This window comes from Pistacia vera, unplaced genomic scaffold (genome assembly GCF_008641045.1).
Source record: "Pistacia vera cultivar Batoury unplaced genomic scaffold, PisVer_v2 Contig524, whole genome shotgun sequence".
NCBI lineage: Eukaryota > Viridiplantae > Streptophyta > Magnoliopsida > Sapindales > Anacardiaceae > Pistacia > Pistacia vera.
The window spans coordinates 1,030,025-1,085,263 of NW_022196362.1; the positions used below are offsets into that span (position 1 = coordinate 1,030,025).

The window sequence follows — 55,239 nt, forward strand, 5'->3', positions numbered from 1 at the left end:
GAAATAGAGAAAACTGAATTTTCGATTTTATTAAAAAAAATTAAAAAATAAACATTTTTTCGTTAAATAAAAAAACAATTTAAATTAAAGATTATAATTGAAGTTAAAGAAAATCAAACTTCAAACCCGGTTTAAAAAAAAGAAAAGAAATAATAAATAAAACAATTTTTCCCCCTCAAAATTTTCACCAAGGCAAATTCTCCCACCCATTTTTCATTAAATCAAAGCTAAGGTTATAAACTATTAGAATAACCCATTTCTTCTACCGAAAATTCCGGCACCCAAAAACTCATTCTTCCGCCCAAAAACGAGAAACATTTCCCCCTCTTTCGCCCAAAATCTCTCTTTGTCGCCCTTCCACTGAATTGCAGAGGTTTCTCGTTGCAACAATCACTTCTTCCCAAATCTTTTCAATCAATCTTCTAATTGCTCTTTTCTTCTCAATCTTCTTCTCGTTGGGATTTGTCTAATTGGTCTGTCCTTCTCAATCTTCTTCTCTTGCGATTAGGGCAAAAGGTTAATGGATTAATCAATATGGGCTGTTGAAGAGAAGAAAGGGTTTGTGAAGGGAGAGTTAGGGCATTTCGGTCATTGTGAAGCTGATCTGTGTGGGAACAATGAATCTTCAGATTGTTGGGAACTATTGATAAAGAATGTGGTGAAGATGAGTAATGAAGGTGGCCATTACTGTTTGAAAAAGAGTGATGTATTTGCTGTGATGTTTGTGCCAGGTTATTTTTTTCCACTTTTTAATTTTATTTATTATAATGCTTTCATTGTTGTTATAAAGAACAAGCTTTGTGTGTGGTAATTTTTAATTTTTTTTAAGTTCTTAGTTTTTAGCGTTGCTAGTTGCCATTAAAATGAGTTTGATGTGCCTTTCGTTGCAGCTTTGGATGATTTTTTGGATTCAAGTTTTGGGTGATTATTGTTCTTTAAAAAAGATAAATAAATAAAAACCCTTTCGTTTTTATTACTATTTTTAGGTGTTAGGCAAGCGGAAATGACGGCAGTAACAATAAGCTTCAACTCTATTCTTACTGGAGGAGTTCAAGTTCTTGTCGTGTTTTTTTAATCAATTTATTGTCTTTCTACTCTTCAATTGAAAAATATTTGAAATTTGGTTCTGGGTATTTGAGTATTTGATTGCAGGGTTAGATTACGAATATAAAGCTATGAACTTGGTGAAGGAAGGCAAAACAGTCCTGGTGAGTTTTTGAGGATAATTACAATACCAGATGGCGAAAATGGACGCGGGTTTGACTTTGATTTGTTTGATAATTGATTTTTTTTTTTTTTTTTTTTTTTTTTTTTTTTTTTTTTTTTTGTAGAGTTTGGAAACTCAATCCTCTTGTATGTGCCGTTTTGGTAGATGGAGATGTTTGTTCTTCTGATTCTTGCTATTTTACTGGTCAGTTATTTGATACTCTTTAATTTTATATATCTTGGTGTCTCTTTTGTTGAATATGGAGGGATTTTTAGTATAAATTGGCCTTGCTTGTAGTATCTGGCAAAGAAGTATCCTCAGCATCCATTGTTGCCTTCTGATCTTAAGACAAAAGCTATCAATTTCAGGTTAATTTCTATTTCATTTCCCTTTATTTATTCTTATTATGTTTTCAATGACATATTTCTATAATTCAGTAACCATTGTAAAGAAACTGGTTTTTTGTTAATCAAGAATCCTGCTTCTGCTTTTAGAATTTGTCTTTCATGATTTTTAGATTTGCAGTAGACTGTTCAATTTCATTTTTTGTCACTTAGACGTTGTTCCGTGATTTGGGTGGGCTGGGTATAGTTTTGTATGTAATTTGATTTGTCCTGTGATTATTTCATAGCAATTTGATTATCATGAAGCCAGTGATTATTTGTTTTCCACTTTTTAATTTTATTATTTATATGCTTCATTGTTGTTTATAAAGAATAAGCTTTGTGGGTGTGGTAATTTTTAATTTTTTTTAAGTTCTTAGTTTTTAGCGTTGCTATTGCCATTAAATGAGTTTGATGTGCCTTTCGTTGCAGCTTTGGATGATTTTTGGATTCAAGTTTTGGGTGATTATTGTTCTTTAAAAAGATAAATAAATAAAAACCCTTTCGTTTTTATTACTATTTTTTGTGTTAGGCAAGCTGAAATGACGGCAGTAACAATAAGCTTCAACTCTATTCTTACTGGAGGAGTTCAAGTTCTTGTCGTGTTTTTTTAATCAATTTATTGTCTTTCTACTCTTCAATTGAAAAATATTGAAATTTGACTGTATGGTGAACCTTTCTAGATAGATTAATCAAAATTGCAATCTTGCTTTTCTCTGTTTTTGTTTTAGTGGACGTCTGTCATCTGTTCCCTGTTTCTTTTTCATTGGGAAGCCTGAGCATTGTCTGTATACTGGAAACGGGATGAATGCTGTTATAAACTTTCCATTTTTTTTTTTCTTATTCCTTCTGCTTCTCTGACACACACGCTGGTGTGCTCCCAAGTCTAGTACTGTTTGCAGACCTATGTACACATGATATTGAACCAAAATGGTTAGCGTGGACTTTTTCTCAATATTGCAGTCCTGTGCTTATTGAGAGTAGTTATGCTCACTTGGTGACAAATGAAATTCATTGATAACATTTGGTTTTTCCATGAAGTTTCAACTTTAATGGATTGATTGCTTCATATTAAGATGATAATGTCCGCAAATGTGTCATTGCACTTGCATGTATATTTTCATTAATGATAAAATATTCATCTACTTGCCTTTCTTCTTTCCTTGGCTGTCCCCTGGCCTCACCGCCAGTATGGTTATCTCTACCCTTAAATTACGTATGATCTTGTTAATGAAGGGAAGTAATGTAGATTGCTAAGAACTTTGGTTTGCACTAATATTGCAGGAAATCATAAGATAGAGATGAACACCGGATGATAGCCAATGTATTGTCAATGATGAGTGAAGGTCGTCTTAAGGTACCAGAGCATTTGGAGCTGGATTTCTGAAAAAGGTTTGTCTGATATCCTTTGTAATAGCTATTTTGTTGCAAGGATTTCTGATAAAAGGTAATTCTGTTGATATTACTGTTTGGTGATTTGTACATCATGGTAGCATATATCTTCGTTATAGGTGCTCATTGCTTGCTATGTTCTAGTAAATTATATCCTCATGAATAATATTCACACTACGGTATATGGACAAACATATTGGCTTTTACAGATAGCAGTGATAAATTAAAATGTTGTTATTTTGGATATCTTTTAAAAGTGTTGTTAGAGGAATGCTGTATATAGCATTGGAAATGATTCAAGTTGCAGGTCACCTTTATCGTGCATAAAAATATCATTTCTGTTGTATGCTGTGTCATGTGAGCCAACCGAATATCTCTTTTACATTATTTTAATGTTTCAATATATGTGTCCTTGCTCTAACAACCACAGAATATCATCACTGATTTTGCTAATGCTTCCCTCATTTATGCATTCTTTCTTACAAAACCACACTTGAGCATTACACTATGTTTCATTTTTTCAATTGATGAAGTTCCCAGTGTATTGTTTTATCCAATGGTGTGTTTTAAAACTTGCTCAATGATATCATGGCATCTTGGTGCAGCCCAAGTTGAACGATTCATTATTGGAAATGTTTCGAAATGAGTATATTGGAACTGCTCCATACATATCCTACACGCCTTCTCTTCATCACCATAGACTCTTGCCCAAGAGATTAATTTTTGATCCTCTCATCCGATGGCTTTATCAGTATCTGACCAATCAGGAAGTGGTTCAAATGTTAGAGTTTCATGGAGAATTTCCAGATGGTGATCCTGCACAGCACCTAATAGAGGAGCGCTCTTCCATGCAACTGACAAGCTGGTAAAATGTTTTTTCTTTTCTGCTTATTTCTTTAAATGCTAATAATCATCCAGTTGTACAAAATGTGGAAAAGTAATTATGAGGTTTAACCTCTGAAACTAAGGGTGTTTCTTCCACAGTAAATAGTATCAAAGCTTTTTCCATGTCAATATTAAGCCATTTGTCAACTATTTCTCAATGTAAACGTTCTGACATAATTTTTAGTCGTTTTCTTCTGCATTACAACAGGTAATTTTAGTTATCTTCTTAATATTATTAACGTGATTGGTTTCGAGTAATTTATTCATGGTTATCTGACTTATTGATTATGCATTGACTTATTAATTATAATGTATGTGTAATTATTTAGTTTCTTGCTTGACTTATTGATTATGCATTTAATTGATGGTAGGAAAAAATGATAAGAGCTGCAAGATGAAACACCAACAGGGGAAAGTGAAAAAACAGAAGCAAAAATATGTGAGAAAGTTCTGGGTAAAGCTTCCGGATTTAATCAAAATTTTGAATTTTCACACACTAAGCATCATGATACTGCAGCAGAAGCAGAGTTAAAGTTGCATAGTACAACAAGAAGAAAATAAGATTAAACAGTTGGAGGAGCAACTCGTCTTAGTTGATCAACAAAAACATAAAATAAAAAGCCTTGAACAACAACAATTTGTCCTGTTGGAGATGATGCAGCAGCTAACTATAGCCCTTGAACTACAACAATCTAATAAAGCTCCAACTCGACAGCCATCGTCATCTCCAACTGCTAAAGACTCGTCCTTATCAACTACAACTATTTCAAAAACCTCAACTGGTGACACTTGAGATGCTCTAGATATTGATGGTTAGTTTTTTGTTGTATAGGCAATATATATTTTGACATGGGGGTAGGATCATCTTTTTAGGATTGTTTGCATATATATGTTAGATAGTGTACATGGGATGGGCATTTTTTTGTTAGTTATGCACAGATAGATAGCTAGTGATGAAAATGTGGGTGCATACCTTTGTTTTGGTTATGCACACCTAATAGTGCATTTTGAATTTTTATTGCTCTTAAGTGATAAAAATTCATGTATGGACTATATATATGAAAATATGATATTTGATGTTAGTGTTCAGATTTTTATATTGTGATGGATTATTTTGTTGATGTTGAATGTATAAACTAGGTTAATACAAAATGCTTTTGCCACTAATTATTTTCTAAAAAAAAAAACATATTTTGCAATTAATTTTTTAATTGCAAACAGTAATTTTTCATAATTGAATTTCACATTCAGCGTCTAAAATTATAAGAATTAACCACCAAATTTTGGTCATTAAAAGATACATTCGTTCAGTAATAAAANTGTTTATAGGTTTAGGAAGTCTAACAATAAGTAGAGGAATTGTAGGAGTTAGTCTTGGGTCGAACCAAATCCATAAGGGCAACGCCTTTAATATTGTGTTTTAGTTAGCAATTTATTTTATGCTTTTAATTTCCTGTAATTAATTAGTTTCCTTAGTTTTAATCAATCAATTTGCCAATTTCATTTCCGATAACTTGAATACACATTAGGTTATCAGTTTTTGCTCCCTTTGGATTCGACCTTGCTTACTGCTAACTACGGTACTTAGGTTAATTTTGTTGCCGTGATGACCGGTTCGACACTACATTTTAATAATAACAAAATGTGATCTAGGGAAGATGACTATTTGCATATAGGTGGAAAATGATTGTCAAAGAGGGCTATTTATTAGTGTTGCAGTTTAAAAAGGAAATGTCAAAGGCAATGCTTGGTTTGCCTTAAACGCAATTGTTTGTTCTCACATCATAAAGTGATTACTTTCAATCTTAAAATTCTCTACTAAAAAGCAGAAAGGAGATTAATTTTGGAGGGAGTATCAATTTTTGAGTGTGTCTAAAGAGTTAAAAATTACAGTGTTTGACAATTTATGTAATTTAGCAACATCTGCTAAGAAACAATGTAAACTCTCAATCAACTTGTACATAAAAAAAATTATAGAATACTAGAACAAAGCGCAAGTTCATTCTACTGTCGAGCTTTGATGTTGTTCCTTAGAGCAAAAGCAAACGAAAAATCAGCTTGCCCATGAATATGGTTATTTAACCCAGTGTTAAAGCTAACCTTCGAGTTATGCATCAATGGTTGTCATGAAGTGTCGTGGTGAGCCCATTAATAGCATAACAGTTTTCAGTCCATTCACTTCAAGAAAAACTACATTCTGCAACCAATTTTTTAGCAACTAACTAGAACTAGTTACAGAAGGCTATATTTACCAACTAAATTGCGATTGGTCAGGCAAAGAGGATTAAAATTTCGGGGTCCACACGTTCCAACTTTTGGTGTCTAAAGTTAATGTTCTACTACTATTTTGTTAGTCGTAGAACATGTTGTTTTAGTGACTAATAAATTTAGTTGCAATTTTTAGCGGCCGATTTTTCCCTCCATAATTTGACAATTTGCATTTAAAATATTATATTTTGCGTCTACATTATTGGTTATGAAAAACAATTTTTTGCAACTATCCCTTAGTAGCTAAATTAGTTGCAAATAATTAGGAATTTATTAGTAATTATTATGATTAGTTACAGAAAAATGAAATTACCATAATATCCCATATTTGGACAATAATTACAAGGGTCTTAAGGTATTTTTAGCTACCGATGTTTGTGTTCATATTAACAATAGTTGCAAAAAATTATATACAACAACTAAATTCGGTTTAGTTGCCAATTTTAGTTGAAAAATTCATGTTCCCCCCAAATTAGCGTGTTCCCGCCAGACTTCAATTATAAGCAACTATGACTAATGCTTTCCTGACTAAATATTTAGTTACAAATTGATTTGTTTGCAAAATATAATTATATTTAAAAATTAAAAAACTAATTAAAAGCCTTACTTTTTAAAGTTATTTACAAAAAACCCTAACCTTTATAAAGCAAGCCTTTCCCCAAATTCCCAATCTCTTCTCCCCGCAATCCCTAGCTATTTCCCCAAATTCCCAATCTCTTTCCACGCAAATCCCTAGCTTTTCCCCAAATTCCCAATCTCCTAACCTCACCTAGCTCTTGTCTTCTCACACACAATCCCCCACCAACTAGCATTCGAAATAACAAGAATAGCGAACTGGAGCGAGCCTATATAATGTAAAAAAGCAAATTGTAACCAACATCGTCATCGAGAAGAGAGTAGCGAACAAGCAAGCTCCTGCGTCTATAACAGATCCTACAGTTTCAGCTTCGATACCAGTGGCTACTTAAACTAAGCTCTTGTTGAAGGGAAGGGTTCCAGACTAGCCTTAGAACCAACCTCAGACCATTCTCAAGAACCTAGAAGTGACAAGAAGAGAAAGCTCTCTCTATGAGCTAGAAAATGAGTCAACATTCGTCCAACTATTTAGGTAAATTTCCCCAAATTCCCAATCTCTTCTCCAGCAAATCCCTATCTATTTCCCCCAATTTCCCAAACGATGTGCGTTGATTTCAAATACTTGATTTTTGTTGATAACTTGTGAAATGGTTTATCTCGGATAATTTTTTTGAAAGTGTGTTTTTGTTTTGCATTATTTTTCCATCACCTTCTTGTTACTGTAATGTTTCATTGATACTAAAGTCGGTTACTCTTCTTTTTTACTGTGGTTTTTCTCTTTTTTGTTTGGGTTGACTTATCTCCTTTATGAACTTATTAATGTAGAAACCAAACCAAACCAGAATCGAAGTGGTTTTCAGTTATCAAGAAAATCGATTCGGTTTTGGTCCATAGAAATAGAGGAAAACTGAATTTTCGATTTTTATAAAAAAAATTAAAAAATAAACATTTTTTCGTTAAAATAAAAAAACAATTTAAATAAAAAGATTATAAATTGAAGTTAAGAAAATCAAAACTCAAACCCGGTTTAAAAAAAGGAAAAGAATATAAATAAAACAATTTTTCCCACCTCAAAATTTTCACCAAGGCAAATTCTCCCACATTTTCATTTAATCAAAGCTAAGGTTATAAACTATTAGAATAACCCATTTCTTCTACGAAAATTCCGGCACCCAAAAACTCATTCTTCCGCCCAAAAACGAGAAACATTTCCCCCTCTTTCGCCCAAAATCTCTCTTTGTCGCCCTTCCACTGAATTGCAGAGGTTTCTCGTTGCAACAATCATTCTTCCCAAATCTTTTCAATCAATCTTTAATTGCTCTTTTCTTCTCAATCTTCTTCTCGTTGGGATTTGTCTAATTGGTCTGTCCTTCTCAATCTTCTTCTCTTTGCGATTAGGGCAAAAGGTTGAATGGATTAATCAATATGGGCTGTTGAAGAGAAGAAGGGTTTGTGAAGGAGAGTTAGGGCATTTCGGTCATTGTGAAGCTGATCTGTGTGGGAACAATGAATCTTCAGATTGTGTGGAAACTATTGATAAAGAATGTGGTGGAAGATGAGTAATGAAGGTGGCCATTACTGTTTGAAAAAGAGTGATGATATTTGCTGTGATGTTTGTGGCCAGGTATTTGTTTTCCACTTTTTAAATTTATTTATTTATAATGCTTTCATTGTTGTTATAAAGACAAGCTTTGGGGGTGTGTAATTTTTAATTTTTTTTAAGTTCTTAGTTTTTAGCGTTGCTAGTTGCCATTAAAATGAGTTTGATGTGCCTTTCGTTGCAGCTTTGGATGATTTTTTGGATTCAAGTTTTGGGTGATTATTGTTCTTTAAAAAGATAAATAAAATAAAACCCTTCGTTTTTATTACTATTTTTAGGTGTTAGGCAAGCGGAAATGACGGCAGTAACAATAAGCTTCAACTCTATTCTTACTGGAGGAGTTCAAGTTCTGTCGTGTTTTTAATCAATTTATGCTTTCTACTCTTCAATTGAAAAATATTTGAAATTTGGTTCTGGGTATTTGAGTATTTGATTGCAGGGTTAGATTAGAATATAAAGCTATGAACTTGGTGAAGGAAGAGCAAAACAGTCTGGTGTGTTGGTTTTGAGGATAATTACAATACCAGATGGCGAAAATGGACGCGGGTTTGACTTGATTTGTTTGATAATTGATTTTTTTTTTTTTTTTTTTTTTTTTTTTTTTTTTTTTTTTGTAGAGTTTGGAAAGCTCAATCTCTGGTTATGTGCCGGTTTTGGTAGATGGAGATGTTGTTTTTCTGATTCTTTTGCTATTTTACTGGTCAGTTATTTGATACTCTTTAATTATATTATTGGTGTCTCTCTTTGTTGAATATGGAGGGATTTTTAGTATAAATTGGCCTTGCTTGTAGTATCTGCAAAGAAGTATCCTCAGCATCCATTGTTGCCTTCTGATCTTAAGACAAAAGCTATCAATTTTCAGGTTAATTTCTATTTCATTTCCCTTTATTTATTTCTTTATTGTTTTCAATGACATTTTCTATAATTCAGTAACCATTGTAAAGAAACTGGTTTTTTGTTAATCAAGAATCCTGCTTCTGCTTTTAGAATTGTCTTTCATGATTTTTAGATTTGCAGTAGATGTTCAATTTCATTTTTGTCACTTAGACGTTGTTCCGTGATTTGGGGTGGGCTGGGTATAGTTTTGTATGTAATTTGATTTGTCCTGTGATTATTTCATAGCAATTTGATTATATGAAGCCAGTGATTATTTTTGTTTCCACTTTTTAAATTTATTATTTATAATGCTTTCATTGTGTTTATAAGAATAAGCTTTGTGGGTGTGGTAATTTTTAATTTTTTTTAAGTTCTTAGTTTTAGCGTTGCTAGTTGCCATTAAAATGAGTTTGATGTGCCTTCGTTGCAGCTTTGGATGATTTTTTGGATTCAAGTTTTGGGTGATTATGTTCTTTAAAAAAGATAAATAAATAAAAACCCTTCGTTTTTATTACTATTTTTAGGTGTTAGGCAAGTGAAATGACGGCAGTAACAATAAGCTTCAACTCTATTCTTACTGGAGGAGTTCAAGTCTTGTCGTGTTTTTTTAATCAATTATTGTCTTTCTACTCTTCAATTGAAAAATATTTGAAATTGACTGTATGGTGAACCTTTCTAGATTAGATTAATCAAAATTGCAATCTTGCTTTTCTCTGTTTTTGTTGTAGTGGACGTTGTCATCTGTTCCCTGTTTTTTTCATTGGGAAGCCGAGCAGTTGTCTGTATACTGGAAACGGGATGAATGCTGTTATAAACTTTCCATTTTTTTTTCTTATTCCTTGCTGCTTCTCTGACACACACGCTGGTGTGCTCCCAAAGTCTAGTACTGTTTGCAGACCCTATGTACATGATATTGAACCAAAATGGTTAGCGTGGACTTTTTCTCAATATTGAGTCAGCCTGTGTATTGCAGAGTAGTTATGCTCAATTGGTGACAAATGAAATTCATTGATAACATTTGGTTTTCCATGAAGTTTCAACTTAATGGATTGATTGCTATATTAAGATGATAATGTCCGATCCAAATGTGTCATTGCACTTGCATGTATATTTTCATTAATGATAAAATATCAATTACTTGCCTTTCTTCTTTCCTTGGCCGTCCGCTGGCCTTCACCGCAGTATGGTTATCTCTACCCTTAAATAACTGTATGATCTTGTTAATGAACGGAAGTAATGTAGATTTGCTAAGAACTTTGGTTTGCACTAATATTGCAGGAAATCATAAGAATAGAGAATGAACACCGGATGATAGCCAATGTATTGTCAATGATAGAGTGGAAGGTCTCTTAAGGGTACCAGAGCATTTGGAGCTGGATTTCTGAAAAAGGTTTGTCGTATATCCTTGTAATACTATTTTGTTGCAAGGATTTCTGATAAAAGGTAATTCTGGTTGATGATTATTACTGTTGGTGATTTGTACATCATGGTAGCATATATCTTGTATAGGTGCTCATTGCTTGCTATGTTCTAGTAAATTATATCCTCATGAATAATATTCATCACTACGGTATATGGACAAGACATATGGCTTTTACAGATAATGCAGTGTAAATTAAAATGTTGTTTTTTTGGATATCTTTTAAAAGTGTGTGATAGAGGAAATGTGTATATAGCATTGGAAATGATTCAAGTTGCAGGTCACCTTTATCAGTGCATAAAAATATCATTTTGTGTATGCTGTGTCATGTGAGCAACCGAATATCATTACTTTACTTATTATTTAATGTTTCAATATATGTCCTGCTCTAACAAACCACAGAATATCTCACTGATTTTGCTAATGCTTCACTCATTTATGCATTCTTGCTCTTACAAAACCACACTTGAGCATTACACTTATGTTTCATTTTTTCAATTGATGAAGTTCCCAGGTATTGTTTTATCCAATGGTGTGTTTAAAAACTGCTCAATGATATCATGGCATCTTGGTGCAGCCCAAGTTAACGATTCATTATGGAAATGTTTCGAAATGAGTATATTGGAACTGCTCCATACAATCCTACACGCCTCTCTTCATCACCATAGACTCTGCCCAAGAGATTAATTTTTGATCCTCTCATCCGATGGCTTATATCAGTATCTGACCAATCGGAAGTGGTTTCAAATGTTGAGAGTTTCATGGAGAAGTTTCCAGATGGTGATCCTGCACAGCACCTAATAGAGGAGCTGCTCTTCCATGCAACTGACAAAGTGGGAAAATGTTTTTTCTTTTGCTGCTATTCTTTAAATGCTAATAATCATCAGTTGTACACAAATGTGGAAAAGTAATTATGAGGTTTTAACCTCTGAAACTAAGGGTGTTTTCCCAGTAAATAGTATCAAAGCTTTTTCCATGTCAATATTAAGCCATTTGTCAACTATTTCTCAATGTAAACGTTCTGCATAATTTTTAGTCGTTTTCTTCTGCATTACAACAGGTAATTTTAGTTATCTTCTTAATATTATTAACGTGATTGGTTCGAGTAATTTATTCATGGTTATTGACTTATTGATATGCATTGACTATAATTATAATGTATGTGTAATTATTTAGTTTTTGCTTGACTTATGATTATGCATTTAATTGATGGTAGGAAAAAATGATAAGAGCTGCAAGATGAAACACCAACAGGGGAAAGTGAAAAAACAGAAGCAAAAATATGTGAGAAAGTTCTGGGTAAAGCTTCGGATTTAATCAAAATTTTGAATTTCACACACTAAGCATCATGATACTGCAGCAGAAGCAGAGTTAAGTGCATAGTACAACAAGAAGAAAATAAGATTAAACAGTGGAGGAGCAACTCGTCTTAGTTGATCAACAAAAACATAAATAAAAAGCCTTGAACAACAACAATTTGTCCTGTTGGAGATGATGCAGCAGCTAACTATAGCCCTTGAACTACAACAATCTAATAAAGCTCCAACTCGACAGCCATGTCATCTCCAACTGCTAAGACTCGTCCTTATCAACTACAACTATTTCAAAAACCTCAACTGGTGACACTTGAGATGCTCTAGATATTGATGGTTAGTTTTTGTGTTATAGGCAATATATATTTGACATGGGGTAGGATCATCTTTTTAGGATTGTTTGCATATATATGTTAGATAGGTACATGGGATGGGCATTTTTTGTTAGTTATGCACAGATAGATAGCTAGTGATGAAAATGTGGGTGCTACCTTTGTTTTGGTTATGCACCTATAGTGCATTTTGAATTTTTATTGCTCTTAAGTGATAAAAATTCATGTATGGACTATATATTGAAAATGATATTTTGATGTAGTGTTCAGATTTTTATATTGTGATGGATTATTTTGTTGATGTTGAATGTATAAACTAGGTTAATACAAAATGCTTTTGCCACTATTTTCTAAAAAAAAAACATATTTTGCAATTAATTTTTTAATTGCAAACAGTAATTTTTCATAATTGAATTTCACATTCAGCGTCTAAAATTATAAGAATTAACCACCAATTTGGTCATTAAAAGATACATTCGTTCAGTAATAAAATAGTCGTGAAAACCTTTTGGATTTACATTCAGCGTCTAAAATATTAGAATTAATAATAAATTTTGGTCATTAAAAGATACATTCGGTCACAATAAATAGTCGTGAAAACCTTTTGGTTTCATATTCAGTGTCTAAAAGTATTAGAATTAACCACTAAATTTTGGTCACCAAAAGATACATTCGTCTACTAATAAAATAGTTGCGAAAATTTTATGAAATTACCCTTACACTCTTACCGTCTAATTTTGTGGCATTTACGACAAATTATTAGACACGAAAAGATACATTTTGCAACTAATTGATTAATCGCGATACTATTTTACCAAAGTACCCTTGAACAATTAGCGTCTGGGGGGAGGGACTATTTTAACCAGCAATTAGCGACTAATTTGCTTCGCCAAAAAAAAACTTTCCGCGACTAACCAAAAATTTAGACGCCCATACTTTCTGCGACACGATTTCGCAACTACGTAGCGACCATGAAATTTAGACACGAAAGAGATTTAGCGTCTAAATTTACTTCTACGTCTAATTTTGCTAGACGCCGAAAGACATTTTTCTTGTAGTGATTGTTGCCATTGCAAAGCCATATGAAGTCACCTGAAATGCAATAGATAACATAACTATAATACATGGGCTCTAGATGATTTATAAATAGAGGACACAGACTAGCAGCAGGTGAATTGAGTCAACAGTACCAGAAAAAATTATTTCAGTTACCATTTGAATCATTGCAAACTTATGTGCTCATGATCAAGGTGGTCACAATATCCCCAAGTTATAGTTTTTATGTAAGCTTCCCGCCTTTCATATAAATTAGTCTAAAAAAATCCAAACCTGAACACATATTGACGTGAATACTTGTGTAGAATATCCTACAATTAAGAGATTCACATGGCAATATTCTAATATAAGATATTATCTTTCATAATTATAGGATATTTTCTGTAATATTCTGTAATTAATTTTTTTATTCTTTCCTTGCAAATGTTCTTGTATCTAGCCTATATATGGTAGAATTACAATGAGTGAAATCATCAGAAAATTATTCCACAATTGTGTTTTTTTGACATGGTATCAAGCCTCTTTCAATCTCCTTTCTTTACCCTAAGAATTGTAGTTTGGTATAGTGTTCACAATTGTTGTTTATCATCATATCCGCTGCAAAGTTTTTTGTTATCTTTACTGCCTATGGGTGATTTAGAAGAAAGTAGTAATGATTCTCTAAAGAAGAATGAATCTATTACTATATCGGTTGGCTTCCATATGCAAGAAACTTCTTCTCTAATCACTCCGGAATGACTTGATGGTACCAATTATGTTAAGTGGTCTTTGAATGCTCAAAATAAGATCGATGGGAGGAAACGTTGAGGTTTTATTTCGGGTACTAAGACTACATCAAAAGATGTTTATTCGGAGGAATATGAAGCATGGGAAGATGAAAATTGCTTAGTCAAATCTTGACTCCTTGATGCAATGATAAAGGACATTAGATCTCTCTTCCTTCGATTGGCTACGACAAAGAAAATACGGGAGAATACCAAACAGACATATTTGGTCGACCAGGATGCATGAAAAGTATATCAACTACATTGCAAGGTAATTTTTGTCTGCCACAATGGAGGTTCTGTTTTTTCTTATTTTGACAAACTACAGAAAATATGGCAGGAACTTGATGATATTGATGATTGTACTATGGAGTGTGACAATGGTATTGTGAAATATACCACTAAGGTTAATTCCCAACGTGTGTATATGTTTTTAGCTGGTCTTAACTCTCAATTAGATTGGGTTCGAGGTCATGTACTTGCTACTGAACCTCTTCTAGGTTTACAAGTTGTTTATGCTATGGTTTGTGTGGAAGCTAATTGCCAAGATGCTATGCTTGGAGGAAAAATTGGAGAAGGGGTTGTAATGGCCTCCCAGAAAATGCCTACCTAACAAAAGGATCGAGAATGCACTCATTGTAATAGTATTGGTCATATGTGGATACATACTTTCGAATCCATGGATATCTGGATTGGCACCAATGGGTAAGAAAACGTCTCAGATGTCTTATAGTGTTAAGGAGGAAGACATTAATTTGAAAGGGGATCTAGCCACAACTCTTGGATTAACTGCTAAGTCAGGTATATCTTTTATAGGAAATAGTGATTGGATAATTGACTCTAGTGCAACAGACCATATGACTTGTGATCGTTATAGGCTTAGTTACTTATCCCCTAAATGTTCCAAAACTACTATTACCAATGCCAATGGCGTATCATCTTCAGTTATTGGAGTTGGTACAATCCCGTTATTGCCCACCTTAGCAATCAAAGATTTCTTATTTGTGCCATCATTAAAATGTAATATTCTCTCTGTTAATCAATTAACCAAATCTCATAATTGTAGTGCTCTATTTTTTCCTGCTTATTGTGTTTTTTAGGACATCCATACCAAGGAGAAGATTGGTAGTGGTAGACAAAATGGAGGATTTCACTATCTAGAGGATGGGTTCCAACAATATTCCAATAGAGAAGGGCAAGCTCACTTGCTAAAAGAAGATTTGATGAATAAGAAAAAAAAGGAAATTTGGTTGCAGCATAAAAGACTAGGACATCCCTCTTTTTGCTATCTTAGGAGATTATTTCCCTCTTTGTTTAGTGGATGTCACTTTTCAGATCTTAGTTGTGAAACTTGTGTAATGGCAAAACGTCATCGTACTATTTTCCATTTGAGTAATAATGAAGCAAAATTTACATTTTTCATTAATTCATTTGGATGTTTCGGGACCGGCCCCAATTTCTACTCTTAATAGGACAAGGTGGTTTGTAACTTTTGTTGATGATTGCACTCGAACGACCTGGGTTTATCAATTGAAGCATAAGAAAGATGTCTACTTGGTATTTCGCTTGTTTCATCAAATGGTAACTACTTAATTTGGTATTCCAATAAAAGTCGTTTGTTCTGATAATGGGGGAGAATACTTCAAGCACGAACTGACGGAATTCATGCACTTAGTAAGGATTATTCACCAAATAGCATGTCCCTATTCTCCTCAACAAAATGGTGTTGCGGAGAGAAAAAACAGACAGTTATTGGAAGTTACTCGGTCTTTCTTGATTGGGGGTCATGCCCCCTTTCACTTGTAGGGTGACACCTTGAATTCAGCGGTCTACTTAATAAACTGTACACCATCTATGTTTTCAATTTTAGAAGACCATTGGATGCTCTCTCTGATCACTGCACTCTTCCATCGGTCGTACTTTTGGCTCCTCGAATTTTTGTGTTTGTGGTCTATGTCTACTTGCATCCATATCAACAGACTAAGCTTGAGTCTCGTGCATTAGTGAAGTGTGTTTTTGTGGGATATGGGATCATTCTACAAGTTACAAGTTTTATGATCCATACTCTTGGAGATTTTATGTTTCCATGGATGTTATTTTTCATGAGAAAGTACTTTTCTATAAGACATTGATGACTAATTTACAACTTTAGTGGGAGAATCAAGATGAAGTGATTGATCATGAAAAACTACATGCATTTTTTCCCAAAGATTTAGACAAAAGAAATCGGACGTCTGGAGATGTTACAAAAAATAATTCTTTGTCTTGGATCTTTCCCAGACAATTGGAAGAACCAAAAGGAGAAAACGGGGTGACTGAGGAATTTATAGATGAACAAACAACTTTAAACTCAGAAGATGATTCTCTCCATGATAGTACAATGTCTCCTACAATCCAACACAACCACTGGATCAATCTCCTTCTGAGACTCATTAAAGGTACCCACTAATCATAATTCTACGTTTGTTGATGATGTTAATTTTGAATTTCAATCGTCTCAATATCGTCTTCCAGCTCGTTGTAACCATGGTATACCACCTATTAAATATGAGTTTGATTCTAAATCCAAAGTTAGATATCCCATTAGTGGTCACGTATCTTCGGAAAAATTGTCCAAGTCATATACATCTTATGTGCTACAGTTATCGTCTACCTCTATTCTTAATAAAATGCAGAAAGCTTTAGCAGATGCTAGATGGACCTAAGCCATGGCTGAAGAAATGGCAACACTTGAAAATATTGCTACTTGGGAACTTGTGCGTTTACCGAAGGGAAGAAGACCGTGGGGTGTAGATGGGTATTTGAGGTCAAGTATAATGTAGATGTGACCATTGAAAGGTACAAAGCTCGGTTGGTTGAAAAAAGGTATACACGGTCTTATGGGATTGACTATCAAGACACTTTTGCACCAGTTGCCAAGCTTAATACAATTAGAGTGTTCTTGTCATTTGCAGTTAATCGGGATTAGCCATTTCTTCAATTTGATGAAAAAAATGCTTTCTTGCATGGAGATCTTACAGAAGAAGTGTATATGAATCTTCCTCCTAGTATAGAGAAGTACTCAAATATAACAAAGGTGTGCAAACTCAAGAAGGCATTTTATAATTTAAAACAATATCTGAGAGCTTGATTTGGCATATTCACCAAGTCTATGAAGAACTTCAGCTATAAACAAAGCAATTCAGGTCATACTTTGTTTCTAAAGCACCGAAAGGTTAGAATGACTACTTTGATTATCTATGTTGACGATATGGCGGTAACAGGTGATGATCAAGATGAAACTGAGAACTTGCAATGACACTTGGCATCAGAATTTGAAATGAAACAGCTTTGTGACTTGAAGTACTTTCTTGGATTGAGGTAGCTAGATCAAAAAAATGGCATTTTCTTATCTCAATGGAAATACATTCTTGATGTGTTAATTAAAACAAATATGCTTGGATGTAAGCCTGCAAATACTCTTATTGAACAAAATCTTAAGTTGTTTCATTGTTTGGATACAACTTCTATTGATAAGGCAAGGTACCAGAGACTTGTGGGAAAATTGATTTATTTGTCCCACACTAGGCCAAACATTACTTATTCAGTATGTGTAGTGAGCCAGTTTATGCATGATCCTCGTAAACCTCACATGGATGTCGTGGAATGTATATTGAGGTATTTGAAGTTTGCTCCAAGTAAAGGGTTACTTTTCACTAAACGCAATCATTTGAAGGTAGAAAGTTACATNGGAAAATTGATTTATTTGTCCCACACTAGGCCAGACATTACTTATTCAGTATGTGTAGTGAGCCAGTTTATGCATGATCCTCGTAAACCTCACATGGATGCTGTGGAATATATATGGAGGTATTTGAAGTTTGCTCCAAGTAAAGGGTTACTTTTCACTAAACACAATCATTTGAAGGTAGAAAGTTACATTGATGCAGATTGGGTTGGTTCAGCTGATAACAGAAGATTTACTTCAGGAGACTTTACTTTTGTAGGGGAAAACCTTGTGACTTTGAGGAGTAAAAAGCAGCTAGTAGTAGCAAGCAATGTTCTAAAAATCAGACCGGATCGGTTCGACCGGGAACTGGCATCATCTTCGGTCCAATATCCTCTGAAAACTAGTATTTTTAATCAAACCGGATTGAGCTGCGGTTGGACCGTTAGAATAGTGTCGAATCGCAACTCAATCCTGTTGAATTCCGGCATTGTTCAAGGGAGATAACACCACCATAAGACTTGATAGCATCTCCATAAAAAAACCCATTCATTTTCAGTGGCCGTCGTCCAACCTTTCGTTGCTCGCCATCCACAAATCGTTCAAACAACCGTCAAACTTAGTTCTTGATTCCGAAAAATTCTAACGCCGTTATAACTCCCTAACACCACCATAAGATTTGTCAGCACCTCTACATTAAAAGCCCCATCATTCCAAACTTTGATTGGCCATCGATCGCCGTCCACCATTGTTCATGCAACCGTCGACCTTCCTTCTTGATTCCAAAAAATTCCGAAGTCAGTAGAACTCCCTGACACCACCATAAGATTCTTCGGTACCTATACATCAAAAGCTCTATGATTCCAAACTTTGATTGGCCGTCGATCATCGCTGCCACCACCAGTCACCAGTCTCTTCGCGTGACAGGGGTGTTTTGGATAGATTTCAAACCTTAAGGGAGTCATGATAATTATTTAGGGTTGTTTTTGATGAATTTCAAACATTTAGGGACTAAATTTTTTTTATAGAATACGGTCCAACCGACCAATTCAACCAGTCAAACAAAACTAGACCCTTGAACGAGTCAAGGCCTGGTCCGGTCTTCGAAACATTAGTAGCAAGGTCAAGTGTAGAAGCTGAGTAGAGAGGCATGACTTTTGGAGTGTGTGAGCTACTATGGTTGAGGAGCTTGCTAAGAGATTTGGGGATTGACTCTCAGGATGCAATGAAGTTGTATTGTGATAACACTTCAGCTATAGAGATTGCCCACAATCCAGTTCAACATGATCGGATGAAGCATGTAGAAATTGGTAGACACTTCATTGAGGAAAAACTGGAAGCTGGGATCATTACATTTCCTTTTATGAAGTCTAAAGACCAACTAGCCGACATTCTTACCAAAGTCATAGCTGACAATGCGTTTGATGACGCTTTAGATAAGTTAGGCATGTGTGATATCCATGCTCCAACTTGAGGGGGAATGTTAGAATATCCTATAATTAAGAGATTGATATGGTCATTAGAATATCCTATAATTAAGAGATTGATATGGTCAATATTCTTATTATAGGATATTATTTTCTTTCATAATTATAAGATATTTTCTGTAATATTATGTAATAAATTTGTTTATTATTTCCTTGTAAATGTTCTTGTATCTAGCCCATATATTATAGAATTACAATGAATGAAATCATCAGAAATTATTCCATATTGTGTTTCTTAACATACTCTCCAAGTGAGGCATCACCAATAATCCCCACATGAGTAGACACCATTTGGAAATGGTGAACCTGTTAGTATCCCTGATTGTGATATCACGCTCAGCAATCTTGGAGATAAGCTTGGCTGCAACATGCAGTCACCACAAATTCGAAGGTTCTTGGTGACCCTGTGGTGTTTAGGTTTAGTATTCAGGATTGCAAAGACAATGGCCAATTTCTCACTGTGAATTGCCAGATGGCATTCCTTATTCTTCTTCCTCCACATCATGAAGAGCGAATCAGTCTCTGGAATATAACCTGCCTCTTTCATTTTCCCTACTAATATCCAACCCTCATAGATCTCCTTGGACTTGCATGCGATCTGTCACCACAACAAAGGTGTAAACCCGATCATTGATCCACATTGCTAGCGCCTGGCGTTTCTTGATACCTTTTCTTTTCATGATTGACCTGATGGTTGTTACATCTTCCCATCTACCAGCCTTTGCATAAATGTTGGATAACAAGACATAGTAGCCACACGCTCTGGAGCTAAAGAAAAAGATGATCGGCTGCCAGGAGCCAGTATCCATGTTTGAGTACACCCGACAAGCACCCAACAGAGCACCCCAAACTCTTTCATTAGGTTCCACTGGCATCTGTCTGACAAAACTATATGCTTCTTCTACTCTCCCACCCGTCCTAAAAGATCCAACAAGCAAGAGAAGTGTTTTCATCCTTGGACTAATCTATATTGCTCAGTCATTAAGTTAAAGTAATATTGCCCCCCCTCAACAACCCGGCATGGCAACAAGAGAAGAACGGATACAAAGGCTAATGAATCGGGAGATAGACCTGATTTTTGCATCTTTGAGGAGTGCAACAGCATCACACCTTGCCCCACATTCCATAAGCAGAGATCAACCGTTACTATATATATGTTCTGAAAACTTGGCTGTTATGCGTTGTAAACAGATGAAAACGACAGCGCCAGTTATCTGCATCGGGCAACGCCGCCGGTGTATCTGACTTTCCCGTGGTATGCTCTCACACTGATTACAATATCCGCTAGCCCTGGTTAACTGGATTTGAATAGTAAATTTAGACATGTATTTCATGGATTTATTTATTCTAAATTATTAAGAGCGTGATTCAATTATGAGTTCGTATGAATTTGTTTTCATCTCATCGTCTTTATTACTATAAAAGATTTTGATCTTGATATGTCAACAGACTAATATTACTGAATAAAATATGACAAATAATAACATGCATACGTGGTTTTTTGGCAATAAACTAGTTACATTCACATCTTTTCAAATTTATTTATAAAAATAAATTCAAGAGATGTAATGATTTATTTTCAATCTCTTCATATTCGATAGTACAGAACACGTACTAAAACAACATTAACAACTTATTCTTGATTGATAACACTTCACACACTCTTCTTAATGGCGGAACTATAGCCAGTTATTTGTCAAAGTACTTGGACCAAAGCATCACCCCACCATACTTCTTATACTTCTTTATCACCGGAAGGATCTGTGAAGTCAGCACCTTGGGGAACATACCCGCTTCCGGCCGCATTCCGAGCCGCCGGCAACCCAAAAATAGTTTCCCCCCCTTTAAAGATGAATCCACTCTTCCATGAAGCTATAAGTTTTCTTGGTGCCAGCGGTTGATATATTGGCACGGTCCATTGTTGTAAAATTGCACCCAAACGTAGTCAAAAAGCCCTGTTCGAGCGCTTTCCCCATGTACTATCAGAATGGACACTGAGGAGCTGCTGATAAGTAAACTTTCTTTCCTGGCTTGCTGTATCCTTTCAGATAACGTGCAAGATCATCATAAAATCGAGTTGAACCGAGTCAATGTCAAAGTCGTATCCATCTAAAACAGCATTCCCTAATGGTCGTTTAGCTGATTCCCACCGAGGAAATTGTTCCACAGTAAGCTGCAGTGTTTTTAGCGTCAGTTTTAGAAGTTAGCGAGTAGTCTCCAGGCCACCGCCAATGGAAAGCATCACCTTAATTCCTTTGTTTTGCAATTCTTTATGCTACCGCTAGCGATTTGCGCACTCCCGGCAGCGCGTTGCAGTGACCATGAGGTTCCAGTCGGGAGTTCGGCCACCGCCAAATTTGTTAAGGAAGGCTATGTTTACGAAGAATATAACCCAGAGTTACATGTTTGGTTGAGGGTTCCCTCATTGCCGTTTTGACCCCAATAGATGGCGATGCCACCACAAGAGAGAGCTCAACTAGAGACAATACTAGAGGGGAAGAAGTAGCAATGAAGCTGAAGCTTTTGTTGCCATGATTGCAAATATGCGACAAATATGTTGATTTGAAGTGTTTATGCTTTACTATGGCAACAGGTGGCCCCTTTATATAGAGTTTTGGAATAACCCTAAAGCCTACACCTTAGATATTATGTAATTAAAAAAATGATCTTAGTTTAAGTCAATGGAGTTGTCTTCAAGCGCTTGGAGTGGCCGGAAGTTTCTCTTTGAATATGTAGCTACGTGACTTAAATTCCGTAAACCGTGGAATAATTTATATAAAAATTATGATTTTCATTATAGTATTTCATGTAGAGGTCTATCGTCATGTGAATGTGATTTAGGTCAATGAAAACCAAAGGTTTTCCTAGTATAAGGCCAAATTTCAAATAAGGTACCTAGTACCTACAAATTTATTAACTAAGACGCTACTACAAACACATGAGAGTAGAGACTCAAACATTTATTTATTCATTTCTTTCTTCAACTCTCAGTCCACTTTATTCAGTTATGGGGCGCCATTAATTTGTGTTTATCCAGAGTCATATGTTAAAGATGGCCTTTCGAGATTAATTTATTTGCCTCGGATCGATGTTCCATCAAATTTATTTATGAAAAAAAAGAACCATTCAGGATCTTCACATTGTCTGGCAAGTTAATTTCTCTTTGATCGAAAGTTCTTCATGTTCTGTGTTTATTATTTAATGATAAATCATTCCCCATAAGCTTCTGCTAAAATACCATTTTATCTAATACTGATTTGCTATAACTTGAATTTGAAATCGTATTCATATCAATAAGAAAATGGTACAAAATTAGCCGCTTGTCCCCTGACTAAGTCTATTGTCGAGTTTTGAAAATAACTTATAAGAAGCTATATCTTATAATATAATGAGCTATAAACATTTGAAATTTAAATAATTACGTGTTTGGTTAAATACTTATAAGTAACCCATAAATATGATGGTGATAAAATGTGACTTATAATTATATTTTATTATTAAAATGACTGAAAATGTACTATATATTTTATCAATATAAATTATATAACTCAATTTTTTATTATAATATTATAAATATATTCATCATATTACAATATAATTTAATTTTAGAATTAAATAAACAAAATCTTTATATCAAAATTTATTAAAAATTTATGAATAATTTTTAGATTTTTTATACAAATAAACTAATAAAATATATTGAATTAAATTATTTAAAAAATAAAATTTCAATCAAAATATTCAATTCATGTCTCAATTGAATCTTATTATCTATTCAATTTGTAATGAACGTGATAGTAGCTTGAGTTGTTTGAAATATAAAAATAAGCTTGACTTATATGATGAAATTTTAAAATTTAAATAGAGGTAAGGTATAATATACTTAGTCAAAATAGTATAGAATGCTTATAAGTAAAAAAAAAAAAAAAAAAAAAAAAAAAAAGGGTTCTCTCAACTTATTTATTATTATTATTATTATTTTGGGCTTGTAAACTCAGTTTATAAATTAAAAATAAAGTTATAAATAAACATGTTAGTTTAATTTTGAAACTTCTAAAAAACTGTTAGTAATTTATATATATTATCAGACTGATTTCTGTATATAACATATAGGCCTTGTCTTGTTCACTAATACCAAGTTAATATAAAATATTGAATCTTGTGTTTTCACCTAATTACAAGTTATATAATAATATTGGACCAAAGGCTTCTGAAACCATTCACTATTACTTTATTGTGGTCATCTCTGAATTCTCAAACTCATCTTCTTCTCTTCTATTTACTTTCACTCCTTCGACCAAAGAATTAGAAAAAAATCCGTCGTGGTCGGCCGAATAGTAGAAAACAAAGTATGATTAACGCCTTAGTGCTGATTTTAGAACCTTTTTTCGATTGATAAAACAATTATCTAAAATTTCTCCATGAGAAAGTCTTTGAGTGATATATTTTATAATTGATCTATTTGAGTGATACAATATATGATTTGAAGTGTTTATGGCTTCACTATGCCAACAAGTGGCCCCTTATATAGAGTTTTAGAATAACCCTGAAGCATATACCTAGTTTAAGTCGATGGAGTTGTCTTCAAGCTGCCTTGGATTGGCCAGGAAGTTTCTCTTGAAATGTTAGCTACTGTGAGTTAATTATCCCGTGAACTCTGAATAATTTTATATACAAATTATTAAGATTTCATTATATATTTCATGAAGAGGTCGATCGCCATGGTGATTTAGGTCATGAAAACACAAAAGTTCTCTAAACGCTACAAAGAATAAGGTACCTAGTACCTACAAAATATATTACTAAACGCTACCAATACACATAGACTCAAAACATTTATTTATTCAGTATCCGACCTCCATTTTTATATAATTTTCTATGTGCTACCCACATTTCGCTAATAGTTATGGGAGCCATGAATTTGTGTTTATCCAGAGTCAATGCTAAAGATGCCTGGGAGATTAATTATTTGCCTTGATCGATTTTCTATCAAATTTTATTCATAGAAAAAAAAAAAACCATTTATGATGCTTCACATTGTTGGCAAGTTAATTTCTCTTTGATCGAAAGTTCTTCAATGGTTTGTGTTCATTATGTTAATGATAAATCATTCAAAATATAGCTAGTACTGAGTGAGGTACCATGTTGTCTAATATCTGACTCAGAGCTTGAATTTGAAATCGTATCCTATCAAATAAAAATGGAGCAAAATCAGCCGCTTGTCCCATGAACTAAACTTATGTGCTGGCCATATATGTACTTGTCGAATTATATATCTCAGATGACCGATTTCTGTATATTAACATGTCGTCTTGTCTTGTTCATTTAATTACAAGTTATGTTAATAATATGGGACCAAAGACCTCTGAAACCATTCACTATTACTTTTTATCATCACTCTGAATTCGTCAAACTTATCTTTCTCTTCTGTTTTACTTTCACTCCTTCGACCAAATGAATTAGAAAAAAATCCTTCTTGGCGGCGAATAATAGAAAATTAAGGTATGATTAAGCCCTGATTTCAGAATCTTTTCCGATTGATAAAGCAATTATCTAAAGTTTCTCCATTAGAAAGTCTTTGAGTATCCTTTTCTAATTTCGTTCTCGCATAATTTGTTTTTCAAGTCAAGTGAAAGAGAACAATACAAAGGTGTAGATCTTTACCAATTGAATACACATAAGTTCCGCGGTAATTAATATCCTAACATGGTTCCAAAAAAAATAAAAAAAAAAAAAAAAAATAAAAGGTTACATTCATTTCATGTATAGCTAAGAATAGCTTATTGTAAATATAACATACACTCTCATTATTAATTACCTTCGTATGTGTTGATGCAGTTTTTTAAACCAGCGAGAAGTACGAAATTTCATCATGAAATTTGCGCAAGGGTGTATGCTAAACTGGTTGTTTTTAATGCTGGATTAATGTGAAAAAAAATAATGCAAAGAAAATATAATTTTTAAAGTGGTTCGGATGTAAGGTGTAAGTTCTACGTCTAATGTTATTTTAGTGTTTTTTTTTTTTTTTTTTGGTATTTTTTTCAAGTATACACAAACTTAATTCTTACCACAGATAAGACGGTTTTTTACAACAGAAAATAGAGTGTTCCAAAGATCCCCCATTAGGGTGAGAACCCATTTATATACTATTGTCTTTGGACTCACACTAAGTAATTCCAACGTGGGTGAAATGTGGCCTAATATAGGCTTACACATGAAGTAATCCTCACATAAATAACACGTAGCCTAATTGACAACTCAGCTTAGAACTTATCGGTGAAGCAATTCTTGACAGTCTTCACAGTGAAGTAGCCTCTCATATAATGACGCATGGCCTAGTGACATCACACCTTGGACATGTGACATAATCCATGCAATGTGAATTGATAATACTATCCATACATCATCTCATATAACATTATGTGATAGATTGGTGAAAGTTAATTTTAACTTTAAATTAACCATCAATCTTGTCACATAATGTTATATGAGAAATGTTGTATGAAATGATGTATGTGTAGTATTACTCAATGTGAATTTATTGCACACCAGCATGCCTGCTTTATAAGGATAATTTTTAGTTTAGTGAGGATTTAATTGTATTTAATGGAAGAAAAAGATGAATAATGACACCACCCCACAACCATAAATATGATTAACAATAAGAATAATATCTTGGTGGATACACCCACGCCAATTATTTGATGTGAACTAAAATTTAAGTCAGTTTTCATGCATGTATGTACCCTGTGATCGCTCTTAGTTTGTGATGATCATAATTAGCTATTTACAAATTACCTATTTAACACAAATTACTTCAATGATATTTTCTTACTTCAAGCTTGTTAAATTGTATTTGTTTCACGTCGCCAATTTAATTTAGTCGACTATTATAATGTATATGTTTATGTGGTTGGGTTCTCTCCTCTTTTGAGTTTTAGTAACATTAGGGCATGTATTTGCTTATATCTCTAATTTAGACAGGAAACTCTTCAACATTCAATATATTATTTACGGGCTAGTGTAGCCCATTATAAATTTATCTGGGCCGAATGGATCAAAATTAGTCTATTAACAACTTCGGCCCATTACTGGGCATAATGAATAGCACTTTAGACAGGAAATTCTACAACATAGATTACATTATTTATGGGCCGGTGTAGCCCATCATAGGTTTAATTGGGCTGAATGGATCAAGATTACTCTATTAACGTCTTCGGCCCATTACTGAGCATAATGGACAACACTTTAGACAGGAAATTCTTCAATATACATCATATTATTTAGGGGCCGGTGTAGCCCATCATAAGTTTTATTGGGCCAGATAGATCAAGATTAGCCCATTAATGACTTCGCCCCATTACTGAGCAAAATGGATAACACTTCTGCTTAAGAAATAGACACCATTGCTTACCTTGACCTTGAGGTCAAGACTTCGAAGTCAACAATCCCCTATTAATATTTTGCAAAGCAACCAAACATTCGCACTAATCATGAAATTATGATAAAGATTAACAAGAAAAGAGAAGCTTTTTCATTTTACCAAATGGTATGATAATAGATAACACTAGACAAATCAAAGCAAAATGACACCAAGTTGTTTAGTGTATTGTACACTTTCCTTCAAACTAATTCGCTGCTTCAGACACTTGCTTTAATGGTGGAACTGTACCCATTTTGATCGTCATAAAACTTTGACCAAAGCATTACGCCTCCATAGTTAGCCGACTTCTTAATTTCAGGAAGTGTTTGAGAATTCAACACATCAGGAGGAATATACACACTTCCAGCTGCAGCAGGGGCTGCTGGCAGCCCCAAGAACAGCTTCCCNTTTTTTTTTTTTTTTTTTCAAATATGCCTATATCTATTCAGTGGTTGCTCCTTTATATAGAGAGCTTAAGCCTTCATGAGCTGGAGCTGACGAAGAATTTTTCTGCATTGTTATACATATAACTTTTAATCTGAATTGAGAGCGTACCGCTGACCAAAATCATGCTTCTTTTATTTATTCATGGTAGAGAAACGTTATATTTAGTATTGAGTCACACCTACAAACAAAATAAAAAAGATAGAATAATCATTTTACACAAATTTTATGTATTTTTATTCATTTATATAACTTGACTCGGTTGTAAGCAAAACATTATTATTTCTCATAATATTGAAGTTTTGATTTTATTTAAGTAAATTATTAATGAATCTCAATCATATTAGAATGTTATGTCAAATCCATTATTTATTATTGCGGCTCCTGACCCCTTCAAATTGAAGTCGTGTATTGTGCGTGTAGCAACAAAGCTGACTGTTTCTTCAGGATTAGTTGTTCTTTTCATATGTACCATATTTAGGTTTTTGCATTCGTAAAAATTTCTCAATTTGACGATTAATTGCCAATTTAACAAATACAAAATTAAAACTAACGATTTGCGTGTTAGAGTCATGAAAATGACTCTATTAAGATGATTAAAATACCCATTTGTGCTCAATAATGAAATCATAGTGAGGCACTTAAAGAATTTATGGGATTATTTATGAGAAATCACATTTTGTTTTTTCTTTACAATTTGTGCATGTTTGGAATGAATTTTGACATTGCGTAAGTTGATCTTAGGGTGTGATTTATTAATTAGAGTTGATTTTGTCTCATTTATGCTATTCAAGGGTCAAATTGTCATAAACACTTGGGGTTGATTTTGTCGTTTTCCAATCATGTAGGGGGCGAAATAATATTTGTCAACATTACTATAATTGAAGATGAGATATCGCAAACAAGGTAACCAGCTGCCAAACTCACCTCCTTTGGCCGCTGGCCAACGACGTTTCACCTTCCCCCATCTCCGGCCGCCTTCTCCACCTTCTTCCACGTTGGCAACGCTTCACCTTCCACACCGGCAACATTTCACCTTCCACCATCGCAACATGTCACATTTCGGCCACGATTCTCCCATTTCTGGCGATGTTTGGACTCCCTGGTAGCCGATCTGCCTTCCTTCAAGCTCATTCACTATTTAAATTGCTAAAATCCACCATCATCGTTGCCACACCTCTTCACCTTCCAACCGTAATTTTGCTCATTTCTTAGTGACGATCCACCTCCTTAGCCACCGATTCATTTTCTCCATAACCAAATCTACATTTCAATAGTTTTGTTCACTGATCCACCATCGTTTGCCGCTGTGACCCTTCTCATCTCCCTAATGTCCTTTGGTCTCCCTTATCCACATATCGACCACTCTAGCTGCTGATTGTCCATTTTCCATCATGACCACACCATTTCAGCTTCTCCAGCCATCGTCAGCCACCACCATTAGTAGTTGAGCTCCTGGTTGCCCGTTACGGCGTAGGCCAGACCAAGATTGACGACCATGGCTCCTTTTCACGACATCTCTTGACTATTTGATTGACCAGACTAAACAATGGACGATTGGTTAAGTATTGTTTGTTTAGATTATATTTGTTTCATTTCATGTTGATTACGATACTTTATATATTTTTGATGCTGATGTGTGAAAATTGATTATGTCCTGGAGAACATTTGTTGATATACAACTTTTTGCACAACTGAATGTCGGTTTGGATTATTGATGTTGATTATGACTTTGGATTACTTCAATGTTGATTGCAATCAAGTTGTATAGCGTTTAATATCATTTCTACTAGGAATGCATTCATTGTGTAATTGTTGATTGGATGATGCAAATTTGATAGGTTTACTTGTTAGCTTTGTACCAACTATGTATTCTTATTGAGTTTTTGGTTATTGATGATAGTCTTTATAATCGATCTGTAACTAAATGACAGAGAGACATGATATATTATAGAGTGGTCAAGGACCAGTCCCAAGCAGGCCTAGGCTTGGGCCCTTTTGGGACTAGTCCTTTCGGGACTGGTCCCATTTGGGACTCATCGCTCATGGGCTTGGGACTTGTCGCTCATGGGCCGGGACCGTCCCAGGCCCATGAGCAATTTTAGGACCCGGACGGATCCTATGGGCCTTGAAAATTTATTTTTCTTCCTTGATCTTTTTTTATTTTTAGGGCGAAATGAAATTTTGTAGACGTTTTTAGTTATTTTTAGAGGTAGATTAGTAAGTTTCTAAAGTTCAATTATTTTAAAATAATAATAAATAATAGTTAATTTAACATAAATGTAATATTACATTTCACACATCACGCTTCACAAACAACATTAATAATTTTTTTTATAAATTATTCATCTTCATCTTAACAATATTTACATCATTCAACTGTATTCCTAAAGAGTTCGAGTAGTTCGGGATCTTCAGGGTGCTGTTATAGTCTTCTTTCTGATGAGTCCAATCCCGTAAACACGTTATCACTTCAATCATCTCATCGGTTAAGAACATCTTTTGTCTTTAACAATCCGCCACTCTTGACTCGGATGCAATTGTAGAAACTGACACAATAAAATGTCATGTGTCTTTGGGCTCAATGGGGAATCGACTTTCATGTCGGTTCCACCATTGAAGAATATCCAAGTCCGTTTCTCCTTCATCGCATGAAGGACGGTCACTTGTAGGTTAGCGATTCTCCATTTGGTCCATGTATGTACGAGCTGGAGCGGTTAGCTCCACCAGTTTCATATATTCCACTTGCTCGATCCTTGATGAAGGTCTGCATCAATGTCTTGATCTCTCTCCTGAACGTTCCACTTCCATTTCCATTGTACTTGTCTCATATAAAGAAAAAAGACTATCCATTTTGATTAAAATCAGTCAATAAGACGTATAATCATGTCCTAAATGCGGGCCTAACTCAGTAATTATATAGTTAACTACGTGTATTTAAACTAGGATCTACAATAAGACTTAATCCAATAAGAATGGAATATCTAACCAATATTCTCATATTTTTCTTCCATCTTTGAAACAGTTTCCCTTAAAACGTTATTATACTATTTTAGCAAAAGTTTTAGCAATTTGAAGTAAATTCTATACTAAATTAGTAGTCGGATAATAAATACCACTTAATGTACTAATAGAATCATAAAAATTTTTAAGAAATGAAAAAAAAAAGTTCACAAACCACCCATCATCATAGCTAACTTCCTCTAGATAGTGTTTCCGGTTGACAAATCATAATTTGTTTTACGATTGGCAAAACTTTTTCCAACATCAAGTAGGTGCAGTTCCAACCGATAGACATGTGTGTACATAACTTCAAAGGTTGAACCGGTGGGTCCTCTTTCTTCATAATTGACATACTTCTGCCATCTTTTATTACTTACTGCCGCGATAAAATCCGATAGCCACGCACACTTTCTCCATCTTCGAATGTATAGCATCTAAACCTGCTTTACTATCAATTGATGATGTGGCAAGTACATCTCGGGTGGAAAAAATTTGCCTTCACCACGAGAATCCAATCTCTTTTCAAATGAAAGAGTATTGCCGCGTGTTAGTACTCGCATTATCAAGCTTAACGCTACAACTTATCAGTTAATAGATATCTTGCAAAACTTCAAGAATTGATAAATAAATAGCAGCACTATGTTTTTTATAATGGTTTAAAACCCATCAATTTTTGTTGTAAACCCAATTATGTTCTAAAAATATACTGTGACAGTTAAAAAATCGGTTTTTGATCTACAAGCACAATGCCTAATTTAAGTGCATAGATATATTCCTTAAATTTTGAAATTGTTTTTAGTTTATTATTTTATTTGTTTATAAAGTTTTGGTATATCTCTTCTACTTGTACTTACTTAACACGGGTATATGCTAGACAAAATGTAGTTTTAATCATGTGAATAATAAGGATTTTCAGATTAACAATGCGAGAGTCCGTAGCAACTATGAATCTTGTTATTTCCTGTATTGTCATTTTGGAAAGTTGAGGATTGTGGATTAAAATTAAGTTGAGTTTGAATTGCCTACCTGATCTGGTTGAAGATGTACCGGGTAATTGCATTATTGGGGGTGCTTCTTCTCCAAGTGTCATCGCATGCGACAGTCCCATTCTCAGCGCTAATATGGTTCCAACGAAATTACTTGCCACACGATTCTTCCCCCTCTTCATTTGTCTTTGCCGTTTTAATTTGGTGAAGTGTCGCCACATCGGATATGACCCTCTTTGACGATCGGGCGGGGGGGGGGGGGGGGGGGGTGGGGTTGTTGGGCTATGCTGTGCCCGTTGACTCGCACTCTTATGGTTTGCTATACCTCATCCTGGCCGAATGTAATTGTAGATTGCAGTTGCTACCTCTGGAGGAATGGGTGAAAATGGATTGAACCCTTCTATTTCATTGGTGGATGGAACGTAAAACTCATTTAGGGATGATCCTTCGAATGCATCATTTCGAGAATCCATATGAATTTATGATAAAATAATAAATAATTAAAATTAAAAAAATTAATAATAATATGAATAAGAGATGATATTGAAAAATAGAAAAATTTGAATAATATAAATAAATAAATATAAATTGAATGAGAATTTGATTGGAGATTTGAGTAGAGAGTAGAGATATGAGAGATTGAGTGGTGTGGAAAAATAAGATATTTGGGGTTATTAACAAAAGTAAATTTTTTTTTGTAAAATTTCATTTTAACCCCCTATAATTTAGGTTTATTTTAAATTTTATAAGAGGTCTTATGTAATTTTATAAGGGATTAAAAATAAAATGATTAAAAAGGTTTGGGCCTAGGCCTGGGCCGGTCCTAAGCTCGAGCCTTGAGGAGGGACTAGGTCCTCCTCCTTAGGCCTTGTCCAGTTTTGGGACCAGGCCTCCTAGACCGAGTTTTTAGACCCAGTCCCAAATGCCCACCTCTAGATTTACCTAGATTGCCGGAAAATCATTTTGTGTTTATAGGTTTAGGAAGTCTAACAATAAGTAGAGGATGTAGGAGTTAGTCTTGGGCGAACCAATCCATAAGGGCAACGCCTTTAATATTGTGTTTTAGTTAGCAATTTTTTTTATGCTTTTAATTTCCTGTAATTATTAGTTTCCTTAGTTTTAATCAATCTTTGCCAATTTCATTCCGATAACTTGAATACACATTGTTATCAGTTTTGCTCCCTTTGGATTCGACCTTGCTTACTGCTAACTACGGTACTTAGGTTAATTTTGTTGCCGTGATGACCGGTTCGACACTACATTTTAATATAACAAATGTGATCTAGGGAAGATGACTATTTGCATATAGGTGGAAAATGATTGTCAAAGAGGGCTATTTATTAGTGTTGCAGTTTAAAAGGAAATGTCAAGGCAATGCTTGGTTTGCCTTAAACGCAATTGTTTGTTCTCACTCATAAGTGATTACTTTCAATCTTAAAATTCTCTACTAAAAAGCGAAAGGAGATAATTTTGGAGGGAGTATCAATTTTGAGTGTGTCTAAAGAGTTAAAATTACAGCGTTTGACAATTTATGTAATTTGCAACATCTGCTAGAAACAATGTAAACTCTCAATCAACTTGTACATAAAAAATTATAGAATACTAGAACAAAGCGCAAGTTCATTCTACTGTCGAGCTTTGATGTTGTTCCTTAGAGCAAAAGCAACGAAAAATCAGCTTGCCCATGAATATGGTTATTTAACCCAGTGTTAAAGCTAACCTTCGAGTTATGCATCAATGGTTGTCATGAAGTGTCGTGGTGAGCCCATTAATAGCATAACAGTTTTCAGTCCATTCACTTCAAGAAAAACTACATTCTGCAACCAATTTTTTAGCAACTAACTAGACATAGTTACAAAGCTAATTTACCAACTAAATTCGATTGTCAGGCAAAGAGGATTAAAATTTCGGGGTCCCCACGTTCCAACTTTTGGTGTCTAAAGTTAATGTTCTACTACTATTTTGTTAGTCGTAGAACATGTTGTTTAGTGACTAATAATTTAGTTGCAATTTTTAGCGCCGATTTTTCCCTCCATAATTTGACAATTTGCATTTAAATATTATATTTTGCGTCTACATTATTGGTTATGAAAAACAATTTTTTGCAACTATCCCTTAGTAGCTAAATTAGTTGCAAATAATTAGGAATTTATTAGTAATTATTATGATTAGTTACAGAAAAATGAAATTACCATAATATCCCTATTTGGACAATAATTACAAGGGTCTTAGGTATTTTTAGCTACCGATGTTTGTGTTCATATTAACAAATTGCAAAAATTATATACAACAACTAAATTCGGTTTAGTTGCCATTTTAGTTGAAAAATTCATGTTCCCCCCAAATTACGTGTTCCCGCCAGACTTCAATTATAAGCAACTATGACTAATGCTTTCCTGACTAAATATTTAGTTAACATTGATTTGTTTGCAAAATATAATTATATTTAAAAATAAAAAACTAATTAAAAGCCTTACTTTTTAAAGTTATTTACAAAAAACCCTAACCTTTATAAAGCAAGCCTTTCCCCAAATCCCATCTCTTCTCCACGCAAATCCCTAGCTATTCCCCAATTCCCACTCTCTCACCAGCAATCCCTAGCTATTTCCCCAATTCCAATCTCTTCTCCACGCAAATCCCTAGCTATTTCCCCAATTCCCAATCTCCTAACTCACCTAGCTCTTGCTTCTCCACACAAATCCCCACCAACTAGCATTCGAAATAACAAGAATAGCGAACTGAGCGAGCCTATATAATGTAAAAAAGCAAATTGTAACCAACATCGATCATCAGAGAGAGAGTAGCGAACAAGGCGCTCCTGCGTCTATACAGATCCTACAGTTCAGCTTCGATACCAGTGGCTACTTAAACTAAAGCTCTGTTGAAGGGAAGGTTCAGACTAGCCTTAGAAACCAACCTCAGACCATTCTCAAGAACCTAGAAGTGACAAGAAGAGAAAGCTCTCTCTATGAGCTAGACAATGAGTCAACATTCGTCCAACTATTTAGGTAAATTTCCCCAAATTCCCAATCTCTTCTCCAGGCAAATCCCTATCTATTTCCCCAAATTTCCCAAACGATGTGCGTTGATTTCAAATACTTGATTTTTGTTTGATAACTTGTGAATTGGTTTATCTGGGATAATTTTTTTGAAAGTGTGTTTTTGTTTTTGCATTATTTTTCCATCACCTTCTTGTTATTGTATGTTTCATTTGATACTAAGTCGGTTTACTCTTCTCTTTTACTGTGGCTTTTTCCTCTTCTTGTTTGGGTTGACTTATCTCCTTTATGAACTTATTTAATGTAGAAACCAAACCAAACCAGGAATCGAAGTGGTTTTCTAGTTATCAAGAAAAACGATTCGTTTTGGTCCATAGAAATAGAGAAAACGAATTTTCGATTTTATTAAAAAAATTAAAAATAAACATTTTTTCGTTAAAAATAAAAAACAATTTAAATTAAAAAGATTTATTTGAAGTTAAAGAAAATCAAAACTTCAAACCGGTTTAAAAAAAAGAAAAGAAATAATAAAATAAAACAATTTTTCCCACCTCAAAATTTTCACCAAGGCAAATTCTCCCACCCATTTTCATTATAATCAAAGCTAAGGTTATAAACTATTAGAATAACCCATTTCTTCTACCGAAAATTCCGGCACCCAAAAACTCATTCTTCCGCCCAAAACACGAGAAACATTTCCCCTCTTTCGCCCAAAATCTCTCTTTGTCGCCCTTCCACTGAATTGCGAGGTTTCTCGTTGCAACAATCAATCTTCTTCCCAAATCTTTCAATCATCTTCTAATTGCTCTTTCTTCTCAATCTTCTTCTCGTTGGGATTTGTCTAATTGGTCTGTCCTTCTCAATCTTCTTCTCTTTGCGATTGGCAAAAGTTGAATGGATTAATCAATATGGGCTGTTGAAGAGAAGAAGGGTTTGTGAAGAGAGTTAGGGCATTTCGGTCATTGTGAAGCTGACTGTGTGGGAACAATGAATCTTCAGATTGTGTGAAACTATTGATAAAGAATGTGGTGGAAGATGAGTAATGAAGGTGGCCATTACTGTTTGAAAAGAGTGATGAATTTGCTGTGATGTTTGTGGCCAGGTATTTTTGTTTCCACTTTTTAAATTTATTTATTTATAATGCTTTCATTGTTGTTTATAAAGAACACTTTGTGGGTGTGGTAATTTTTAATTTTTTTAAGTTCTTAGTTTTTAGCGTTGCTAGTTGCCATTAAAATGAGTTTGATGTGCCTTTCGTTGCAGCTTTGGATGATTTTTTGATCAGTTTTGGGTGATTATTGTTCTTTAAAAAGATAAATAAATAAAACCCTTTCGTTTTTATTACTATTTTTAGGTGTTAGGCAAGCGGAAATGACGGCAGTAACAATAAGCTTCAACTCATTCTTACTGGAGGAGTTCAAGTTCTTGTCGTGTTTTTTAATCAATTTATTGTCTTTCTACTCTTCAATTGAAAAATATTTGAATTTGGTTCTGGGTTTTGAGTATTTGATTGCAGGGTTAGATTACGAATATAAAGCTATGAACTTGGTGAAGGAAGAGCAAAACAGTCCTGGTGAGTTTTTGAGGATATTACAATACCAGATGGCGAAAATGGACGCGGGTTTGACTTTGATTGTTTGATAATTGATTTTTTTTTTTTTTTTTTTTTTTTTTTTTTTTTTTTTTTTTTTTGTAGAGTTTGGAAAGCTCAATCCTCTTGGTTATGTGCCGGTTGGTAGATGAGATGTTGTTCTTTCTGATTCTTTTGCTATTTTACTGGTCAGTTATTTGATACTCTTTAATTTTATATTATCTTGGTGCTCTTTTGTTGAATATGGAGGGATTTTGTTAATAATTGGCCTTGCTTGTAGTATCTGGCAAAGAAGTATCCTCAGCATCCATTGTTGCCTTCTGATCTTAAGACAAAGCTATCAATTTTCAGGTTAATTTCTATTTCATTTCCCTTTATTTATTCTTATTATTGTTTTCATGACATATTCTATAATTCAGTAACCATTGTAAAGAAACTGGTTTTTTGTAATCAAGAATCCTGCTTCTGCTTTTAGAATTTGTCTTTCATGATTTTAGATTTGCAGTAGACTGTTCAATTTCTTTTTTGTCACTTAGACGTTGTTCCGTGATTTGGGGTGGGCTGGGTATAGTTTTTATGTAATTTGATTTGTCCTGTGATTATTTCATAGCAATTTGATTATCATGAAGCCAGTGATTATTTTGTTTTCCACTTTTAAATTTTATTTATTTATAATGCTTCATTGTTGTTTATAAGAATAAGCTTTGTGGGTGTGGTAATTTTTAATTTTTTTTTAAGTTCTTAGTTTTTAGCGTTGCTAGTTGCCATTAAAATGAGTTTGATGTGCCTTTCGTTGCAGCTTTGGATTTTTTTTGGATTCAAGTTTTGGGTAGTATTGTTCTTTAAAAAGATAAATAAATAAAAACCCTTTCGTTTTTATTACTATTTTTTAGGTGTTAGGCAAGCTGAAATGACGGCAGTAACATAAGCTTCAACTCTATTCTTACTGGAGGAGTTCAAGTTCTTGTCGTGTTTTTTTAATCAATTTATTGTCTTTCACTCTTCAATGAAAATATTTGAAATTTCTGTATGGTGAACCTTTCTAGATTAGATTAATCAAAATTCAATCTTGCTTTTCTCTGTTTTTGTTTGTAGTGGACGTCTGTCATCTGTTCCCTGTTTTCTTTTTCATTGGGAAGCCTGAGCAGTTGTCTGTATACTGGAAACGGGATGAATGCTGTTATAAACTTTCCATTTTTTTTTTCTTTTCCTTGCTGCTTCTCTGACACACACGCTGGTGTGCTCCCAAAGTCTAGTACTGTTTGCAGACCTATGTACAACTGATATTGAACCAAAATGGTTAGCGGTGGACTTTTCTCAATATTGAGTCAGCCTTGCTTATTGCAGAGTAGTTATGCTCACTTGGTGACAAATGAAATTCATTGATAACATTTGGTTTTTCCATGAAGTTTCAACTTTAATGGATTGATTGCTTCATATTAAGATGATAATGTCCGATCCAAATGTGTCATTGCACTTGCATGTATATTTCATTAAGATAAAATATTCAATCTACTTGCCTTTCTTCTTTTCCTTGGCTGTCCCGCTGGCCCTTCACCGCCTAGTATGGTTATCTCTACCCTTAAATTAACTGTATGATCTTGTTAATGAAGGGAAGTAATGTAGATTGCTAAGAACTTTGGTTTGCACTAATATTGCAGGAATCATAAGAATAGAGAATGAACACCGGATGATAGCCATGTTATTGTCAATGATAGAGTGAAGTCGTCTTAAGGTTACCAGAGCATTTGGAGCTGGATTTCTGAAAAAGTTTGTCGTATATCCTTTGTAATAGCTATTTTGTTGCAAGGATTTCTGATAAAGGTAATTCTGGTTGATGATTATTACTGTTGTGTGATTTGTACATCATGGTAGCATATATCTTCGTTAGGTGCTCATTGCTTGCTATGTTCTAGTAATTATATCCTCATGAATAATATTCATCACTACGGTATATGGACAAGACATATTGGCTTTTACAGATAATCAGTGTATAAATAAAATGTTGTTATTTTGGATATCTTTTAAAAGTGTTGTGATAGAGGAAATGCTGATATAGCATTGGAAATGATTCAAGTTGCAGGTCACCTTTATCAGTGCATAAAAATATCATTCTGTTGATGCTGTGTCATGTGAGCCAACCGAATATCATTACTTACTTATTATTTTATGTTTCAATATATGTGTCCTTGCTCTAACAAACCACAAGAATATCATCACTGATTTTGCTAATGCTTCACTCATTTATGCATTCTTGCTCTTCAAAACCACACTTGAGCATTACACTTTGTTTTCATTTTTTCAATTGATGAAGTTCCCAGTGTATTGTTTTATCCAATGGTGTGTTTTAAAAACTTGCTCAATGATATCATGGCATCTTGGTGCACCCAAGTTGAACGATTCATTATTGGAAATGTTTCGAAATGAGTAATTGGAACTGCTCCATACATATCCTACACGCCTTCTCTTCATCCCCATAGACTCTGCCCAAGAGATTAATTTTTGATCCTCTCATCCTGGCTTATAGTATCTGACCAATCAGGAAGTGGTTTCAAATGTTGAGAGTTTCATGGAGAAGTTTCCAGATGGTGATCCTGCACAGCACCTAATAGAGGAGCTGCTCTTCCATGCAACTGACAAAGCTGGTAAAATGTTTTTTCTTTCTTCTGCTTATTTCTTTAAATGCTAATAATCATCCAGTTGATCAAAATGTGGAAAAGTAATTATGAGTGTTTAACCTCTGAAACTAAGGGTGTTTCTTCCACAGTAAATAGTATCAAAGCTTTTTCATGTCATAATTGCCATTTGTCAACTATTTCTCAATGTAAACGTTCTGACATAATTTTTAGTTGTCTTTTTCTTCTGCATTACAACAGGTAATTTAGTTATCTTCTTAATATTATTAACGTGATTGGTTTCGAGTATTTATTCATGTTATCTGACTTATTGATTATGCATTGACTTATTATTATAATGTATGTGTAATTATTTAGTTTCTTGCTTGACTTATTGATTATGCATTTAATTGATGGGTAGGAAAAATGATAGAGCTGCAAGATGAACACCCAACAGGGAAAGTGAAAAAACAGAAGCAAAATATGTGAAAGTTCTGGGTAAAGCTTCCGGATTTAATCAAAATTTTGAATTTTCACACTAAGCATCATGATACTGCAGCAGAAGCAGAGTTAAAGTTGCATAGTACAACAAGAAGAAAATAGATTAAACAGTTGGAGGAGCAACTCGTCTTAGTTGATCAACAAAAAAATAAAATAAAAGCCTTGAACACAACAATTTGTCCTGTTGGAGATATGCAGCAGCTAACTATAGCCCTTGAACTACAACAATCTAATAAAGCTCCAACTCGACAGCCATCGTCATCTCCAACTGCTAAAGACTCGTCCTTATCAACTACAACTATTTCAAAAACCTCAACTGGTGACACTTGAGATGCTCTAGATATTGATGGTTAGTTTTTTGTTGTATAGGCAATATATTTTGACATGGGTAGGATCATCTTTTTAGGATTGTTTCATATATATGTTAGATAGTGTACATGGGATGGGCATTTTTTTGTTAGTTATGCACAGATAGATAGCTAGTGATGAAAATGTGGGTGCTACCTTTGTTTTGGTTATGCACACCTAATAGTGCATTTTGAATTTTTTGCTCTTAAGTGATAAAAATTCATGTTACATATTATGAAAATATGATATTTGATGTTAGTGTTCAGATTTTTATTGTGATGGATTATTTTGTTGATGTTGAATGTATAAACTAGGTTAATAACAAATGCTTTTGCCACTAATTATTTTCTAAAAAAAAAACAATTTTGCAATTAATTTTTTAATTGCAAACAGTAATTTTCATAATTGAATTTCACATTCAGCTTCTAAAATTATAAGAATTAACCACCAAATTTGGTCATTAAAGATACATTCGTTCAGTAATAAAATAGTCGTGAAAACCTTTTGGATTTTACATTCCGTCTAAATTATAGAATTAACTACTAAATTTTGGTCATTAAAGATACATTCGGTCACTATAATAAATATTCGTGAAAACCTTTTGGTTTCCATATTCAGTGTCTAAAAGTATTAGAATTAACCACTAAATTTTGGTCACCAAAAGATACATTCGTCTACTAATAAAATAGTTGCGAAACTTTTTATGAAATTACCCTTACACTCTTACCGTCTATTTTTGTGGCATTTACGACAAATTATTAGACACGAAAAATACATTTTGCAACTAATTGATTAATCGCGATACTATTTTACCAAAGTACCCTTGAACAATTAGCGTCTGGGGGGGCGGGACTATTTTAACCAGCAATTAGCGCTAATTTGCTTCGCCAAAAAAAAACTTTCCGCGACTAACCAAAAATTTAGACGCCCATACTTTCTGCGACAACGATTTCGCAACTACGTAGCGACCATGAAATTTAGACACGAAAGAGATTTAGCGTCTAAATTTTACTTTCTACGTTCTAATTTTGCTAGACGCCGAAAGACATTTTTCTTGTAGTGATTGTTGCCATTGCAATGCCATATGAAGTCACCTGAAATAGCAATATGATAACATAACTATAATACATGGGCTCTAGATGATTTTAAATAGAGACCTCGACTATGCAGCAGGCTGAATTGAGTCAACAGTACCAAAAAAATTATTTCAGTTACCATTTGAATCATTGCAAACTATGTGCTCATGATCAAGGTGGTCACAATATCCCCAAGTTATAGTTTTTATAGTAAGCTTCCCGCCTTTCATATAAATTAGTCTAAAACAAATCCAAACCTGAACAACATATTGACTGAATACTTTGTTAAATATCCTACAATTAAGAGATTCACATGGCCAATATCTTAATTATAAGATATTATTTCTTTCATAATATAGGATATTTCTGTAAATTCTGTAATTAATTTTTTTATTCTTCCTTGCAAATGTTCTTGTATCTAGCCTATATATGGTAGAATTACAATGAGTGAAATCTCAGAAAATTATTCCACATTGTGTTTTTTTGACATGGTATCAAAGCCTCTTTCAATCTCCTCTTCTTTACCCTAAGAATTGTAGTTTGTATTATGTGTTCACAATGTTGTTTCTATTCATATCATCCGCTGCAAAGTTTTTTGTTATCTTTACTGCTATGGGTGATTTAGAAGAAATAGTAATGATTCTCTAAAGAAGAATGAATCTATACTATATCGGTTGGCTTCCATATGCAAGAAACTTCTTCTCTAATCACTCCGGAATGACTTGAGTACCAATTATTTAAGTGGTTCTTTGAATGCTCAAAATAAGATCGATGGGAACTTGAGGTTTTATTTTCGGTACTAAGACTACATCAAAAGATGTTATTTCGGAGGAATATGAAGCATGGAAGATGAAATTGCTTAGTCAATCTTGACTCCTTGATGCAATGATAAAGGACATTAATCTCTCTTCCTTCGATTGGCTACGACAAAGAAAATACGGGAGAATACCAAACAGACATATTTGGTCGACCAGGATGCATAAAGTTATCAACTACATTGCAAGGTAATTTTTGTCTGCCACAATGGAGGTTCTGTTTTTTCTTATTTTGACAAACTACAGAAAATATGGCAGGAACTGATGATATTGATGATTGTACTAGGAGTGTGACAATGGTCTTGTGAATATACCACTAAGGTTAATTCCCACGTGTGTATATGTTTTAGCTGGTCTTAACTCTCAATTAGATTGGGTTCGAGGTCATGTACTTGCTACTGAACCTCTTCTAGGTTACAAGTTGTTTATGCTATGGTTTGTGGAAACTAATTGCCAAGATGCTATGCTTGGAGGAAAAATTGGAGAAGGGGTTGTAATGGCCTCCCGAAAATGCCTACCAACAAAAGAGCGAGAATGCACTCATTGTAATAGTATTGGTCATATGTGGATACATACTTTCGAATCATGGATATCTGGATTGGCACCATGGGAAGAAAACGTCTTAGATGTCTTATAGTGTTAAGGAGGAAGACATTAATTTGAAAGGGGATCGCCACAACTCTTGGATTAACTGCTAAGTCAGGTATACTTTTATAGGAAATAGTGATTGGATATTGACTCTATGCAACAGACCATATGACTGTGATCGTTATAGGCTTAGTTACTTATCCCTAAATGTTCCAAAACTACTATTACCAATGCCAATGGCGTATCATCTTCAGTTATTGGAGTTGTTACAATCCCGTTATTGCCCACCTTAGCAATCAAAGATTTCTTATTTGTGCCATCATTAAAATGTAATATTCTCTCTGTTAATCAATTAACCAAATCTCATAATTGTAGTGCTTTATTTTTTCCTACTTATTGTGTTTTTTAGGACATCCATACCAAGGAGAAGATGGTAGTGGGTAGACAAAATGGAGGATTTCACTATCTAGAGGATGGGTTCCAACAATATTCCAATAGAGAAGGGCAAGCTCACTTGCTAAAAGAGATTTGATGAATAAGAAAAAAAAAGGAAATTGGTTGCAGCATAAAAGACTAGGACATCCCTCTTTTGCTATCTTAGGAGATTATTTCCCCTTTGTTTAGTGGTGTCACTTTTCAGATCTTAGTTGTGAAACTTGTGTAATGGCAAAACGTCATCGTACTATTTTCCATTTGAAGTAATAGAAGCAAATTTACATTTTTCATTAATTCATTGGATGTTTCGGGACCGGCCCCAATTTCTACTCTTAATAGACAAGGTGTTTTAACTTTTGTTGATGATTGCCCTCGAACGACCTGGGTTTATCAATTGAAGCATAAGAAAGATGTCTACTTGGTATTTCGCTTGTTTCATCAAACGGTAACTACTTAATTTGGTATTCCAATAAAAGCCGTTCGTTCCGATAATGGGGGAGAATACTTCAAGCAAGAACTGACGGAATTCATGCACTTAGTAAGGATTATTCACCAAATAGCATGTCCCTATTCTCCTCAACAAAATGTGTTGCGGAGAGAAAAAACAGACAGTTATTGGAAGTTACTCGGTCTTCTTGATTGGGGTCATGCCCCTTTCACTTGTAGGGTGACACCTTGAATTCAGCGGTCTACTTAATAAACTGTACACACATCTATGTTTTCAATTTTAGAAGACCATTGGATGCTCTCTCTGATCACTGCACTCTTCCATCGGTCGTACTTTTGGCTCCTCGAATTTTTGTGTTGTGGTCTATGTCTACTTCATCCATTCAACAGACTAAGCTGAGTCTCGTGCATTAGTGAAGTGTGTTTTTGTGGGATATGGATCATTCTACAAGTTACAGTTTTATGATCCATACTCTTGGAGATTTTATGTTCCATGGATGTTTTTTCATGAGAAAGTTACTTTCTATAGGACATTGATGACGTTTACCACTTTAGGGGAGAATCAAGATGAAGTGATTGATCATGAAAACTACATGCATTTTTTCCCAAAGATTTAGACAAAAGAAATCGGACGTCTGAGATGTTACAAAAAATAATTCTTTGTCTTGGATCTTCCAGACAATTGAAGAACCAAAAGGAGAAAACGGGGTGACTGAGGATTTATAATATGACAAACAACTTTAAACTAGAAGATGATTCTCTCCTTGATAGTAAAATGTCTCCTACAACCAACAAACCCCTGGATCAATCTTCTTCTAAGACTCATTAAAGGTACCCACTAATCATAATTCTACGTTTGTTGATGATGTTAATTTTGAATTTCAATCGTTCTCAATATCGTCTTCCAACTTGTTCTAACCATGGTATACCACCATTAAATATGAGTTTGATTCTAAATCCAAAGTTAGATATCCCATTAGTTCACGTATCTTCGGAAAAATTGTCCAAGTCATATACATCTTATGTGCTATAGTTATGTCTACCTCTATTCTTAATAAATGTAGAAAGCTTTAGCAGATGCTAGATGGACCAAACCATGGCTGAAGAAATGGCAACACTTGAAAATATTGCTACTTGGGGACTTGTGCGTTTACCGAAGGGAAGAGACCGTGGGGTGTAGAGGGTATTTGAGGTCAAGTATAATGTAGATGTGACCATTGAAAGGTACAAAGCTCGGTTGGTTGAAAAAAGGTATACACGGTCTTATGGATTGACTATCAAGACACTTTTGCACCAGTTGCCAAGCTTAATACAATTAGAGTGTTCTTGTCATTTGCAGTTAATCGGGATTATTAGCCATTTCTTCAATTTGATGAAAAAAATGCTTTCTTGCTGGAGATCTTACAGAAGAAGTGTATATGGATCTTCCTCCTAGTATAGAGAAGTACTCAAATATACAAAGGTGTGCAAACTCAAGAAGGCATTTTTAATTTAAAACAATCTGAGAGCTTGATTTGGCATATTCCAAGTCTATGAAAAACTTCAGCTATAACAAACGCAATTCAGGTCATACTTTGTTTCTAAAGCACCGAAAGGTTAGAATACTACTTTGATTATCTATGTTCGATATGGCGGTAACAGGTGATGATCAAGATGAAACTGGAGAACTTGCAATGACACTTGGCATCAGAATTTGAAATGAAACAGCTTTGTGACTTGAAGTACTTTCTTGGATTGAGGTAGCTAGATCAAAAAATGGCATTTTTCTTCTCAATGGAAATACATTCTTGATGTTTTAATTAAAACAAATATGCTTGGATGTAAGCCTGCAAATACTCTTATTGAACAAAATCTTAAGTTGTTTCATTGTTTGGATACAACTTCTATTGATAAGGCAAGGTACCAAAGACTTGTGGGAAAATTGATTTATTTGTCCCACACTAGGCCAAACATTACTTATTCAGTATGTGTAGTGAGCCAGTTATGCATGATCCTCGTAAACCTCACATGGATGTCGTGGAATGTATATTGAGGTATTTGAAGTTGCTCCAAGTAAAGGGTTACTTTTCACTAAACGCAATCATTTGAAGGTAGAAAGTTACATTGATGCAGCATTGGGTTAGTTCAGCTGAGATTTACTTCAGGATACTTTACTTTTGTAGGGGAAACCTTGTGACTTGGAGGAGTAAAAAGCAGCCAGTAGTAGTAAGCAATGTTCTAAAATCGATCGGTCGGACCGTTCAACGGGAACGGTGTCATCCTCGATCTGATATCCTCTGAAAACTGGTATTTTTAATCAAACCAATGTGATTGCGATTGGACCGTTAGAATAGTGTCGAATCGCGGTCGAATCACGACTCAATCCCGTCGATTCCAACATCGTTCAAGGGAGATAACACCACCATAAGACTTAATAGCATCTCCACGACCAAACCCGTCCATTTTCAGTGGCCGTCGTCCAACCTTTCGCGCTCGCCATCCACAAATCGTTCACACAACCGTCAACCTTATTTCTTGATTCTGGCAAATTCCGACGCCGTTATAACTCTCTGACACACCATAAGATTTGTCGGCACCTCTACATTAAAAGCCCCATCATTCCAACTTTGATTGGCCGTCGATCACCGTCCATAATTGTTCATGAAACCGTCGACCTTCCTTCTTTGATTCCAAAAATTCCGGCGTCAGTAGAACTCCCTGCACACCATAAGATTCTTCGGTACCTATACATCAAAAGCTCCATGATTCCAAACTTTGATTGGCCATCGATCGTCGCTGCCGCCACCGTCACCAGTCTCTTTCGCGTGACAGGGGTTGTTTGGATAGATTTCAAACCTTAAGGGAGTCATATAATTGTTTAGGGTTGTTTGTGATGAATTTCCAACATTTAGGGACTAATTTTTTTTTATAAATCGGTCCAACCGACCAATTCAACCATCAAACAAAACCTAACCCTGAACGAGCCAAGGCCTGGTCCGTCTTCGAAACATTAGTAGCAAGGTCAAGTGTAGAAGCTGAGTACAGAGGCATGACTTTTGGAGTGTGTGAGCTACTGTGGTTGAGGAGCTTGCTAAGAGATTTGGGGATTGACTCTCAGGATGCAATGAAGTTGTATTGTGATAACACTTCAGCTATAGAGATTGCCACAATCCAGTTCAACATGATCGGATGAAGCATGTAGAAATGGTAGACACTTCATTGAGGAAAAACTGGAAGCTGGGATCATTACATTTCCTTTTATGAAGTCTAAAGACCAACTAGCCGACATTCTTACCAAAGTCATAGCTGACAATGCGTTTGATGACGCTTTATAAGTTAGGCATGTGTGATATCCATGCTCCAACTTGAGAGGGAATGTTAGAATATCCTATAATTAGAGATTGATATGGTCATTAGAATATCCTATAATTAAGAGATTGATATGGTCAATTTCTAATTAGGATATTATTTCTTTCATAATTATAAGATATTTTCTGTAATATTATGTAATAAATTTGTTTATTATTTCCTTGTAATGTTCTTGTATCTAGCCCATATATATAGAATTACAATGAATGAAATCATCAGAAAATTATCCATAATTGTGTTTCTTAACATACTTCTCCAAGTGAGGCATCACCAATAATCCCCACATGAGTAGACACCATTTGGAAATGGTGAAACCTGTTAGTATCCCTGATTGTGATATCACGCTCAGCAATCTTGGAGATAAGCTTGGCTGCACATGGCAGTCACCACAAATTCGAAGGTTCTTGGTGACCCTGATTGGTGTTTAGGTTTAGTATTCAGGATTGCAAAGACAATGGCCAATTTCTCACTGTGAATTGCCAGATGGCATTCCTTATTCTCTTCCTCCACTCATGAAGAGCTGAATCAGTCTCTGGAATATAACCTGCCTCTTTCATTTTCCCTACAATATATCCAACTCCTCATAGATCTCCTTGGACTGTGCATGCGATCTGTCACCAGCAACAAAGGTGTAAACCCGATCATTGATCTCAACATTGCTAGCGCCTGGCTTTCTTGATACCTTTTCTTTTCATGATTGACCTGATTGTGTTACATCTTCCCTCTACCAGCCTTTGCATAAATGTTGGATAACAAGACATAGTAGCCACACTGCTCTGGAGCTAATAGAAAAAGATAATCGGCTGCCAGGAGCCCAGTATCCATGTTTGAGTACACCCGACAAGCACCCAACAGAGCACCCCAAACTCTTTCATTAGGTTCCACTGGCATCTGTCTGACAAAACTATATGCTTCTTCTACTCTCTCCCAGCCCGTCCTAAAAGATCCAACAAGCAGAGAAGTGTTCTATCCTTGGACTAATCTTATATTGCTCAGTCATTAAGTTAAAGTAATATTGCCCCCCCCCTCCAACAACCCGCATGGCTACAAGAAGAGGAACGGATACAAAGGCTAATGAATCGGGAGATAGACCTGATTTTGCATCTTTGAGGAGTGCAACAGCATCACAACCTTGCCCACTCATTCCATAAGCAGAGATCAAGCCGTTACTATTATATATTGTATCTGAAAACTTGGCTGTTATGCGTTTGTAACAGATGAAACGACAGCGCCAGTTATCTGGATCGGGCAACGCCGCCGGTGTATCTGACTTTCCCGGTGGTATGCTCTTACAACTGATTACAATATCCGCTAGCCCTGGTAACTGGATTTGAATAGTAAATTTAGACATGTATTATCATGGATTTTATTTTATTCTAAATTATTGAGCGTGATTCAATTATGAGTTCGTATGAATTTTGTTTTCATCTCATCGTCTTTTATTAACTATAAAAGATTTTGATTTGATATGTCAACAGACTAATATTACTGAATAAAATATGACAAATATATAACATGCATACGTTAGGTTTTATTGGCAATAAACTGTTACATTCACATCTTTTCAAATTTATTTATATAAAAAATTCAAGAGATGTAAATGTATTATTTTCAATCTCTTCATTATCGATAGTACAGAACACGTACTAAAACAACAACATTACCAACTTATTCTTGATGATAACACTTCACACACTCTTCTTAATGGCGGAACTATAGCCAGTTATTTTGTCAAAGTACTTGGACCAAAGCATCACCCACCATACTTCTTATACTTCTTTATCACCGAAGGATCTGTGAAGTCAGCACCTTGGGAGGAACATACCCGCTTCCGGCCGCATTCCGAGCCGCCGGCAACCCTAAAATAGTTTCCCCCCCTTAAAGATGAATTCCACTTCTTCCATGAAGCTATAAGGTTCTTGGTGCCAGCGCTTGAACTATATGGCACGGTCCATTGTTGTAAAATTGCACCCAAACGTAGTCAAAAAGCCCTGTGTCGAGCGCTTTCCCCATGTATCTATCAGAATGGACACTGAGGAGCTGCTGATAAGTAAACTTTCTTTCCTGGCTTGCTGTATCCTTTCAATAACGTGCAAGATCATCATAAAATCGAGTTGAACCGAGCTCAATGTCAAAGTCGATTCCATCTAAAACAGCATTCCCTAATGGTCGTTTAGCTGATTTCCCACCGAGGATTGTTCCACAAGTAAGCTGCAGTGTTTTTAGCGTCAGTTTTAGAAGTTAGCGTAGTCTCCAAGGCCACCGCCAATGGAAAGCATCACCTTAATTCCTTTGTTTTGACAATTCTTTATGCTACCGTAGCGATTTTGCAGCCTCCGGCAGCGGCGTTGCAGTGACCAGTGAGGTCCAGTCGGACTTCGGCCACCGCCAAATTTTTAAGGAAGGCTATGTTTACGAAAGAATATAACCCAGAGTTACAGTTTGGTTGAGGGTTCCCTCATTGCCGTTTTGACCCCATAGATGGCGATGCACCAGCAAGAGAGAGCTCAACTAGAGACAATACTAGGAGGGAAGAAGTAGCAATGAAGCTGAAACTTTGTTGCCATATTGCAAATTGCGACAAATATTGTTGATTTGAAGTGTTTATGGCTTTACTATGCCAACAAGTGGTCCCTTTATATAGAGTTTTAGAATAACCCTGAAGCATATACCTTAGAATTATTAAATAATTAAAAAATGATCTTAGTTTAAGTCAATGGAGTTGTCTTCAAGCTAGCTTGGAGTGGCCAGGAAGTTTCTCTTTGAAATGTCAGCTACGTGACTTAATTATTCCGTGAACCGTGATAATTTTATAAAAAATTATTATGATTTTCATTATAGTATTCATGTAGAGGTCGATCGCCATGTTAATGTGATTTAGGTCAATGAAAACACAAAGGTTTTCTAGTATTAGGCCAAAATTTCAAAGGATACCTAGTACCTACAAAAATATTAACGAAGACGCTACTACCAATACACGAGACTCAAAGCATTTATTTATTCAGTTCTTCAACTCTCCATTTTGTATATAAATGTTGATGTGCCACCCACATTTTCGCCAATAGTATGGGGCGCCATTAATTTGTGTTTATCCAGAGTCAATGTTAAAGTTGGCCTTTTGAGATTATTTTATTTGCCTTGGATCGATGTTCCACAAATTATATTCATTAAAAAAAAAAAAGAAAAAAAAAAAAACCATTCATGATTCTTCACATTGTCTGGCAAGTTAATTTCTCTTTGATCGAAAGTTCTTCAATGTTTGTGTTCATTATGTTATGGTAAATCATTCAACACATAGCTAGTACTGAGAGAGGTACCATTTTGTCTAATATCTGATTTGCTATAAGCTTGAATTTGAAATCGTATTCGAATCAAATAAGAAATTGGAGCAAAATCAGCCGCTTGTCCCCATGACTAAAACTTATGTGGCTGGCTGTATATGTGCTTGTAGCAATTATATATATCCTCTGACTGACCGGGACATCTGTATATTACAGCGTCGTCTTGTCTTGTTCATTTAATTACAAGTTACATATAATAATATTGGACCAAAGACTTCTGAAACCATTCACTATTACTTTTATATCGTCATCTCTGAATTCGTCATACTCATCTTCTTCCTTCTGTTTTACTTTCACTTCTTCGACTAATTGAATTAGAAATAATCCGTCTTGCCGGCCGAATAACGCCTAAGTGCTGATTTCAGAACCTCTTTCGATTGCTTAAACAACGTTTCTCCATGAGAAAGTCTTTGAGTGATATATTTTATAATTGATCTATTCCTTCTTTTTCTAATTTCGTTCTTCGCATAATTTGTTCTTCAAGTCAAGTGAAAGAGAAGCAATACATATGTAGAGAAATCCTTATCAATTGAATCACATAAGCTCTGGCGGTAATTATTTCTAATATGGTTTACATTCTTGCATGTATCGCTATGTAATATCTTATTGTAAGTATAACATACACCTTTCATTATTAGTTACCTTCGTATGCATGCTTTATCAGGTTAATTTAGTTTATGTGAGGAATTTAATTGTATCTAATGGAAGAAAAAAGAATAATAATGAACTTATGGTCAAAGTGGTTTGCTTACTTTCTTGAGTTTTTAGGTCCAAACCTTGAGATACATACCACGATAACATTTAACTTACTTGGTTCATTGGACTGTAGGGTGTTCAATAGATCTCGATGATTAGTTAAGGGGCCACAAGTTGGCTCGGACATCCTAGTTACCAAAAGAAAAAAAAAAAAAAAAAAAAAAAGACAAGAGAATGACACAACCCTAATCATAAATAAAATAACACTAAGGAATAATATCTTCAATGGATACCCTTAACGTCTAAATTACTCCCTCCGTTTTCTTTTAATTAACGTTTTAGGTGTGGGCACAAGTTTTAATAAAAAGAAAAATTCTCTCTCCCACCATTTTTTTCCTGTATTTGCAGGGGAGAGACTTTGAAAGTGGGAAACATTCCCACCTATTTAAATAACATTTTAACCATTTTGTCTTATTCATTGTTTCTCCCACCAACTTCATCTGTTTCTTTTCTTTAAGCTGCTCCGTTCTTTAATTTTTTTTCGTCCCTCAGTCGTTTTTGTTCTCTTTGATTCTGTTCGATCAGTCACCATGGCCGAACAATGTAATAGTAGAGGTATACTTGGAGAAATTTATTTAAATATTCTTCCAACATTAGAAGCTACGAATGAAGTTGATGACATAACGAGAAAGTTATACACATGTGAGTCGAAAAAACCTTACAAATGAACAAAGACAAGCAATTTTTAAATCTCTATTGAAGCAAAGCGTTAATGGACAATTGAAGAAAAACACTACATCTGAGGTGGCTCAATTATTTTCAGTTAGTAGGTACAGTCCAACGCATTTGGCAACGGGGAAAAGAAAATGAAGTTTTGGATTCTAGCACTAATGTATCTAGCAGAAAGGCACTCAATTATGGGCGTAAGCGTCTTGAAATTGACGCCAGTCAATTTCGAAATATTCCATTGCGAAGAAGGACGTCACTGAGGTCTTTATCTGCTGTCACAAATTTGTCAGTGACAACATTGTTTAGGCGATTAAAAGAGGGCTCCATACGTCATCATTCAAATGCTATAAAACCTTTATTAAATGTGGAAAACATGAAAGCTCGAATACGCTTTTGTTTATCGATGATTGAACATGGCAACAACCCCAGTTGTTTGAGGTTTGTAACCATGGAAAATATTATTCATGTTGATGAGAAGTGTTCTACATGACAAAGCAGTCAGAGAAGTATTACCTCCTGTCTGACGAAGACGAGCCTTTACGCACATGTAAGAGTAAGACTTTTATTACTAAAGTCATGTTTCTGGCTGCAGTGACACGCCCAAGGTTTGATGAATCAGGGAATGAATTATTTTCTGGAAAAATCGGGATATTTCCTTTCATAAATAAAGAACCTGCAAGGAGGAGTAGTAAAAATCATTCTGCCGGAATCATGGAGACTAAAACAATCAATTCTATCAATAAGGAAATTTATCGATCTTACATAATTGAGAAACTCTTGCCGGCTATCCGAGATAAGTGGCCAAGAATTGATGCAGGAAGTCCAATATTTATCCAACAAGACAATGCGAAACCTCATTTGGTTTGGATGATGAGTATTTTCAAAGTAATGCTACTAAGGATGGCTTCGACATACGTTTGATCTGTCAACCACCGAATTCTCCGGATATGAATGTTCTAGACCTTGGTTTTTTTAATGCGATACAGGGACTACAATATCACAGGCACCCAACTCTATAGATGCGCTCATAGAGGCTGTTCAGAAGTCATTTGATGAATCTTGCAACAAGATTGAATCAACGTTTTTAACTTTACAGTCATGGTTGATTTCAATTTGAAAGCCAGAGGTTCGAACAATATAAGGTTCCGTACATGAAAAAACATAGTTTGGAGAGACAAAATTGCCTTCCTAAGTAGTTAGATGTTGACCCCGCGTTAATTGGAGAAGCAATTGCTCAATGTCAATAAGTGTTACAATTGACCTATCTAGTATTGAAGACTATTTTTGTTTTGTCCATGATGTTCATATGGGTTCTGATAGATATTGTCTTTTAGGAGTAGTTTGTGTTTCTTTGATTTTTGTTTTTTTTTTTTTTTTTTGTTTTTTTTTTTTTTTTTTTTTTTTTTTTTTTTTGCTGTATAACAATTCTACTCCACATACAAGAAAAACTGTTCTATTTGTGATATAAGCTTTTATTTGGTAATATATAACAAGGTGCCAAAGCTGTACACTACACTTTCTTGTGTCACTCTGCCTACCAAAAGATGCACTATAGAAAATCAGCTTTACCTTAAACTGAGATCGATGATATTTAGATAATGAAGTAAACACCATATACAAATCTAATCTTTTCTGCAGGTCCTATGAAGAACAACCTGCCAAGAAGAAACCTAAGAAGAAAATCAATGGAGCAAGGACTAGAAGGTGAGAATGATGGTGATTTAATTCCCAAATCAGAAAATACGGGGAGAGGATGATGGTTTTGATGAATTTTAAAATTTATATCTTGAAATTGAAATCTGACATACTTTATATATTTCAAAATGTTTCAGGTCTTTTGAATAGATTTTCTAAATCTAATGTGGAATCTTCCCCTTGAATGATCGATTTTATTTTGGCATGACCTACTGCATCATCATATGGCATTACAGCATGAAGTTCTTAATAAAGTTGTTCAAGTTTATAACATTGGAAAATAGTTTCTTTTCTACTAGGCGTCAGGTATAAAAAAAAACAACATGTTATTTATCTGTATGCATTAATCTCAATCTAGAATTACTTATTTCACAATCATATTATTATGGTATGTTGGCATTTCTGTAAACTGTCAAATGTTCAGTTTCAGTCTAATGCACAATCCCTGGTACAATGGGATGTGAGTGGCTGCTTTGAGTGTACTTAGACATTGATCTGTTGATTTGTTTTTAAATTTTGGAGTCTAAAATGCAAAGCTATTTAGGAATTATCTGAAGCAGATAACAGAGGAAACAAGTGGGAGACTGTAGAGTGTTACATATAGACCCAATGGCACTCCAAATAAATGGTGGTTGGCATTTGCTAAGAGGAAATTCATAACATCATTGTTCTTGAATATATTGTTGTATATCCATCAACTGGTATCTGCCTAACGAATTCTTCTTATGGTAAGCTGTAAAAATTATGTGCAGATCATTTGTAATGATAAGCATAGACAATCAACAGTGTGGCTTAAAGAGATAAGAAGTAACTTGTGTTACAATCAAACAAAAACACCAAACCAACGTCGTTTGTGTTCATTAGACAACTTTTTTCCCACTTGAATAAACCTGTTTTCAGCAAAGAATGAAGAGGAACAACGACCAAAATAAGATCCACATTCTTGACAGCAAAAGACTGAAAGTAAAAGCACAAATCAAGCTTCCTCCCCGTAAAAGGAGTTTGGTCCAGCTATCACATATTTGCAATTGAAAAGTCTATGCTTATCCACAGAAATGGTTTACAAACCCATTAGTAAATGCTAATACATCTGTCTTTTCTAATGCATTTAAAACTACTCTAAACACATAATAAGATTCATTTGCCTCTTAATGACTACAGCAGTATTTTTTAAAAGATCTTTGAGAAGGGTTTTGTCTAGAATCAACTTTATATTTTAATCTTACTTGCATTTTAATAATTGTAGTGGATGGATTTTTCTTTCTTTTACACTATTATTGATAGAGTAAACGACTTTCCCACCCAGGTTTCCTTAATCACAGTTCCCATCCAGAAGTTTCCTTGAAAAATCTTTTTGTTTGTTTGTGGTTGCATTGAAACTTCTACATCAATATGCATTTCTATATATTCAAATACATTGAATGAATTTGCTGAACCTTCATAATGGATAAGCAAAGAGGGATAAGCTAATGAATTTTCATTATATAGTCTGTACTGGACAAAAAAAGGCTGGCAATAAAAAAAGCAAGCCATCTAGGCACAAATTAAACTACACTATCTGTACATAAAGGTTTGCAGCCAAAAAGTGTCAAAATTCCAGCCCACCTTAAGGAAATCCAACAAAAGCTTCAATCCCCAACTAGCAGAAAAACCAAGACTCACCACAGCAAAACTACTGCAAAGCACACACCCTTGGGTCAGCCACAGCCCTTCTCAACATCAAAGGCCCCGCAGCATAGGCTAAAACAAAACATAGGCAAAAGTCACAAAAATTCAGCCACGAATGCAAATTTGACATCACAAATTTGACAATAATGCAACAACATCAAAAATTGATTTTGACAATGATTTTGATAAGAAAAAAAAAATCACAAATTTCTCAACTCAAATCACTACGCAGACTAGTCCACTCTCCCTGCACTTCTCCTCAACGCCATCGCTAAACGCCTTGCCACACGCATAGACATCCTCTTTTTCTGTGCCGTCTGTAACTCATTCAAGGACTTTCCTTTCCCTCATCTATCGTCACTTCCTCTCAACTCCCTCAAGAAACTTCAGCTTTTGTTAACACCGTGTGGACTGGAAGGAAACCCCAAACTCACGAGTTCAAGGCTGATCTTCTAGGGCTCAAAAGAGAAGTGAAGGTGGAGATTGAGACGATAGGGTGCTTCAAATAAGTGGAGAGAGGAACGTATAAAAGGAAACAAGAAAAAGAGAGAAAAGATGGAAGCAGAGACAGATTAGAGAAAGAAGAGGTGGCGATGGAAAATAAGGAAGAGATAAGATAAAGATAAAAATTAAAGAGGACAGAGGCAAAAAGTAAACAATGACAAGATGAAATGGAAGAGAGAGGGATGATAAAAAGTGGAGAAGGCATGATGAAAGGTGCAGACAAGACAAAGGCAGAACGACTTTAATTTTGAAAATTTTAGAAAGTCTTAAAACGACAATTAAAAGAAACGGAGGGAGTATTTGACATATTTGTGGTGTGAACTAAAATTTAAAATCACTTTTCATGCATGTATGTACCATGATCACTCGTATAGTGATAACCATATTTAGTTATTTCAAATTACCATATTGAACACAAATTAACTTCAACGATATTCTTCTCACTTCAAGCTTGTTAAAGGTTGTATTTGTCCTACATCGTCAATTTAGTGGACTATATGGTGCATATATATGTGGTTGAGTTCCTCTCCTTTGAGCTATGCAACACTAAGGGCATGTATTTGCTTTCGTCTAGAATTTAGACTGGAAACTCTTCAACGTACAGTACATTATTTACGGGCCGGTATAGCCTATCATAAATTTGACTGGGCTGAGTGGATCAAGATCAGCCCATTAACGACTTCGGCCCATTACTGGGCATAATGGATAACACTTTAGACAAA

General features: G+C 34.7%; 2 long non-coding RNA genes and 2 pseudogenes across 2 annotated transcripts; 2 read left to right on the forward strand and 2 right to left on the reverse strand.

The window, feature by feature from the left end:
- Nucleotides 1-8,948: 8,948 nt before the first annotated feature.
- On the forward strand, nt 8,949-10,577 carry LOC116106918. The gene is made up of 3 exons (XR_004124367.1): nt 8,949-9,011; nt 9,103-9,173; nt 10,466-10,577. It is a non-coding gene; the product is annotated as an uncharacterized LOC116106918 (long non-coding RNA).
- A 10,342-nt stretch (nt 10,578-20,919) lies between these two features.
- Nucleotides 20,920-25,388, reverse strand: LOC116106856 (annotated as a pseudogene).
- Nucleotides 25,389-26,799: 1,411 nt separating this feature from the next.
- LOC116106858 lies at nt 26,800-50,977 on the reverse strand (annotated as a pseudogene).
- Nucleotides 35,145-36,051, forward strand: LOC116106919. Its single transcript, XR_004124368.1, has 4 exons — nt 35,145-35,222; nt 35,637-35,693; nt 35,817-35,899; nt 35,992-36,051. It is a non-coding gene; the product is annotated as an uncharacterized LOC116106919 (long non-coding RNA).
- Nucleotides 50,978-55,239: the final 4,262 nt, after the last annotated feature.